Raw genomic sequence first — 72,089 nt, 5'->3', positions numbered from 1 at the left:
ATTAGCAAAAGTGTGCCTCAGAATAAGAACGGTTTCAGCTTAAGAATGGACCTCTGGAACGAAATAAGTTCGTAACCAGAGGTACCACTGTATTATCATCTCAAACCACCTTGATAGGAATAGTTTGGACACACAAAAAAACCCAATAAATCTCTATTGTTGGGGGGGGGGCATGTCAAGGAAATATTTATTCAGTGAAAATAAAATATAACACATTGAAAAATGAAGGAGAACCAAAGAAAAGATCTGCTTCTATGGAAAATGCAAAGTTCAGAAAACTGAGCTAGATGTGCAAATTTGCAACAATCTCCACCTCAAAGTCTTCTGATCTCTTAACATCTCAAAACAGAGGCTCACCATTGAATAAAGCATCAGCAGAGAAAGGAAACTATTTTTTACGGGGGGGGGGGGTCAACATGAATATTTCTTATAAACAAAAGTGATTCCAAACTGCCATTTCTTTTGAGAATTCATCTAGCTGTACTAATGAAAACCTTTTCTCCGTTACATTTTCACTGAATTCAAAGTGTGCTTCTCCTTCAGCTCAATGGACTCCAGCTCGTTTTCCAGATTATTTCTTTTCAGCTGCCAAAGCATGTTTTATGTTTTCATATTGCTTCTTTCAGCAGCCTGGTACTTTGCATTGTTTGTTTGGGAGTCTGAAGTCTAACAGAGATTTGCAGAGCAGGGGGCAAACCTCAGTAACAAACCAAACAGGCTACAAATTCTATCTTGGGTGTCTTAAGTTACAATAAGAAATTTGGGTAGTGGGACTTATAAAGACCCCTTCCTGTGACCTTGTGAAACTTAGTCAGAGTACTGAGCTAGATGGGACAATAATTCAAAAATAATACATATTTATATACATAAACTGGTTGCTTAAAAAAAATCTGCTTCTCCCTTTTGAAAAAAATTCCAGCAAACATCTCATTACCCTATAGCTTTCTAAAAATAATGGACAGCCTACTTGTTAAATGCCTATCATTATAACAGATTAGGCAGTGCTCAATTTATGGGAAATAGGTAGGAAATCCCTTAATTAAAATTCAAATTAATTTGCTGTCCCCTGCATCACAGATGCCTGTCTGGCTTCAGCCAAAAGTTTAGCATTTAGTATCACCAGTTCCATGTGGTGGAATACTCTTTCAGAAGATATTGGATTTCCAGGCATATTTTGGTGATGTTTAATCTGAATCAAAGCAGTGGTCCAGTCCAGTGCATCCAGCCTGGCAACAGGGCAGCCAGCTGTCTTTGCCCATGTCTGATTTGTGATTAAACAGTCCCTTTTTATTCCCTTCTTGGGATCAAACCTGTCATCTTATTTATACATAGCATGTGTTTTGACAGGAAGTCATGAACTATCCATGTTACATTCTGTTTTTGCTATTTACTAATGAATTGTCAATACTGAGACCTCCTTTTTTGCCACCATGGGGAGTAGATTCAGAAGAAATTGACCAAAAGAGAGAGAGCATATATAAACAAAAAAAACATGTCAGAATGACAAGTCTGGAGTTTAGAACAAGGGCAAAGTTGACATTAGTTAGTAAATGCAAGGACTGGTTCTAAATAAGATTTTATTGTTACATTAGGAAAGCAACATGTTGAAATTTAATTGAAATAAATTAATTTAAAAGGGTTTTTCTTCCGAGATAGAAAAAAATTAGGATGCATGCAAGTGTTAACACTCACTTTGCCAGTTCTCCCCTACAGTAGCTAACATCTTTGTAGAAGCTTGCCCAACCAATTTCCTAACCATTCGTAGGGCAAAAGCTCTTCAGGTTAGAGACTTCTTTTAATTTTGCAGCTAGCATTCAAATAGTCATCACTGACCCATTCATGGCACATGTTGAGGAAAGAAAACTGCTCTGTTCAAAAGGACAACTTAGGTTACCATACAAAAAGGGTTCCAACTGAAGCTAAGAGAACACTGGAGTGGTTTCTTGCCAGTCAGTGTTGCCTGACATATGAGAATCCTTGTACATGGGCAACCATTAAGGACTTTCATAACAGATATTGAGACACATTGCATTCTTGTTATGAGGCCCATTCATGTTACACTGGCAAATTATCAAGTGGTGAATTGGAAAAGTAGTTCAAATGCCGGCTAGAGCCTAAAAGACCAGGGTTCAAATCCCCACTCGTCCATGAAGCTCACTTGATGACCTTGAGCTTGTCACAGGTTCTCAACCCATGTATTACAAAATAAGCCCAAGTTAGTCGTTTATCTCTTCTAGGTAGATGTTAGCCCTGTTCAGGCACTATTTATTTATTTTTCAGCATTTGGAGATGTGAGACAAGATGTGCTAGTCCTGTTCCCTCCACCCCAATGTTTCAGGATTATGCAACAAGGTCTGAAGGGGGCTTGTAAGTGGGGTTTTGACCACAGGAAGCTTTCTAAGAACAGTAAGGCAACCACCCCTTCCAGTGGTCACGATTGGAGAGCGCTGCAGCAAATCTACATGTTGAGAGTTTTATAATGACGGAAGAGGACCTGATGAATGGACCTTGGCCAGTCTGTCAGCCATAGCTAATCCCTATGAAAATATGTGGAAATGCAGGCAAAGCCAATACCTACTATTTTAAAGTGTTAGGCATATATTTCAGTACATCCCATCGAAATCAAGGGAAGCATAAGGCTGATTTGAGCTGGGCTGTGTCTCAAATTTTATGAACCACAATTCAACCATCTTTTTTTAAAAGACAGGAAGCATGTAAAATTTGTGATGCCTAAAAGCTAACCCAATTAATTACTGCATTTGCCATGTTTATGAGAAGATACAAATAAATAAAATTCCTAGTAAGCCTTAGTAATGACTGATGAGCACAATATCACTCCAGTGATCTGCGCTAGAATTTTCATTAAAAGCCTTATAAATTGTCTGCATCTGTTCTTCACTCCTTGGGAAATGTATGAGTTGCAATGGGAGAGGATGGCATTTGCTGCCACTTAAAAACTATAATTTTCTTAACTGAAGTATCCCCATTTATTGCAACATGAGTCATACCCTGCGGGCACATTTCTAAACAGATGTTCAAAATATTTTGGAACTTTTTCAACTCAATTAGCTTCCATTTTGGATACCAGAGACCATTAAAAGCAATTTCTGTCTGTAAAATCGTTGTTATCTATATGGAGCCAGTGATATCAAGTCACTAGTCCTGCTCCTTAATGAACCTCTGACGTCTCCAACCTGTTTCAAGTATTTGCATTATGCTGGCTGGCGATAGGTCAAGAAAAAGAGCAATGTTTAATGCATGATGTTATAGCCTATGCACAGGTGAATTACAGAGGACTGTCAAGACGTTATGAGCTGAATTTTTCATGAGATTCAATTTTGCTGCGAAAATTGCAGCTTCAGGATATGTGAAGATCTCTGCAGGAAAAATAACATGCCTTGCACTCTTTCACACTGTTTCGTTGATGTTCATAGATATTGTTCCCTGACACTGATGCTTTTTAGGAAGGGACAGATCTTCACCACAGGAATGGTCTTCACATTGGGGTACTTATCCGAAGGAATGTAGGAAACTGCCTTAGACCCTTGGCCCGTCAAGCTCAATAATGTCTACATTGAGTGGCAATGACTCTGCAGGGTTTCAGGCAGTGGTTGCTCTTCATCCATGCCTGAAGATGCTGGGGTTGACTCTGGGATATTCTGCATACAAAGAAGATGCTCTGCAACTGAACTCTAATTCTTCCCTTGTCATGCAGTGCAGAAAAATAACATCTATATTTCTGAGACAGGGTGTCGTACCACTGCTCGGCATTGCTATCAATGGGATGTATTCTCGGGCATGCAGCCCAACGTGAGGAAGAATTTCACTGATAATCTTGCAAACAAGTTTTTACTCATTCCCAAATTGGTACCCACCCCACCCCCCAAAAAAGCTTGTTGCTGCACCAGTTTCTGGATGTATTAGATTTGAAATCTGAAATTGTTTCTGTCAAGAGGAATTATTTTTCATTGTTTTTATTGCTGATGTTCTTACTGTGAAATTGCTTTGGGATATTTTAGAAGAAATGATGCCTATACAAAGTAAGGTTGTGCAACCTGTGCCCTTCAGATGTTGTTGGCCCTGCTTGCAGGCTTCTTCTCACCGGCATGATGTTGCTGGATTAGATGGACCTCTGGCCTGATACAGCAGGCTTTTTTCTTATCTTCCTATGACTTCCAGTTCCCCACAATCATGCTAGTTGGGTTGATGGAACATCAGGAGGGTCGTAAATTGCCCATCCTGCGATAAAATATATGTTCTACCACCGAGGTATGGCTCTTTTCAGTGCTTCCTTCCAACCAACCTGCTGGCCTGAGCTGAGCTGAGGATGTAACAGAAGGCAGCTTCCAGCAAAAGGTCAACAGTGTTCTGTCCTGCAGTAGTGAAGTCAGAAGCTTATATAACTACTGGAAAATAAACATTCAAACTTTGGAGGCCCTGGTGGAAGAGATGATTCCAAAGTTGATGGGCAAATGGTGTCCAACTCCAAATATCATACGGTTGTTTTATTTATTTTATGCAAATACAACCTTTTTTTAAAAGTAAAGGGGACTGAATTCATTTGAGGCTTAATGCTACTGTTTCCATTATAAAATGAAAAATTTAAGGAGTACATTAAACAGAGTAAATTCATCATGAAAGGCTGTGTATTGAAAATCCCACCAGACAAATTACTGCCAGGATTTGAACTAATCTGGTGCTGTTAAAATGGCAGCTTTCAACAGTTTTATCACTGACCCATCTTCTCTTAGGGTCTGTAGAGATTTTGTTAGCAAGTCTTCCTTTCACTATATAAATATTTAAGCGAAATGGTGAATTAATTATGACCTAGATTATTCTAATGGTTACGGCCACAGCTTCCCCTGTGTGTCTCCTGAATTATTACAACCTGCAAGATTTCAGAACAACGTTCTGGGAGGGTGGTTGGTTTGAAGTACTCCATGCTTGATTTCTGATATGAAATTCTCTCACGAAACTGTCTGCATCCTGGTTTGATCCAGTCAGTTACTTTGAGGACCATGTGGGTTTTCAAGTGGAGTTGCATACAATCAGTTTTATAGAACTGCATAAATTAATAGCACTACAAAGCTACCATGAAGGGCACCTTATGTAGATTCTCCTTCAATTAGTATCAGATTCGAACACCTTATGTTATGTTTGACCTTGTGCATTGCCTTTTGGAAATCATCTCGTTCTGAAAGAGCAGCAAGCACTTAAGAACAGTCTGTTGCAATGACAATAAGCTGTGCTTTATTTCTAGAAGTATTTTTGCCCAGGAGCTTCTTGGCAAGACTCTTTGAAACAAAAGAAACCTGCTGCTTTCTTTAGACAAGTGCTTCAATTAAAAGCACTTAATGAGCCATTCTTTCACCTCTAGAGACATACTTTTTAAAGTTCCATTTTGCATGGGCCTGGTTTATCCAGTCCAGTGTAGAGTTTGCACAGGCAGTAAGGAGGAAGGGTGGGCAGCTGAAGAGCAAGGCTGGAATTGCTTTGAAGTCATTTTTGCACCATGTAAAGTAATTTTAGCCCCCCTATCCACCGCAACATGTCCCGTATTTTGCCCAACCTGTCCTTTATTTCGCCTGACCAAAGGTGGCAACCCCAGGAGTGATGAATTCTCCTTTAGATTTACCTCTGTTGCTGAACTAGAACTCCCATCATTCCTGATCATTGCCCAGGCTTGCTGAGACTGATGGGAAATGTAGTATGGCAACATCTGTTGGGATTCTATTCCACGTTTTGCTACAGATATGTGGATTGTTGCACGTCACATGTCTGTTTGCATTCCAGCACAGATTGCTGGCATGAGAGGAACTTCCGCTCTGTATTGCTTTTGTTTTTAGTCTCTCTCCAAGAAGACGGCAGGGAGAGATGCCATGTTTTCTTTGTACTGATTTATGTAAAACAAATGTGTAGTTTAGTATGTGTCTACAGCCTCAAGCCTCTTCTGTTGCGCAGTTTACACTGCTGAGTAAAGTGTGCTCAAGTCTGCAGGCTTGAGTCACTGATCACGTCGGAGCAGAGGTCGAGGGATATCTGGAGTGGCAAGGCTGAAGGGAGACGCTCCAGCTGGGGCCGAGCCAGCTGGCCATCTGACCCCCCAATTCTGACAATATGGGGGGGGGGCAAAGTTTCCACACACGCTTGAGTGTTATGCGAAATGAGCCTAGGGAACCCACAGATTTACATCTTCTCAGGAATGGCCACAAGGAGGAGTTTGGACATTTTTTATTCCATTTTAGATTAATCACAGCTTGACATGTCATCTGAACCATAGTTAGGGCCTGGAGCCGATGCTAAACTGTACATAAATAAAATAGGTACTCCTCATGGAGGAGCAGAGCAGAGGGGAGTCTGTAAGCCCAACTTCACTACAACTAATCCTCATAATGCTTAATCATGGTTTAAGGTTTAAACCATACTTCAACATTATATGCAAATCATCCCAACAACAGGGGCGAATGAAGGCTCACCCACACCCAGAGCAGAGCAAACCACCGGCTGTGCATGCATGGTGCCACTACGTTCAACTCATGCACAGCATCGCTATGTAGGATATGTAGTGATGCCGCACATGCACCGTACATAGCGGTTTGCTGCCGGCGCCGCTTGAGCACTGTACGGATGGTGGCGGGATCCTCTGCTCATGGCTGTAGCGGCATTGGAGGGATCCCACCTCCGTCTGTACGGCACTCGAGCAGTGCCGGCAGCAACCCACTATATACAGCGCATGTGCGGCGTCGCTAAGTACAGCGCATGTGTGCAACACCGCACATGCGTTGTATGTAGCAGTTTGCCACCCACGCTGCTTCAGCACTGTACGGGCAGTGGTGGGATCCTCTGCTCATGGCTGCAGCCGCGAACGGAGGATCCTCCACATGCGGCTGTGGTGGCGCGATGGCTGCTCGCACTGCTGCGCCCAGGGGCAGCAGGGTGAGCACACTGTGGGGTGCGTTCTTGTCAAACCCCCCCCCCCCAGACATGGCACCCGGGGCGCATCGCCCCCGCCCCCCTTGAGACGCCACTGTCCAACATAAGCATGAATACACAAAGTGTATCACAGAATAATGAAGATTCTGACAGAATGATAAACCACAGCTAACATTCTAGGAGACTTTTCATAGTGTTGTAGTATGGCGAAACATCACAAATTCACATAACGTTTTGATGTAGCAGTTGTATGTATTGTTGTCACTGAAGTGAGCATATTACTTCAACAGCAAAGCAGAAAACTTTACTAAACATGAGGCATATTTTTTCGAAGGATGTTTTCATGGCTAGAATTGTTCTTCATTCCCAAAGTGCCTGATATCATTTCCGCTGACATTATGATATAAAGGATGTTGCAGCAGAGGTAAAAACAAATATTCCCTCCTCCCATTTCATGGCCAAAATTCAATTCAAAATGAAATATTAATTTCCTCTTGGAATGAGAACTACTCATGCTTCCTTTGATATATTATGCAAACATATTTCTTCAAGCGGGAACATTGTGGTATATAGCAGTAATTTTCCTTATGTCTCTTTGGTGCAATATAAGTTCGATTCCATGAGATGCTTTTTTAAACAAATACTGGATTGTACCCTTGCTTAAAACCATCACCACAAGCTCTCCCTTCAAGATCTAGAATAACTGAGAAATTATTCTGAGTTTAAGATTCCCTCCAGCTGAAATGCTAATATATAGCAGTCTTTTAAGTTTAGAGTAATGAATCAGCTACCAATTTAAAACTCACTCAGGGATTACAAATGAATGTTTCTCTTAAGAGTTCCCACATATTATTTCTGCTTCCCACCCACCCCAATCTTCACCTAGGTTTATTTTATTGCCTTTTTGTTTTCCTATAAGTTGCTTGTTATCTTTCCTTTGCAGCTACTGTAGATATTATGCCTGGATTAAGCTGGATCTCTTCATAGAGTTTTCCTTCTAGATCCCACTAAGAGAGCTTGACAGATGCTCCTATGAGGCCGTTAGGGATGGCAGTATGTCTCTGAATGCAAACTTCAGAGAGATGCTTCAAATGCCTTTGCTGTGAATCTAAAACCTTTGGAAGCAATGCAATGCTTAATTTAATTTAATTCAGATTTTCATGAGCTAGACCTGAAGAACTTGAGAGACATTTGGCTTTGGAGTGGGAAATGTTTTTCAATCTGAGGGCCACGTTCCCTTTGGAGCAACATAGCAGGGTCCACATGTCAGCATTGCATAGAGCCAGAATGGAACAATGAATATAAACTTTTTACAGCAGGCTAGTTTCTACACACCCCTCCCTATGCTCCATCCAAACTGACAACAGGCATTATGTGAGTTCAATAACACTCTGCAGCCAGGCAAAAATACTCAAGGAGTGTGCAAAGAAGAGAGAGGGAGAAGGGAGAATCCTGACAGCCCAATAGAGAGACTTGGTAAGCAGCAGACATGCTCCCCATTCCTGGAAAATATAAAGGATTAGAAAGGAACTGTTAACTTCATGGTTGCATAAGAAAATCCTGCTGGATCAGGCCAATGACCCATCTAGTCCAGCATCCTGTTCTCACTGTTGATCAGATGTGAATCTCATAAGCAATATCTAAGCACTCCCCCTTCTGTGGTTTCCAGCAGCTGGCATTGGAGAGCATTGGTGTCAAAAACCGTGGAGGCAGAGCATAGCTAGTAGCCATCCATAGCCATCCGTGAATTTATCTAATCATCTTTTAAAGCCATATAAGATGATCCCTGATTTCTGTGGGAGTGAGTTCCATAGTTTAGCTATGTGCTGCACAAAGGAGTACTTGCACTTGTCTTTAATCTTCCAACAATCAATAACTTGTCCTTCTTTGACTCATCAGTATGGACACATGAAAGGGATCTCATTAAAGACTGGGCTAGCCCTAACCCCACAAATGGCAATGTATTCTATATCCAATGTATTCTATATCCACACACACATCCTGTGTGGAATTACTATCAGCCTGAAAGTGGCCCTATGCACATATGGATGAATACACTTCATAAGGACAGAGACCCTTATTGACCTGGGAGAGAGCCACATAAACTTACATCTGTGTGTCCATTGGTCCCCAATAGACTCATGTGAGCCAGGGATCTCAGATACATGCTAGTGTTTAGGGGTGGGGCTAACCCTGTGCATTCCTGAGAGCCCCATCATGTTACTAGATTCCTGAACAGGACTATGGTTGGAATGTGTGAGCTACGTAAAAGCTCTGAGGTAATGCAAGTCAGTATTAAATTTCTGTCTGCCATATTTCGTTAATGGAAACTTTTTTCACACCAGCAAGTCATCACTTGATAGTGCAGCCATCAACAGATAAGCATGCATGCACATTTTGGGTTTTGAATTGTATACCAATGGCATGAATTGGCTTCGGTGCTGTTCTATTGGTATCTCTGTTCACTCGCTTCATATAACTCAAATCCCAGCTAATCATCCCCCTAATGAAATGATTGTGGGCCAATTCACCCACCTGAAAATTGGCCCAGTCTATGTAGTGAGTTCAATGTACATTTCAATTGGCTGTGTGGCTAACTGATAATCTGCTTGCTTCATTGCATGGTGAGATCGATTTTTCAGTGCATGATGAGGTGAATTACTGTTTTCACACACCTCATCTTAGTCTGAAAAATCAATCTCTAAATGTATTTTTCTACCTTCCCTGCTGCAAAGAATGTCGAGAACTGGGAGAACTCAGTTAGCCCCGTTATATGGCTGGGGCTGAGGCTTAGAAACAGAGAGTGATGGGAATGCAGCAATGAGGTAAGTGTTGTATTTGTATGGGAAAATCCATCCTGCCCTGATCATTTTACCTTGCTTCCTACAGATTATTATTATTATTTTTTGTCATGCAGTGCTGTTCCCAAACACTTTGCTGTCATACCCCATGTCTGTCCCCCATCCACTGGACTCACTAAGGCCAGCAATCTGCATCAGTTAGACACAAATACCCACCTTCTTGCATTCCCTCCACTTTTTCAGGGTACTGCTTTGTTGTCTCTTATCTTTTGTTCCACAATATTTATTTATTGTTACATGTACAACTCACCTTTCTTCCAAGGAACTCGAGATGGTGTGTGTGATTCTTTCTCCCCTCATTTGTATTCTCACAACTACTCTGTGAGGCAGGTTAAGTTTAGGGATGGTGACAGACCCAAGGTTCACCCAGGGACCCTCATGCCTGAGTGGGGATTTGAGGCCTGGTTTCCCAGGACCTAGTCCAACAATCTAACTGGCGCACCTTACTAGCTCCTAATGCCTTCTGGGATATCACTCTGAAAAGAGTATGCAAATGCAAAATGTTCTTTCAAACCAATTATTTCATAACATCAATTGCAAAATGAATGTACCTGGAATACCACCTTAAGGGCAGGGGTAAAAGGTTGACATTGATGGGCATCTTCTGAGGGACGACACTCCAGCAAGGGACCCATTCTTGGTGCTGGATTTGCTCCTATCCTTTGCCACCATCAACATGTGTGTCATTTTATGAAGTTCATGCCAGGTCCCTGCCCTGATGACCTTACAATTCACATTTCATTTGTAGGGGAGAAAAATAAAGCAGACCTAGTTTCGAGTGTGAGCCAATGGAATTACACGTATATAGGTTTTATTTTAGTTGGGAGCAAGGACTAAGGGGTTGAATTAGGTTTGTTGGGAAAGGTGGATTTTTCAGTAGGAAGAAAGAAAGACAGAGAACACCACATTGCTCTTATAAGAAGGTGCAAAGGAATCCAGGTGTACTTATCTAAAAGCAAATGAGAGTTTGGGGAATCTAATAGCAGTATTGCAAAAAAAAAGTGGGAGATTGGGGCAGAGACAGAAATAATGATGACACAACAATGAAACAATGCAATCCTAGACTAGTTTTTGCTGACTTGTTTTTCTAGTGAGCCAGCAGAAAAGGAACCTTTCCCCCCAAATGAACAACTTCTTTTTTTTTTTTCAAAATGTCCTGACATCTTGGGAAGAAATTTGAATCAGTGTGTCAGAACTTTCAGATTAAACTCTGCATTATAATTTGGTGGCAGAGTGTGCCCTTGCAATGGCATATTAAAAATTTGTTGCCCTGCAAATAAGGAAGGGCAGCTAACGCAGTGCTGTTATTTTTCTGAGATAATGCAAGAGACTAGGTCTCAAGCAAAGTCACTTAACTCTTTCTGCACTCGCCAGTACTCACCATCAGATACCATGTGGCTGCTTTAACATAGGAGACCTGGTGGCTCAGGCCAATGGACTATCTAGTCCAGCCTATTGCTCTCTCAGTGACCAGTCAGATGTTTCATGGGAAACTCACAAGCAAAACCTGAGTGTAATAGCACTCTTTACACCTATGCTGCACCCCTCACAGGATTTGTTCTAGTTTTAGAGCTGGAGAACCTTTAGAAACATCCAGGACAACATTTTAAGGGGGGGAATCAATGTGCAGAGGATTGATTGAACACCCACTCTGATCTACTGGTTCTCACTCCAAATGTCCAAGGCCCTCACATTAACCTTAGAGTATGGAATCCATAATTTCTACATCTCTTTTTAAAAATCAATACAAACAGCATGACATGTTATTTTGAAATGTGGTTGAGCTTAAAGACAGGAATATAAGGAAGAACGCTACATAATGTCTAGTTCTGTTCCCATTGTCAGCTCTTTCACCGTAACGTTAAACCCTGGATATGAAGTAGAATCTAACAGTGCTCATTATAACAGCGTCAATGTACATTGTTCTCCAGTATAATGGGATGTGAATCACAGGTTGTTTGGCTAGCCATCTTTCATATAAAAAAAAATCAAGGCAAATTGCAACAATTAAGAAAAATAAAGGCAACTTATCAGAATAGAAGGAATCACAGCAGCAAGACATCTCTGCTGGGCCATTGCCTGCAGCTGGGTGATAAATTGCAGCAGGGTCGTCTCCCTCCTGAATAGATCCTTCCTCCCAAGCAAACCCTTCTTCCTGAGTAGAACCCTGTCAACAGAGATGTCTGGTAAACCAAATAAGTGATTCTCCTGAGTCCTGCAACCTTGGCCTTCCCCTCTTGTCTGCTGCTGCTATTCCTCCAAGGGCTTGGGGACAATGGGAAAGAATTATGGATCTAGGTTGCACTTAGGATTGGTCATGGGGAGCTCAAGTGAGGTATCTCTGAAATGGGCCCCTTACAGCTTCATTTGGGGCAGGCCCCTCCATGTCCTCAGTGAGAGTGGATTGATGCATAGGGTCCCAATCTTGTTCCTCATAAGGGTCTGGGATCCTGAGAAGTCATGATGGACCTCTAGCTTCAGAGATGGCACCAAGAAAATCCTCCCCTACCCCTCACTCTCATCTCAGTCACACACCGGCACTCTTCAGAATGTGGGGTCTTTTTTTAGAGGCCATTGGTACCTTTCTAGGTGTAAGAATATTGTCCCCTCACAAATATGAATCATCTGCAGAACTGCATGGCAGGAGCATTAATATACACGGGTAAGAACATGGAAACTATGGAAGCTCAGGCTCAATTACCTGGATCTGCACTAAGAGACAGCCAAGATAATCTCTGGCCTCTTCAGCAGCCTCAGCTTCTGTAGCTGAAGTCAGTCAGGACACTGTCTTCCTAGACCAGGTACAAAAAGGCTTGTAAGGCAGGGAGCAGGTCTTCCAGAACTCACAGCCAAAATTATATCATCTCATTAAAGAGTTTGGTGTTGTTGTTGTTGTTTTATTTGTACCCCACCCATCTGACTGGGTGACCCCAACCACTCTGCGCAGCTTCCAGCATCTACAGAAACATAATAAAACATCAAAGATTGCAAACTTCTTATCAAAGTCTTAGAAAAATAGACATGTTTCAGGATGGTAAGTTTCCTCCTAATCATACTGGATAGATAATTGCAACATACATTGCAGCGCAACTCCACAATAATGCAAAAACTGTTACATATTTGATAGAGTGGATTGGAAAACAGACCTTTTAACAGCCTTCCTCTTAAGCAGCAAATGTATATACCAACACACTTTCCATGTAGGATTGTCTTAACCTGATTTCCAACATATCTCTCTGATTATGAACAATTTCTACAAAGGGTCCATATGTGGCAATCTAAAAATACATTGTCATTATCTTATGTATTTCTATTAAACACTTATTGGTGTGTGTGTGAGTGATGAATGCCTTTAGTAACACGGCATGCCTGAAAAGAACTAGGTTGAACACAGACCTGGCAATGTTGTTTATTTCATAGCTGTACAGGCGCCGCCCCGGGTCCTGGGGGTGACAAAAAATTGTTGGCCCCGGTACCCTCTGGGCTTGCTACGCCTCTGTGAACTGGTACATGGACCTGCTCCTACTCTAGCATGGATTTTAGCCCCTAGCATGTAACCGTATTTCAAAAGGAAGGAAGGAAGGAAGGAAGGAAGGAAGGAAGGAAGGAAGGAAGCTTTCTGTATGGTTGGTTGGTTGGTTGGTTGAATGGATGGATGGATGGATGGATGGATGGATGGATGGATGGATGCAGGGCCAGCGTGTCCATTAAGGCGAACTAGGCAATTGCCTAGGGTGCCAAAATGGAGGGGGCGCTGGCCAGGTTTGGGCGGGGGGCGGGGTGGGTGAGCAGCAGCTTCTCCGCTACAGTGGAGAAACTGCTGCTTGGCTTGCCTCTCCACCACCCCCACCTCCCGCTAAGCAGGCTTTGGCAGGGGGCGGGCAGCGGGGGGGCGCCAGGAGGTGGTCTTGTCTAGGGCGCAAGAAACCCTAGCACCGGTCCTGGATGGATTGATGGATGGATGGAGAGGAGGGAAGAAGGTGGCTTCATCATGGTCATAAAAGACAGCCAATCAGCACTCTGCCTGGCCAGCATGCCCTTGCAACAGGAGAAGCAAATTGCTCCAAGGCTTAATTCAGTTTGGGAAATTGCTCTTCTATGTGAAACAGTGACTGCAACTCCAGAGAAGGCTAGCTCCTCAAATGTGTGTGCGTGCATGAAGGTTTGCAGATTTGCCTTGTACACATTTGCACATTTTTGAAGTAGCCTCTTAAGTTGATACAAACTCTTAGGGTGGGATTTAGCATTACTCCTTCTCGGCGTAGAACCATTGAAGTTAGTGGATGTGATAAACTTAGGTTCACTAATTTCAGCGGGTCTACTCTGAGGAGGACTCAGCTGACTACAACCCCTTGGGAGATTCCGTGGCTTGTAAATCCAGGCAAAGGACTTACATTGAGCATATGTTTTGCAGCTCACTTTCCTCCAGTCAAGCCAACTGCTTGCTGGAAGGGCCATAGCTATTATCCTTTGCTCCTAGACACCTAGCAGCATGAGGGAACTGGGCAAATGTCACTCTCTGACTGCTCTGATGCTGCTTTGATTCCCCACACCCATTCAGCAAGTCTTGCCAGACTTCCCCCTACCCTGGTTTCCATTTGTACTTACTTGACCACATGCCAAGAGTGGAAATAGGATACAGGTATGAAAAGCCTTAATCTTATTTGCTTGACTGAGACATGAAGAGGCAAATGGTGACTTTTTCTTTCTTTCTTTTAATACAATAATGTTCTGGCATTCCAGTCTATCAGTCTAGGCTTCTCCCTAAATTCAAATAAATCCCTTATATAATTGATTGGTCAACCTTTGTTTATTTTCTTTTAGCTTGAAGCTGCTGCTGAACATACTGAAATGCTTTGGGCAGTATTTTTCATTACTATTGTACCATTGGAAAATAGCCTTGACCCATGAATAATGCTACAAACTAACAATATGCTATGGTGTGGTGTGTCATTTTGGCTGCAATGTACTTTCTTATTCTGGAATATTGCCACTGAAGTCAATTATACTGATCCAGAAACACTCTGGATTAGTTGTTGTGTGGCATGCTGTGAAGCCAAGCAACTGCATTCATCTGTCTAGTTGGTTGTGGTGCTCTGTCAGAGTGATGGGCGATGTAGGGTTTGTTTGTTTTTACAAAATTATTTCTAATTGCAAAGAGAATAAACTTGGAGAAATTGTGGTGTGGTGTTTTTAATTTGTCTTTCATTTGTCTCATACTGGTGTGCAATTATAATTAATCTTTGCTCTTCTGGTACCATTTTAATGCTACTTCCTCTGTTACATAATATTTATTTTACTCAAACAGCCTGCTAATTACGCTAGCACCATCTTCTTCATCAGCATATCATTTTTACTCATTGCACTTTGTAGAAAATATATTATCAAGCTTTGTTTTTGTTTTATGTTTTTAGATTAGCCATCTGGAGGTTTTAATAACCAAGCATACATTCCACAGAAAGACAAGTGCCCATATTCAAGGTTACATTCATAATCACCTTGCATTCAACATTTGCACTTCACTATTAGAATTGATGCTTTTGAATTATGGTGCTGGAGGAGACCCTTGAGAGTCCCATGGACTGCAAGAGGATCAAACATATCCATTCTGAAGGAAATCAGCCCTGAGTGCTCACTGGAAGGACAGATCCTGAAGCTGAGGCTCCAATACTTTGGCCACCTCATGAGAAGAGAAGACTCCCTGGAAAAGACCCTGATGTTGGGAAAGATTGAGGGCACAAGGAGAAGGGGACGACAGAGGATGAGATGGTTGGACAGTGTTCTCGAAGCTACCAACATGAGTCTGACCAAACTGCGGGAGGCAGTGGAAGAAAGGAGTGCCTGGCGTGCTCTGGTCCATGGGGTCACGAAGAGTCGGACACGACTAAACGACTAAACAACAACAACAACAATTGGTGATATCCAACTAAGTCACAATCAGAGTATAGGATCATAGAGTTGAAAGGGACCCCGAGGAATCAACAGACTTCAGTCCCTTAGGCTAATTGATTTCCATGGATGTACACAGAGCAGAATATGAGTAAGAGCTTAGATAATGACTAAGAATTTGAGAACTAGTGTGGTGTAGTGGTTAGAGTGTTGTACCAGGACCTGAGAGACCAGTGTTCGAATCCCCACTCAGCCATGAAATTCACTGGGTGACCAGTCACTGCCTCTCAGCTCAACCTGCCTCACAAGGTTGTTGCCGGGATTAAATAAATAAATGTTGGGTATCACCCAATGAAGACATTTCTGGAGCAAAAGGAAAGATTAAAAATAGTTCTTATATTTATTAACATCACTTGTATGTCATCCACTCACATAGCATTTTCTGGATGGCTTGCTGTAAATAACTGAAGAACTATATAAATGCAAAATATGACATCAAATTAAAAAAAGACATAAATACAACAAAAAGAAAACTCACTTAATTCCAAAAGCTAAAGCACCCATTTAATAAGTGATTGATAAGTTCCTCGGTTATTTATAAGGGTTGGGTGACTAGAAAGGTCTTCACATGCTACTGAGAAGACCAAAAAGATGGTGACAGATGAGCCTTCATGGAAAGACTGCCGCATAGCTAGGTTGCTACTAGTGGGGGCTGGTGCCCTTTTGCAGCTGGTGGGGAAGAAGGCAGGTAGACTGGCAAAGCCAATGAGGGGCACAGCCAATTCATTCTGGTTTTGTTCTGCCTTCCTGATGACTTCTTCAAGGTCAATAATGAGACTAAGAAGGAGGAAGCTGACAACAAGCATCATCCCGTGGACTGGTTCTAAGTAAGAATCAAAGGAGGTGGGAGCTAGATGAGGGAAGTCCCATTTGCCCTAAGGGTCCAGCCTCAATAGAATAGCACTATCTCAAAGGCCCTCTCCTCAGTGGTTAACCACCTCCTTTCATTTGGTCTCATCCTATTTAGGATTCTGAAGATGAAAAACAGCACTTTAAATTGAGCTCAGAAATGGACCAGAGCAGACATTGAGAATGGTGGCACATCAGGAATAAGTCCTTTTTGAAGAATTAGCAAGGATGCACAATTTTTCTCAGAGACCCATCAGAAAATTCCATTTTGCCATTTATTCTCTTTCTCTTTATTGCTTTTTCTCCCCCCCCCCCAACACCCAGCCGCCTTTTCTCTCTTCTCTCTCTCCAGTGCTCAGCTATAAACTGAGACCTCTTGAGAAATCTTTCCCATACAAGGACATCACATCAATCCACAGCATAAAAATAATCAGTTTGTTCAGTCATGCAATCCCACACTACAGAAATGTCTTGGACATGGCACAGAGTCTGCATGAATAATAAATAAAAGAATTTTTTAGCCAGCATAACCTACTTTCCACAGTTCAACAGCTCAGTTCTTAGAAGAGGAATTTTGAGAGTATTTTCTATGACTGAGCAAATGTTTTACCATGATCAAAGATGTTTTAATTCCAAATGAGTGGATATTTGCTGGCTTTTAAAAGTTAATTGTCCATAATATCATGATTTACCGTGGGGTTGCATATTCATGGCATACACTGGTAGATGTTCTGTATTAAAAAATGTATTTGTTTTCTTTTATTAATAATGTAAACAAGCACATATGAATAGAGTTGACCCACATAATCCATCCACTGCAATCTACAACCACCCACCAACCCATACAAAATTTTGTAGGCTGTTTGGACAAGCAGTCAGATCTAGTAAGTGAGAAATAGAGGATGAAAAATGGCATACCGGGTGTGGAGAAAGAGGGAGGGAGGGTGAGATAGGGAGAGAGAGAGAGAGAGAGAGAGAGAGAGAGAGAGAGAGAGAAGTGTAGCAACAGAAGAATCTAGGTAAAAAAAGAGTTACTCCTTAGAAAAATAGAGAAAACAATTTAAGTGTGAAAGAGTCAAGCTTTTTATTATGTGATCTTTTTCTTAGCATAAAGGAAAATTGCTAGTACAGAGATCCACCAATGATCTTAGTGAACTTCTTCTTAGTGAAGACCTAACTTAGAAGGTCAATACAGCCCAGGTGGTTAGGAAGGCCCAACAGAGACTTCATTTCCTAAGGATCTTGCGAAAGAACAAAGTTGAACAACAACTGATGATTTCCTTCTATCTGTCCACGATAGAAAGTGTTCTCTCATACTGCATTACAGTGTGGTATGCTGGCTTGACAGCCATGGACAGAGAGTCCCTATGGAGGGTGGTGAAGACAGCACAGGAGATATAGAAACACACCAACAGGTTAAAGAACAGTTTCTACCCATGGGCCGTGATGCTGCTGAATGAAAGACAGCAACATTGCAGCTGATGTTTGGGGTTGGTGGTAGTACGACAGCACACAGAGTGTGACAAGGACTGAGAGATTGTGTGTGGGGGGGGGGACTCATTTAATCTCACTGTAAACATGTGATACAGTGACAATAAAGTATTTCTATTTCTATTCTATATTTTTTTGTATTGTAAACTGCCTTGTGATCCTCAGATGAAGGACAGCATGGAAATTTAATAAATAAGCAAACAAATGTGGGATTTCCAGAACTGGAGAATGTCCCTTTTGCTCACCAAAACAGTGCTATAAATCCAAAGAGCATGGGAGTGTGTTTTATGAGCAGACTCTGAACATGGAAGACTCAGCTCAGCTCGAGTTGATGGGAATCACAAATGGGGTGAGCCCTGCTGTACTCAGGTCTTGCTTGTGAGCTTGTGCATGAAATGCTAAGCAAAACTGAGGCTTGGAGAGGGAGGAGAAATAAAAATAGGCCATCAGATATGGACCAAGAGGAAAATTAATAGTCAATAGTTTACTAACAACAGTTAAAGTATGTATAGTTTTGCATACTAAAATGAAAAGCTTGGACTGGAAATGATTTTTCCTTAAATGCGGTGGACATATGTGTGTATTTTGTAAGCAAATTCAAAACAGGTTGGGCACACATTTTTCTTGCAACGCTACCCAGCAAAACTAATTTTCCAAGCCATTTGTTGAATATGGATATTGGTACGTATGATCCAGGAATGCTTTTTAATTAATGGTCACTTTGAAGGAGATTTTTGCTAATTAGGAACATGAGTAGTATCAGATTTGCACATGGGACAGAAACCACTATAGTAAAAATCTCATTTTCCCATTGTGTTGTACATGATTGTATAGTTCAAGAAATATTTAGAATGGCTCATGTGCAAACAACTAACAGGTCTATGCATGTCAATTCAGAAGTTGAGTTCCACTGAAGTCAATGAGATTTACTTCCAGGTAAAGGTGTAGGGAATCACAGCCTAAAATAGCCCTCTATTTATTTAAAGATCCTGTATCGTGGTGCAATATTACAGAAGTCTTACTGCATGCTTACCTTTTTCCCCAATATAAGTAAATTTATTTTAATTTATTTGCACTTGGCAGCATTTCACTTTGACAGACAGCTAGCTGAGAAGCTTGAAATATTTTGACACAAGACCTTTAAACCCTTCCTCTCTCTCCCCTTTGCAATTGTTTTTAGAGTAAGTTTGCCTTTTAATTCAATGAGTTGACAGGATGTATAACTTATCTGTCAAAGAAGTATACATTCAGCATCACATAAGAGACTTCTAAATGCTGGAAAAGGTTCTGAGGATTGTTCAATTTTCAAATACTTTGCAGAGACAGAAGGGATTTAAACTTTGTTTTCTGTCTGGCAGATAGGGGAATGGAAAATTTGGGAACAAAGCAGCATCGAAAACAGTGTCAGGCTTCTAGGCTATGTCCCTTTACATCACTTTACAAGACAAAAATATATTATGGAACCCTGACATGTAGTTTCTTCACACACACACACACACACACACACACACACACACACAAACCCTGTTTGAAGTGTTTTGCCTGAAAGCTGTTCAAGCTCCTCCATAGCTTTTTTGCTTAATTGGTTGGAATTATGTGTTTAGCCCATGATAAAATCTAAATGGCTTCAAAGCGCTGACTGCAGAAGTTTAATCCAAGGGTAAGATTATGGGGTGTGTTCTTGTTTAATAGTCATACGATTCCTTCTGCAGCCAGTGCAGTTGCCAGGGAGGGCAGCATGGATACTGGCAAATTTTGATATTGAGTGCATGCACACACTTGCATACACTGATGTAGGGTAGGACATGCCCACTGGGATAGCTAAATTGGTAAAGCATAAGACACAGTGTGGGTGGCGCTGTGATGTAAACCACTGAGCCTTGGCCTTGCCGATTGGAAGGTTGGCGGTTCGAATCCCTGCAACGGGGTGAGCTCCAGTTGTTTGGTCCCAGCTCCTGCCAACCTAGCAGTTCGAAAACACGTCAAAGTGCAAGTAGATAAATAGGTACCACTCCAGTGGGAAGGTAAACAGTGTTTCCATGCACTGCTCTGGTTTTGCCAGAAGCGGCTTAGTCATGTTGGCCACAGGACCTGGAAAAACTGTCTGCAAACAAAAGTCGGCTCCCTCGGCCAGTAAATCGAGATGAGCACCACAACCCCAGAGTCATTTGCAACTGGATTTAACTGTCAGGGGTCCTTTACCTTTACCTTTACTTTAAGACTCTTAATCTCAGGGCCAAAGGGTTGAGCCCAATGTTGGGCAAAAGTTTCCTGCATTGCAAGGTACTGGACCCTTGCTGCCTTCCAACTTTATGATTCTATATGTCAGGAGCCAGCCGGCAGTAAATCACACTGTTCAATTTGGAGTTAACTCTTTATTAGCAAGAACACGATCTGCGCAGACTTGGCAGAGTGTCGCAGCAGCTCATCCCTAGTAAGTCTTGTCCCATGGATCAGCTGCTGAGACTGAAATCCCTGCCTCCCCACAGCTATCAAAGCCCCCTCCTCCCCAGGCCTTTCCCCCAAGCAATAGGAGACTACGCCTGTGTGAAACCAACCTCATCTCCACGCTTTTCATGCCTCTTCTGGTTCTGGGAGACGAGGAGGGAGGTGAACTTGTCGCAGAAGGATGGGGCAACACCTGTGACTCTTCACCAGTCTGACTCTTGGCCTCTCTTGCCCCATTCTCCTGCTTCAGCTTCTGCCTCTGATTCTGGATTCTCTCCACCACAGATTATCCCAGCTCACTAACCATACCCTCTGACGTTTCTGTGGTGAAAATAGGGGCATTAGGCCCATATCTTGCATCTTAGCCCTCCCTGTATCCTGTAGTTATTTGAGAGAAGACACACATTTTAATACATTTCAAATATGCATTTTCCAATTAGATGTTTTCTTGAAAAATCCTACATTTGAATTTAGATGCAGAGACAGAATGGGATTGGGGTTAAAAGCATGTGAGTGTGACACGGGCCAGAAGCAGACAGATCTGCCCATCCTTAATTACAGGATCGCATGGAGAAAAATGAGCAGCGTTTGTATGCTTGAACATGCCTTGTGACCGGAGGAGTGTGTTCTATCAAAGGATGCACCACATCTCCTCTGTCTGTTGTTGTTTATGATGGATGGAAGGTCTCGAGGAATTTACCCCAGCTTCGTTGGTTGCTGAGACATATTTCAAGCTTTAGCCGATAGCAACGAAATGCTACTAAGCACCCAAATGTTTCAGCTCTCTTTCCCCTGGAGCTTGTCCTTCTGACTGCGGCTGCTATCATCTTTGCAAATGTGACACATTAAATGCCCAGATCCTTTAAACGATCAATTTCTACTAGACAGAAGAAATGAAGTGCAAATAACACATAAGGCTGGAGCCCTAGCCAAGTGTGACACATGCTAACCATTTCAGTGAGCCCTTTGATATAGTGTCTCATTGAATCTTACTCTCCATATTCTCTGAAGTGGCAATGATAGAATCCCTCCTATTGGACTGGAAGACAAAGAACCGGGGGTGAGAGCCAGGGGAGAGGACGATAATACTGAATTAAGGCTTCAGAGGGGTAACTAGCAGGTATTTAGGTACTTATTAAGAGCATATTCATTAGGCTATATTTCTTATAGTATAATTGCAGCTATCATGCCTTAGCATATGTTATATGTACCTCACATGGGGGTGGGGAGAATGCATCATTTATGGAGAGGAAAGTGGCATGGGACAAAATAATTATGTGTTAATCCTCCTTTGATGCAATTGTTATCAATTAATGCACAGAACTACATGTACACAACAATCACAGCTCAATTCCTTTTGCTGCCTTACTTCTACCATTGTCTGGAGGCAAGCAAGCATCCCCTCCTAGAGGAGTCATCTTTCATCAAGATAGTAGCCACGTACCATAGACCAGATGAACCTCTTTACTCTGGCCTTTGACGCTTCAGGTGTATATTTTTATAACCCAGCTATCTCTTTTATAAACCAGTTGCTTCACTTTATTTTTAATGTTCTGCTTTAAATTGTTCTAACCAGCCCTGGATGGGTAGCAAATTGGGTGGGAGCTTTATGTATTTTATTCTAATGAACTGTATGTGGTTTTGTGCGAATGTGTTTATAGTATAAGAAATTACTATTTATGGTTATGCTTTCGCTATGCTGTAGATCACTTACATACCTTTTGTGCAACAAGTGACTAACAAGCGTAATTATTGGTGTAGCCAAAGGGACGCCGGCCCCTAGGAGTTGACTTCTATGCACAAACAGAGACACAGAAGACTAACTGGGAAGTGGATTGCAGTTCACAAAAAAGATTGCAATTCAGAGAAGACTTAAACAGCAGAAATCCAAGGAGATACTTCGTGTCAGCAGCATTCATCTTTCCTGCTATGTTTGCTTGTTACAGTATCCCTAGACTGGGTCCTTGTTCTCTGTGTGTAAGTGTATCCCATCCTTTGTATTTATGAATTAGGGTTAGTGTGCTAAGCAGAATGATTCCTTCACTCCATTCTCTATTCACATTTTTCTAGGGCTTTTCAGATCTTCAACTTCAAGCACCTTAACAAACTACAGTTCCTATGATGTGTTTAAGTCTGTAATTTTATCAGGACAGGTTACTTGTTTTTTACTGTTGTAACAATTGTTTTCTCAAAAATTTATCTTCTATACCATGAAAACAAATAAAAAGAGCAGATAGATAGATAGATAGATAGATGGATGGATAGACAGACAGACAGTAAGATATGGCTTTGCTGCAAGATTCTTGGATTATTACATGCAAATTCATGTTTTTTTCTACCCTGAAATAAAGAATATTTGCAACATATGCGTACCCCAAAGGCAGTAATTTCTCCCGAAAAACTTGATTAGCTTTCAGTCCCAGAAGCCCCAACTACATGTATAAAATAAGTAGTGTTGAAGGGTGAGGGAAGAACAAAGGATGCACAATCCGCAGACCACCTCTATGCCAAGCTATTGGGCAGGCATTACTCACTCGTAATAGCTGAGTTTCACAGCCTTGAGTGAAAATCTTTGGCCGTGACATATCTATTTGATAAAGCAGTATTATAACAGGGAGGTGTTGGGTGAGGATGTGGGAGGGGGGGAAGTTCCTGGAATGGCAAAGAGAACGGAGTCAATATTATGGATTGCTGGAAGGGAGAAAAGGGTTGCGCACAGCTGGATATGATGGCATGGGGCAGGTGGAGTTCAGTTACATGCAGCCATCCTAACCAAACACACTACTCAGGTGATTTTGTGGGTACCAATGAAGGTAGAAAACTGATAATCCGTACACATTCAAACTTTAAACTCTTCTCTACAATAAATGCATGGCTTACTACTGCCACCAACTGAGCAATAAGATATAACTCACACAGAATCATGCTGCTGATGTGCAGCACAGTGAAATTAACTAACATTTCCAGTGCATTGTAAGGCAATATTTTTTCCCCTATATAATACAGATTGATTTGATTAATAAATTAACTAAAGCGCTAGCCTCCTCACCTTGTGACATCAGCTTTAAGGGCAGGAAACAAGTTCTATCAACATTTGCAAAGGCATCCCAGTTCACTAATGGCAGTTTTCAACTTGGCACTCACTTGAATAGTCTCTTCCATTTCATTTCATTTCGTTTTTATTTTCCCAGACTTCATGCTGTTGCTATTCTCATTCATTCCACTGCATAGACTTATTCTTTGCATTACGCATTTTACAACACGTGTTCCAGCCTTCTTTTCTGCCACCCCACAAATGTGATCTTATTTCCCATAAATCATATACTCAGGATCTTGTCAGCAAAACACTGTTTTGTTTTGAAAGTGCTATGTAATTTAATGAAGTATGCATGGGGGTGCCTGCCAACATAATGTGGCATGAGTTTCATGACCCAAACAATGCCACTTTTTTACCAGGGTGTCATTCCTCCCTCCCACCCACCCCCCACCCCCCTCTGATTTTTCCGTATTTTCTTTTTTCTTCCTCTCAGCTCTATCAGTTGTCTGGCCATTTCTCCCACCTACCCATGAATCCTACCAAATTTGGAATCTGCTGGACTTCAGAAAAAGAGATGGCTGGTGAACTCAAACTGGACCTAAATTGACGCACTGCAGTGTGGAGTGTTCTCACTGAGCAGTTTTGGGAGGTGTTTGCCCCTTGGCATTTTCTCCAAAATTGTTCTTTCCCAAACCTATGGATACCTCCCTCTTATGTGTGGGTGGTGGCATTTTGGCTACATACAGATCTGCACTCAGAGAATGAATTCAACAAAACCATGTGCCTGACAGGTCAGAGCAAATTACAGCCACAATAATAAGCACAGAAATGGACTGCAGTGGCTTAGACCTGACACCCCCACCCCACCCCATGTTAGATGTTACTGCTCATAAACATTTTGCCATCAGTAAAATGTGCTACAGAGCACATATGATCTGGAGAGCACATTTAGCAGAGAACTGAGAACTGGAAAAAGCAGTATTTTCTGGAGATATAAAAAATTTAAATATCAAAATGTTTCAAATTTAGATTGAATGGAGAGCAAGAGATTTGGGTAAATTTTTAACATGCTCTTTGGCAAAAAGCACATTGGGGTCATGTGAAAAAGATTGAGGTTTTAAAGCCATTCAGTGGATGTTAAAAATGGAGTGAGGGCAAAGCAATTACTTTTGTAAAATATTTAACAAGATGAGGTGGTCCATGGCTGGGGGAAAGCCTAACTCCAGTTTTTAATTATTAAATGATGGGGAAGCACTTTGCTGCTACAAAGTTAATGTTTTAATAATATTTAGCACTTTAAAAACTCTTGACACATAGAAGAGGAGCAGCTGGTTAAAATGTATAATAGATACAACTGTGAAAGGACTCCACAGCAGAGCATATTATTAAACTTGTTTAGTGACTAGAGTATAGCATGCAAAGTTGTTTAAACATTAAGAAACTTCCCGTGGCAACAGCAGCATTTTAGGAACAGGAAAAGTGGCCTTATTTTGAGCCAGGCCATTCGTTCACTGAGCTCAGAAGGTGAAATAGAGCTGTCATTCTAAGGCTCAACAACTTTGGGGTTTACTTTTCGAAATATGGCAACCCTAAGGGTATTATGGCATGATAATAAAATCAGAACAGGATCTACCAGCATGCTGAATGTCACTGGTGAGATTGGGGAGCAACCTTCCCAGATTCCCCAGATATCCTGAATGTTTGTATTCTGCTGCCTCCAGTTCAGGTCACAAATGCAGCAGAGTGCAGCCTTCTTTGCTCTTTCTATTGTGAAGAGCCATAGTGCTGCCTTCTGAACTGGTACAGAAGTTCTACATCAGGCAAATGTATGGGCCTTGTTTCAGGAAGTGTGCAGAGCTCCCTTTGATCACAGGGGATATATGCCCATTACCATCATCTCCAGAACTCAGGTGGTGGAGTGCCAACAAAATTGGAGCCGACACTAAATTACTGGAGGGAGCTTCACTTTGTCTCATTGGTGGGCCAGCTCTGGGTCCTGGTTCCTCTGCTCTCCTCTGTGAAGTTCCTTGCTTCTAGGTGTTGGCTAGACTTAACTCTCCCACTTACATGCATGCATTTGGTGCACACAAAGTCCTGTTCATTTTAGCACCAATTGCATGTATTAGCCAGGCAAGTGGCCGGCATGTATATTGGCATCTAGGGTGCAAGGCTACTCAATCCACTCTAGAGAGCCCTTCCATGCATTTGGTACCCACAGATGCTGAATGGCTGAAGTGAGCTGGTATCAGATTATTACATCAGTTCTGTTAAATCAGTTGAAGCATATAATGTTGTTCATGGTGACAGTTCTGTGATTGTTTTACTAACACCTTTCCTTTCCTCCCCCTTCAAAGTTGGTTGCTTTGTCACCTGTGTAAATGTTTCTGTATTGTTAAACTATGAGAATATATAAGAATGTCAAACGTAGTTCTTAAAATTTGTTTCATTTCAAGCATGCTTAGTAGTTCTTATTGCTGACAGCAGTAACAGTTTGAGATCTATTAACTCACTCTGCTCCATTGCACAAATAATCATAATAATGTGCTTTATCTTTACATTTTCTTAAGTGAACCAGAACTGAACCAGTTGGTTCATGTGCGTCAACCTGATTTTAGAACTTTAATTGGCCTGAAACAGAATGAAACAGAACAGCTTCAGCTGCAATGGAACCTCTAGTGAATGGAAGAGAGTTGCCCTGATTGAATTAGGACGTGGGTCTCCTGAGCTTTGAAGTGATGTCGGGATCATACTTGGATAGGCAAGCTCTGATGCAGGAAGAAGGTGAAGAAGAAACAGAGGGGGGGTGAATTGGGAGGACCTGGTTGGACCTTCCCTTTCCACCCCAACTTCAATCACTTTGGAGCAGGCATGCCAGATTCTGTCCCACTTTGTGGGTGCCCAGTGTGCACATGTGCTGTCACGTACATTGTATGCATGATGTCACATAGTGCACCGTAGTGGGCACATGATGTCACACCACATGATGGGCCCAATAGGGCTTGTTGTGCCCTCCAAAAGTCCCAGGCCTTTCAGAGGGTGCAAAAAGCTCCATCAGGTCTCAGCACAGTGTGATATCATGTGGGCACCACATTGGGGTGCTCAGCTGAGCACCCACAGTGAAAAAATTGTGGGTGCCTTGGCACCCAGGGCCCCTCAGAGATGGCGCCTATGCTTTGGATGAGAAGCAGGAATGCTAGCTATCCCCTGTGACCTTCTTGCAAAGTAGAGTCTCAATGGAGGCTGGGAAGGGCTGGGAAGCAGAGGGGGAAGCCAAAACAGGAGGCAGAAGCAACTGGACAGCAGCCTGAACAGAAGGATGCAGCCTTTTCACTTAGAGCAAGGCACTGCTTTCACAGGCTGATTAGGGTTGGAGCTGGCCACCATTTAATGGGGTGTGTGCGTGTGTGTCTGTGAAATGATGAAAGCTTGTTTGAGCCTTGCTGTGCACAGTGGCAACCCTCTATTGCTACACAGGGCACAATGGCCACTGATCAAGCCCAGCAGACACTCCATGCTTCCCGCTGCCTGAATACTTACCACTGAGAGACCAGCAGAAAGAGGGCCACAAACTGTGCACAGCCTCAGTGCAAAAGCCAGTGGCCTGGAGCTTAGACCAGACAGGATTCGATCTTGCAGTCTTCTGATCTGAAGTCAGACACAGTATGCTTTCCTCCACAGGCCCCTTTTTTGCTGAAAGCAGCTTCATTCTGCTTCTGAATACCAGAAAAGGATTTGCACAGCTACACAAAGCCTGCCTATTTGGAGACAGGCCCAGAATTCAGCAGGCCTCTGCTCCAGCAATCAAGAACACAGAAACATTGGTGGTTCCATTTGCCTGAGTCTGTTTTCAAATATGCAGCTTCTTTGTTCAGCCTGGCTGTCCTGCAGAGACATTGGTACATCCCCTCCACTGCCCAGGAAATGTATTAAGTATGAGAGGCCCTATCAGTATTGGCATTCTGCCGGCTCTTGAAGACATGCCTGTATAGACAAGCAGTTCCCTGATCTCCAGACTTTAACCTCTTGTTTTTAATTGTTTTCATTGCTGTTTTAATTTATGTGCTTGTTTAATGGGCTTGTTTGTTGTACATTTTAATTATGGATGTTTAAATTGGAATACTTAGCTCCACCAACCTGGGCCAGCTAGGGACCACCTGCCCCAAATCCAGCCCCAAATTTCCAGAAAGTACAAAGAAAACACCTTTCCACACTCTTTATTCCTAGATTAAATGTAATGGTATACAATTTTTAATTATCACTGACTTGGGAGGGGATTTCTTTTTTGCATAAAACAAGCAAAACAGGGGAAAAAACAGGTTTAAAGCCATCTTGCTTCAGAGTTTGAAGCTGTTACATACAACATTACTATACATATGTACATTACAAGTATATTATATATAAATATAATATATATAATCTTGTAACCACAATAAATATTAGGAAGGGTTTTTTATTTTTATTTTAGGCACACAGCTTAGAAAAATGCAGAATCTGCACAATCTTTTAAGAGTCTTGGAGCGACTCAGTCTTACATAATTTTCACACTGAAAAAACCAAATATAGTATGTAAAATACAGCCACATCATATGCAGTTCCCCAGAGTGTGAGGAATTTTGTGTTTCCAGCATCATTATACTTGGTTTTCTAATACTATTGCTCTATACAGCTATTACATGTAAGAAAATAATCTGCAGGGTTTAAAATTTGTTTGTTTTGCTTTTTTTTTACTCAGCTAATAGCCTAAGGAATTGCGAGTGCTTAAAAAAAGTACAGGATATCTACAAAACGTATGTACAAATAAGTGCAGTCGATACAGGATTGGCGAACTCTTTGGAGCTAATTTTTTTCTTCCAATACAGGGGGAGTTAACTTGCAGGAACAAAGAAGGAAATTCCAGTTACAGCAGTAGAGAAATATGAATTCACTTAAAAAATTGTTACAAACTGAGGTAACACCTGTACTTTAAAGATAGAAAACTTTCAAATTAAATGCAAAAATAATTCTTTAAAAAATTGGCAATCCTGGCAAGGCTATGCCATCGCTGACTGATATTTTTTTATGTGCATTCCCTTCCAGTACAAATGGAAACCAGAAAAAATCAAGCCAAAGGGAATTGTCAAGCTGCTTGTTTGTACCACATGTCAGGATGTTTTTAAGCACAGAGTCATGGGGCACCTGAGATTGCACTCTGGTAAGTGAGGCCGACCACTTCTCTTAAGAGAAACAAATGTTCCAAGAACAGAGGCATCAACACTGCATTGCAGCTACAAGTCAGACTCTGGCATATCCGACATGTTTGCCATTATGTAACCGATACCATAGCGGCCATTGGGGGCAGTGTCCACAGTTGGAGAACCAATCTGTTTCCGGTATATGTTTTTGCCGAAATTTGGAGATGGCACCTCGCTTGGACTCTTGCCGTGGATCAGGCTGGTGTCATCTCCCTCGAGATTCACAGGCTCCTTTATAATACGCCCCCTTTTGTAGGAAACCGCTGCCAAGCTGCCAGAGCTATCGTCGATAAGGTTGCAGCGGCGAATCAGGTAGACTACCGGGACAGGGAGCATTGCAAAAATGATCAAGGACACACAGACTATCAGCCCCCAGGTTGGGTAGTTTTGAAATTCCTCAGTCGCCTGCATAGAGCAAGAAAAAAAATCAGAAAGATCATTCACACATCTGCCTTCCTTAAGCCTAGTCTTGTACTGCTCTCTCAGAGACCTTTCTTTTTTTATGATGTTTCATTAATTCCTCCCCAAACTGTAAGTTCAGAAATAGAGGTGTTTCCAAAATTCTCCTTATCCAAATTTCTCCCTGGTTTTCGGAAATCCAAAATTCCCCTGTCCCCACCCGTCCCCACCCCGAAGTACAATCAATGCATTAAGAATCTTCTGTTGTTCTTCTTTTTTATGTTGCAAACTGTGTGCAGTTGTGAACTATGTGCCCAGAGTCTGCCACACAGTTCCTTCCATTCATACAGGCCTTTTACATCCTCCACATCACCAATGCACATATATGTGCATTAATAAAACACTGTTAAAAGACAACCTTTGTGCGATTGTAGGATGATTAGATCAGGTCCCTTTTTGTGCCATATAGCCTTGTATGTAACAATTCATCTGACAGCCATTGGCAACAAGGGATTCATGGAGGCAAGTGAGGAAGCTGACAGAGGGGGTGGAGGCTTCCTTCTAGATCATTCTGTCATTCTTTTGCAAGTCCTCTTGGTTTCTATTCCAGTAGCGGAGGAAAATAAGTCTCTTCCTTCACAACAAGCATTAAAACACAGTAAGCTAGTGGAGGAAGAATGGATCACTTCATCTCTCTCACACAAGTCTGTTTTCCAGACGGTAAAGATGTCCTATTCCAGGCATAGGCAAACTCGGCCCTCCAGATGTTTTTGGCCTACAACTCCCATGTTCCCTAGCTAACATGACTAGTGGTCAGGGATGATGGGAGCTGTAGTCCCAAAACAGCTGGAGGGCCAAGTTTGCCTATGCCTGTCCTATTCTATGTTTGCATGCTGGCTACAGAGGAGGAGAAACATCCCCTTCTCGACAGCTACTATGGAAATACAGGCTATTAATCTCTCTGCAGAGTTTATTTTATTTTATTTTTGCAGCCTTGCAATTTTTGTAGGCTTATTTACAAGGTTGCTGCACTGATCTAGCAGCACTGTGCACTTTGTGTGCATTTATGAAATACAATGCAAAAAGAATCTATTTGGTCATATATGCACTTTATACGCCTAAAACTTATAATCATTGGTGATCCACGTTCCTTTTTAAAAATCATAACTCACCTTATCTTCAATCCATGCATTGTAACCAGGGGGACTTAATATCATTTGGACAATGCTAGCTACCAGCAAAGATAACAAAACAATTGGGGAGATATATTTCCATGTATAGTAATAGTACGGATTTGGTGAAAATCCAAGCATATCCTTTAGGTCTTCCATGAATCTGGGGTGGGGGAGGCAGTGGAGAAAAAAGAACACCATTAGCTCAAGTGGGCTGCTCCTAATGTATGGTTTTGTGATGCTCATAATTGCCAACAAAGTTAGCTGTATGAACAACTCAAGATGTGCACTTACTTGTCTATCCCGTAAACATAAGACATGGCAATATTCTCCAAAATGACGACAATAAGCAAAGGCAATGTGGCTGAATAGTCATCAAACATAGTTACAAAGTAATTACCAGACCGCTGTACAAATATTAAGCCAATGCAAAAGGCCAGAAGACAGCAGGCAACTGCAATAAAGCACAGAAGTAAGATGGGGGGAGAGATATCAAACATCCATTCATATTCTTGATATATTCTAGATACAGTGCTTCTTTAATTATTATTTTTTCTTGGGTTAGTGGATACAGCATCTTTTCTTCTTTCATGGAAGTGGCTATCATAAAGTAAGGGAATACAAGGGGATTGTTCTCTCATTTCTTCCCTACCCTTCACCTCCAGATGTGGTGAGATTGAGAAAGGACTTGAGGCTTTCTCTGCTCTGACCCTCACCCCCCTCAAAATGCTAGAAGTGAACACCTGACATGGGAGATTTCATGATTAAGTGAATGTGGTGCCTCCTCTAAATGTAAAAATGATCGTGCTCAACTTGGCCGTAGGTTGGGTTGGATTTGGATCCAGGGGTGGAGCAAGGGGGCAGGGGGCGGTACACCCCGGGTACCGCCCTGGGGAGGGTGACACTCTGGGGGCAGGCCCCACCCCCGCGATCGACGGCGCGGCAACTTTTAAAAGGCTGCAACGCGCGAACAGCAGCACAGTGTCTGTGTTGCTGCTCACGTGCTGCAGCCTTAAAGGTTGCCGCACTGCACGGAAGGGGTGCCGGCCGATCACACCCGCCATCTTGGGTGGACTGTGCATGTCCACCCAAGATGGCGGGCGCGATCAGCTGGCACCCCTTCTGACTGGCGCCGCGCCGCGTTTTAAGGCTGCAGCGGGCGAACAGCAGTGCTGCTGTTCGCCCGCTGCAGCCTTAAAACGCGGCGTGGCGTGGCACGGTGCCGGTCGGAAGGGGCGCCGGAAGGAGGCTGTGCACGTGTTGTGGCGTCACGACGCACGCGCGGGGAGGGGTGCCTTGATGTTTGCCACCCCGGGCATATATATATATATATATATATATATATATATATATATATATATATATGTGTGTGTGTGTGTGTGTGTGTGTGTGTGTGTGTGTGTGTGTGTGTATGGATGAGCATTTTAGGTTCTTATTTTATTCTTGCTCTTTTGCTTGGTTTCATGTTGTATGAAGAGACACAAATAACTACAGGGTGAGTCTTTTAAAAGAGTCCCCGTGGAACATGTGTACTCTGCATCCACAGGGCCTCTTTTAAAGGACTCACCCTGTATAAATAAGTACAACAAACAAGCAAACAAATGTAGAGATAGTGATTTCAGTATCCAGAATTGTGAGGAGGGGTGCTCCTGCATTCAGAAACAAAACAAACTACTGTATCTCCTAGCTGCCAAGTCCAGACCATTGGTCCATCCAGCCCAATATTGTGTACACAGGCTGGCCATGACTGTACAGGGTTCCAGACCAGGGGCACGCGTAGCCCTCCCTGGAGGTGCTGGGGTTTGAACCCAGGACTTTATGCAATGCAAAACAACTACCTTACCATTGAAATATGACACTTCAGCTAAATAGTTCAGGAATGGATGAAAGGGAATCAGAACAGGAGAAAATAGCACTCTGCTTTGAAAAAGAAAGATTTCAGGCTTCTGTACTAAATTATGTTCCTGAATGATGTATCCATGTTTCCTTTGCCCTTTACTATGTTTCTCAATAAGCCACTGTCAGATATATGAGTTCAGAATATGTGGCTCACTTGTCACTCTTTTTAATATAGGAACCCCTAATATAATTAGGTCTTGTTTATTTTTATTTGTGAAGAATTATGGGGGCAAAATTATGGGGGAAGAAAAGAAATCTATAACAACTCACCAGTCAGAATTTCTTTTCTCACTTTGAAAGTATCAACTATTGGTGTCGTAATGCCTTCAATGGTTCCAAACATGCTGCCAAGCCCCAAATTAACCAGCATAAGGAAGAACATCACTGACCAGAAAGGAGAAGCAGGAAAGTGGGTCATGGCTTCTGTAAAGGCAATGAAAGCTAGACCAGTTCCTTGGACAGCCTGTCAAGGAGAAAGCCAAAGGGTTAAACTTGGGTGGCAAAACAGGGGCAAATCAAGTAAAAATATTGTATAAGGTGGGCAAAACCAATGAAGAGAGGAGGAGGAAGAAAGAGGGAGCAGAACAATGAGAGTCAGAAAAGCTATTAGGAAGAGGGAAATATCTATAAATATCAAAAATGTCTTGCAGTCAATAAGGATTATTAAAACAGTCTGTAATCTTTGCATCAAAGATGGAAGTATCACTCTCACCTTGTCAAGTTCATCTTCAATTTGGCAGGGTTTCAAACCAAGGGGAAACTCTTCTTCTTTTACCTTCCGGATTATATCATAAACCAGATTATAATCTTCTGCTGTGATGCTCGATAAATTAATATGATGAGGTATAACAGCCTTGCTCAGATTGCCGACATTCAAAAGATTGACAATCTTCTCAGAATTTCTGCAAAACACAAGGGAATACAGGCGTACGCACCATCAACCCAAAGAATTGTTGTGGGAATTCCTAAGTGAAATATACTATAAAAATGGATAAGGAAATGAATGTTCATACTGGATAATGCATTTCTCATTTATGATATTTGCTTTGAAGCCCAGAACAGCAAACACCACCAAAGTTGCCAGCACAGAAGTGAAAAAATTGATGAAGGACACCAGAACAGCATCGAAATGGCAGTTGTTGTCTCTCTTGTTGTAGCTTGAAAAGGCAATGACTCCACCAAATCCAAGCCCTAAGGCAAAGAACACCTGAGTAGCAGCTTCTCTCCAGACCTTGGGCTCCAGCATTATTTCAAGCTGTTTGAAATTAGACACAATATATGTCAGCTACAAAATACAGCATTTCTCCTAAATGGAGAGGAAACAAATAATCCAGGAAGAAAACCCCCAGCACCCTAAATTTTAAACCCAAATGTTTAATCCACAAACTGAATTTGCATTCCGCACATTGTCTCATTCTTTTGCATTGCAGGTTGGTCAAAATATATGACAAGAAATACATCAGTCAAAAATCAATATATTTGCTAATCACACACAAACACACACACACTTTAAAAACAGCTTTCATAGGTCAAGAAGGGTTTTGTGCAGCTATGTTCATAAGCAGCAAAAAAATATTTAGACACTAATGCTTTATTATGAATTCTTTGTATTGTGAATTCTTTGCCAAAACAACAGGCAAACGATCATTCCAGGAACTGTTTTCCAAGCATTACTGAAATTTTATTGTTTTAATGTACTGGTATTTGACTGGAAATTGCCATGTGATCATAACTGATGAAGGGTGGTTTAGAAATTGCACATGTAAATACAATAAATAAATAATGAAACTGGGACAGCTAATGTTGAAGTGAGTATGTGAGATTTCTTCTATGAAGGTAAATGAAACTGGACAATTTTTTTTAGCAAGATAAAGGATTTTTAGATATATCTTAGTATTACTATAGTGCAGTACTATGCACTCCTGCTTGGAAGAAAGTCTCACTGAGTTCAATAGGTTTTCCTTCTAGATAAGCCTTCTAATGGTAAATAGAGAGTAACAAAACAAACCATTGTTCCATTATTTACATCTCTATTAGGCATTATTACTTCTATTAAAAGCAAATGTTTCAGCTTTCCAAAACTTTCTAAATAATCTCCTAAATCTTTTCCACAGCTAAAGGGAGATTTTTCTGTACTATAAAGTATAATTAAAAACATTTAGACAGGAAAGTTTCTCCATAGAAACACTACACGGTGCTACAGGATGCAAATCATCACCGTACAGTTATAGCAATGTTTGCTCACTAGATGGTGCTAAGTATACATGCTTCATTCTGTTTGAATTTCCACCGGAGGTTAACTGGGATGTCATCCTTCTATATGTCCACTGCTTTGAAGAAATCTAACTAAGGCTTAGTTAGATTTCTAACTAAGAAATCTAACTAAGGCTTGTAATTGGAAAAGCTCTCCCTAGCAATTTTGCCATAAATGCATGTTAAGTAATTGTCACTGATTTCAGGGGAACCTATCTATCAAGCCTTATAACCGCATCAATTAATAGATAGAAATGGAGATTTGAGGGTGCCATCCTACGTACAATTATCTTCTTAAGCACACTTAAAGGTAAAGGTAAAGGGACCCCTGACCATTAAGTGCAGTCGCGGATGACTCTGGGTTTGCGGCACTCATCTCGCTTTACTGGCCAAGGGAGTCGGTGTTTGTCCACTGACAGCTTCCGGGTCATGTGGCCAGCATGACTAAGCTGCTTCTGGCAAAACCAGAGCAGCACACGGAAACACAGATTACCTTCCCACCGAAGCGGTACCTATTTATCTACTTGCACTTTGACATGCTTTTGAACTGCTAGGTTGGCAGGAGCAGGGACCGAACAACAGCAGCTCACCCCATCCTGGGGATTCGAACTGCCGACCTTCTGATCGGCAAGCCCTAGGCTCAGTGGTTTAGACCACAGCGCCACCTGTGTTCCCTTAAGCACACTTACTTGGAAGCAAATCAGAATTACTTCTGGGTGAAGATGTGCAGAATTTTGGTGGATGGGCCATAGTTCAGTGGGAATGCATAAGCTTTGCATAAGGGTAAGGGGTAGTTCCATTCAATCCCTGCCATCCCTGGGTAGGGCTGGGCAAGACCTCTGATACCCCGGACAGCAGATGCCAGTCAGGGTAGATGACATTAACTCTAGATGGACCAATGATTTGACAGGATAAAGTAGCTTGTCAGGATTAATTTATGTGTTTACAGTGCAATCCTGTCTATGTCTACTGCAATTGTGTTTAATGGCATTTGGTCCTAGGTAAATGTGATGAGGGGACATGGGTGGCGCTGTGGTCTGAACCACTGAGCCTAGGGCTTGCCGATCAGAAGGTTGGCAGTTCAAATCTCCGCGACAGGGTGAGCTCCCATTGTTCAGTCCTAGCTCCTACCCACGTAGCAGTTTGAATGCATGTCAAAGTGCAAGTAGATAAATCGGTACCGCTCCGGTGGGAAGGTAAATGGCATTTCCGTGCGCTGCTCTGGTTTCACCAGAAGCGGTTTAGTCATGCTGGCCACATGACCCGGAAAACTGTCTGCAGACAAACGGCTCCCTCGGCCAGTAAAGCAAGATGAGCACCGCAACCCCAGAGTTGTTCGCGACTCGACTTAAGTGTCAGGGGTCCTTTACCTTTACCTTTAAATGTGATGAGAGGTGGGTTTAGGGCAGTATGACCAGTTCTAGGAGATGCCTCAGTGCACCACAACTATGATGCAGTGAACTGAGCAAAACGCAAGCTGAGAAGCAGGGGAGGTGCCAAATTTTGGCTTTGCACAGGGCGTTGCTGAAATTTGAAAGACCAAAGGCTGCGTTGAGATGACTTCAAGGAACCTGACATTACAAAATGTCCAGGAAGCCCCTCCGGGAAGATGTCTCAGCTTAAAGGAGTGGATATTTGAGGAAGAGCCTGAGGACCAGATTTCCCTGCCCTTGCTAGCCACTGAGCCAGAGGATTAGTTTCATTCTTGTCTCTTCGCCTTCTAGCCACGCCAAGGCCTAAAAGCTCACCCTTGGGACATGAGAAGGAGGTGGCCCAGTGTGTCTATCTTCTTTTACCTTTCCTGAAGGTAAAAGCCCAACTACATGTGACATAACTGCTGTGAGTGGCAGAGATATTGTGCATAAAAAAAATAGCAAGCATGGAGTTGCTGCACACAGAGAGAAGTTTAAACCTTCCCTCTCTATCTAGAGTCCTCATGAAATCCTCCTGTCTCCTATGCAATTAAAATTAGGGAGGGGCTTCCATTATCACTATAGACTTAAATATCCCCTCCCAGCAATCTTGATACACCATGCTTGTTGTTGTTGTTGTTGTTGTTGTTGTTGTTGTTGTTGTTGTTACTACTAATCACATTTTTAATGTCACATGCCACTGGACCCTAAGTTTCTGGCCCTTGGGGCAGAGGAATGGAAGGTGTGGTGATAGAGGTTGCTTTGCAAGTGCTCACCAAGATTTTATTATTATTATTATTTTCTTTCTTTTGCGAACTTTTGTTTGCTTGACCCTTTTGGGGGCAAGCAGCAAAACATAAGAAACATTCTTCCTTTCCTTCTTGAAGAAAATGGAGAGATAAAATGAAGAGAGGGCGAAAGAGCTACATTGAACTCCTTGGTGGAAAGGTGGGATCTAAATGTAATAATAAGAAACTAGAAGGAAAAGCAGCATTTTGTCAAGGAAGCAGTTTACCCAATGGATTTTGCGATCGGCTCTGTCTGCCAAAAGACCATTACTTCTCTGTAAACCTGTCCACACAAAACTACTTGCCTAAGGTGTGCACAGAAAATGTGAAAGGAAAAAAGTTCTTATATACTGTCAGGGGTTCCCATCTACAGAGGGATTAGCAAGATCTCAGTTCAATCCAACTGCGGCTTGAGACTTCCCGTGTGACTTTTCCTAAATCTCTTAATCATTCTCTGGCTTAGTTTTTCATCATCAAGACATGAGTAATGCTCCCAGTCTTCTACCATGTATTTGTCTTCAGGGAAGGGAGTGTCTTTTTAACAGACACTTGTGGCTACTTTGTACGAATGATCTTCGACTAAGGACTTGTGAGTTTTCCACAACAGAAACTAGAAGATAGTGAGTAAAACCAACCATTTGAACGTAACAAGTAGATTTTATAACATCCCCACAGAACAAGGTTTCCAGTGCAACCTCATTCATGTCTGCTCAAAGTAAGATCCACTGTGTTCAATGGGCCTTATTCTCAGATTACAGGTGGGGGACCTGTGACCCTCGAGAGTTTGTTGGGCACATGTCAGCCCCAGCCAGCATGATGGTCAGGAATGAGGAAGACTATAGGCCAGCAACATCTGGAGGGCTACAGGTTCCCTGCTCTAGAGTCTTGCCATCATTTTATGTCCTCTTCTGTACTGTGGAAGTTGGATGGTCTCCCTAGAGAGGTTGTGGGCTCTCCTTCCTTGGAGGTTTTTAAGCAGAAGTTGGATGGCCATCTGCCATGGATGCTTTAGCTGAGATTCCTGCAGTACAGAAGGTTGGAGTATATGACCCTTGGGGTCCCTTCCAACTCTACAAGTCTATGATTAACCCACTTTGTTACAGGACAGAGAACACATAAGACTTTGCAGACGCAGGGGTGTGTGCACGTAGGTGAATAAGCACAAAATTGAGTTGTGAGGCACATGTGGCTTCCAGACAGTGCAACTGAAAATCCTGATTTCTTCAATAAATACAGTAAATAAGAAAATGTGTCTAGAATGTATGTAATGTGGGAACATAACTTGACCCTTCCCCTTTGGCAAAGTCAGTGAGATTGTTGTTTGAGTGGATTTTGACATGCTAAACCAGTTTCATGAATGATGGAGGAAGCCTCCATATTCTAAACTAAATATGAAAACCACTCGCGCTATGGTCAGGGGAGTTCAATCAGTCATTGGCCACGAGGTGAACTTGGCCTAGTCACTACCTTTCAGCCGACCTCACAGGATTGTTGTGAGGATAAAATGGTATGAGGAGCAGATCCGTGAATGCTACCTTGAACTTCTTGGGTATTAAAATATAATAAATAAAATATCACATCCCTATTGGCCAAGATGAAGTGGGGTAGCCGTTGTGGAGAGTGAAATCATGAGATGGATGCTGAGAAAAGGAAGAATTGTTGGATGGGAATTTTCCAAGAGGGTACTGCATGGAGGCAGAGGCTTTGTGTTTTATGGGTCATGCTGTGGGTCACTTTTGATATGCCCCTCTTAGAATCTTTGTCCAGCCCTAGAACAGGAAGCACTTTGCACCAGAGGTGAATGACTATGCCTGGCATAAGCAACTGTCTGTAGAACCATATTCAAGACTGATGAATGTTGGATTAGTTACCCCATGCTACCCTACTATGTAGAATCATAGAATCATAGAGTTGGAAGAGACCACAAGGGCCATCCAGTCCAACCCCCTGCCAAGCAGGAATGTAATCCCAATCAGATTGACTAGATATGTTTATGGGAGAAGAGGAGGTTGTAATCTGAAGTAGGTTTCACACACACACACACACACACCAGCTTTCCTGTTGTGTGATCCTGCACCACTGGAATGGGTGTGAATAAAGTCGCTGTGCAGACAGTGCTAACTGAGTAGAAAAGTTCCTATTCCCTGTGGGCTGAGATTTTGGCAGTGTAAACATTACCATCTTAAAGCACAGCTAGGCCGTTCTTTTTCTCAATTCAGATCTAAACTCTTAAGTGGGAAATGCATAAAAATGCAGTACTTCATTTTTTTTAAAAAAAGGACATATCCTGTAACAGGATAGATATAGATTGTGGCTAACATCAAGTGTACACTGCTTCCCAAACCAGTGAGGTGAGTATATTTGATGCAGAGTAAATGGTAGTGTGTACACAGCCTTGGTTTGAATGGTGTAAAAAGGATGAGATTTTTATTTTATTTTTTGTTAATGGAGCTTATGCTGCATAGCAGATACACACTAACTCAGCTGACTTCTTCCACCTAACTGCAATATAATCTGATCTTGAAACAAGAGTTCATGCAAACTATTCAGGCATGAGACAAATGTCAAAAGCAATCAAACATAATAGGCAGAAACCAACTACGTACCTTAGGTGTAAACATGTGACGGATACCATCCAGTGATCCATTTAAGAGCAGCCCTCTGATTAGAAAGCATATAAGTACCACATAAGGGAAAAGGGAGCTAAAGTACATTATCTGAAAAATATGAAAGGAATGTTAAAATAAAACCCATTAATGGCCCTTGTCTTCCATAGTCTAACCACATCCGCAGTGCGTTCAGAAACCTAAGGTCATCTAACATTCCCAAAGCCTTCCATGGCATTCTGTGCTTCCTTCAGAGATATGAAGAATTGCAGAATTATAGCTTGTGGATCCATTGCTCTTGTTTTTCAGAAGAAACAAATCATATGAAGTAAGAAATATATTGAAACACTTTGAAGTATACCGTGCCACTTGCGGTGCTGTTAAGAAAGGGAGTTCAACGTGAAAGGATATGAATGCATTTTAGTGATTTGGCCATGTATTTGACCAATGAATTATTTGCAACAACTCCTCCTTGTTTTCTGACCCAGAATCCAACTTCATTCAAATACTCAACAGGAAAAGGAGGATCCTTGCATTGAATTCAGCACATCAACATACACGTAAAACATAATTTGCGCATTGGGAGTCAACACCAGGAATGTGCCCCTTGACCCCTTTTCCTTCCCATTCCTACCTTTCTAGAGTTGTTTCATGCTACATGGATAACAACCAGCGCTAAAATAAACCATCGCTCCCTGAGGGGTTGGAATTGTGGTTCAAAGTGGGACTGCACATTGTGGTTATGAGGGAACAATGTTTGCATTTGACTATGGTTGACTTCAGTGCACATGTAAATTGTAGTGACAGTTAATACAAGGAAGGGAAAGGAAATTGTTGCTGAGGTGGGAAAGAAGTACACATCCAAAGGGTGGCACACAGGAGCCTCTGGGTTAAATCTAAGGCCACATCCACACCATACCTTTAAAACACTAGTACGTATAACATTTTAACAGTAGTGGGTTCCCCCAAAGAATCCTGGGAACGGTAGCTTGTTAAGGATGCTGATAATTGTAAGGAGGCTCCTATTCCTCTCAGAGCTACAATTCCCAGTTCCCTGGAGAAAGGGTTTAATGAACGACTTTGGAAATTATAGTTTTGTGAGGGGAATAGGGAGTTTCCTAGCAACTCTTAACAAACTGCACTTTCCAGGGCTGTGGGGGGCAGGAGCTGTGGCTGTTTAATGTGATATCATGGTGCTTTAAATGTACAGTGGTACCTTGGTTTAAGAACAGATTAGTTTATTAACAACTTGGATTAAGAACGCTGCAAACCCGGAAGTAGGTGTTTTGGTTCGTGAACTTTGCCTTGGAAGCAGAACATGTTTCGCTTCCTGTTGAGTATGTTCCATTTGTAAATTGAGTCCCCCGCTGCTATGGGAAAGCACACCTTGGTTTAAGAACACTTTTGTTTAAGAACAGACTTCCGGAACGGATTAAGTTTGTATGTTGCAGATGTGGCCCCAATTTCCCTTTGTTTAATGGAGGGAATTTTGTTCCAACAGTAGGATGCCTTCTATCAGGGGAAGGAAAGTTTGGGTCCAAGACTCTGTGGCTAAGGATTTTGTGCTGAGCTGAAGTCCTTTAACTCTGCTTTGTGTTACAAACAGGGAATTTAGGAGTTAAGCCTCTTATGACTCTGAGGATGGAAGGTGTGGGAAGAAACATGATATTATAATCACCACCTGGTAAAAAGATATTAAAAAGTCTGCCTTTTGAGTCTTATCATCATAAAACAACAACAACAATTCAGTACTGGAACTGGCTATATTTTAGTTAAGAAAATAAAATAGTAACAATAATAATAGGAAACCATTTCTGTACCAGAAGTTATATTACTGCTGAAATAAGAGTTTAGCAACTGTTCCACCACAATCTCTTATATAAACTAATAATCCGGGAAGATGAAATTGAGAAGCTGAATTTGTATGGATGTGCAATAGTATACATCCCCACATGGGGATTTAGTCCCATGAAAGTTAGATTACATTGTACAGTCACGAGTCTTGGATCTAATGGCATAATCTGCGAGGGACTCATAATGCATAAGTTCCACTAAAAATGAAGTTTGTGAAAGAGAATTTCCCAATGAATTGTGCTTATCTGAAGCACCGTGTGAAAAATAATAATAATCCGCTTTTATTTGCCACTGGTTTTATTATACCACATTCTGGCATGACTCAGCCCTCTAGCCCTAAGGGAAGGTGGCCGTGACAAGAGTTCCCATGTGAGTATTTTCACCCAACTCATTCTGTGAAGACATCACTCTCATTTGACTGGTGAGTCAGGACCACTTGCAGAAAGAAGAATCAGGGCAGGGTATGTATGACTTCCCTGGCAAACTCCTATCTTCCATCTGGGACATGTCACAGCAAAAGTACATCAAAGAAAGTAGAGTATCTACACATTCCCCTGCATCTCCCATTGCAATAAAAACAAACAAACAAAAAAGGGCCAATCCTAAGCTTTAAGCAAACTGTCACATGGTCCAAAACAGTCATAGATGGGTCAAACATCAGGCATGTGTATTAGCAATTTAGTAACTGGCAAAAGGCAGAGGAAAAGTAGGTGCAGAGACTGTGGAGGCTCACTCTGTATGAAATTATCTTCAGATCAATTTTATCATTCTTACCTTGATCCCCAAAATATTACGGTTGCATGGAATGTAGAATGAAAAATGTGCAATAGAGCTGGACATTTTTGTGTGCAAATGCTGCTGGAGCTTCTACTCATCTTGATCCCCTGCTTCCCTCTGTGCCCTATGTGGTTAGCTCTGGCTCACATGCTGAACTCACATCTCCACTGCTTCTGCTTTTCTTCCATGTTCTTCCAGAGCAACCATGCCTCTGAAAACCAGGCCTCTATCCTTGCCGCATCCAATGCCTCTGCTGCTCTAGGCTCTCATTTTTCACAAACCTCCCATACACAATTGGTGTGAGCAAATGCATTTTAATGTCCATTTCTCCACTTGCAGACCGCATAGAATCATAGAGTTGGAAGAGACCACAAGGGCCATCCACTCCAACCCCCTGCAAAGCAGGAAACACCATCAAAGCATTCCTGACAGATGGCTGTCAAGCCTCTGCTTAAAGACCTCCAAAGAAGAATGAAGAATCACAGTCTAGCATGTGGTCCCCTGTCTTCCTTTTGCGTGTCTCCTTTGGTCACTGACATCCTGAACACTTAATCTTTGACACTTGGCTTGGCAACTTGCTTCATGGATGCAGTCCAGATCCAGAAACAGAAAGCCAACCTGAGAAAGCCAACTACAAATCCCATTTCTATGTTGCGTTTTCTTCCCTTTTTTAATTACACACCAAGATGCAATTATAAGAATTATCTATGGCAAATGAAAACAAAACAAAACAAAACAAAGGTTCTCATACCGCAACACTCCCTCTCTCTCTCTTTTTATCCAAGTATGGTTTCTGTATTTAATAGACTACGATCGTAACGTTGATGTACCAACATTTCTCCACTGGAGAGATTACAGAAAAGCATCGTGAGTCATAACTGCCAGCCTTTCCATGCAAACTTTATGGGAGGGTAGGCAAAGGGGTGTGGTGGAGAAGAATTCAGGTGGCAAATGTGAAGAAGACTTAAATCAGTTTTAAAGAAAACAAAAGGGGAACTACTCACTTTGCCTGAAGACTGGATCCCTTTAATCATTGCTAGGCACACCATAACCCAAGCAGCCAGCAAGCAGATCGTCATTTTCCAGTTTAGACCTCCACTCTCTGAGATAGAGCTGGAAATATTGAGTGCTTCTCTGTACCAGTAATATGTTGTTGCAGAGCTTTTTTCACACTCTGGCTCCACAACTGATCAGAAAAGGAAAAGGCAATCTAAAATATTAATTGGATCCTAAATAGAAAGCAACATGTAGACAGTTCTACAAAGCATCCTAATTCCTATACAGTAGTTTGTTATTATGGTACTGCCACTTGTGGCTTATCCAGACACACACATTGAAAAATGCAGGAAGCAGTCAAGTGCTTTGGTTTTTTCCATTCTTTTGAATCAGTACAGCACCACATCTGCAAGTAGGCTATCTTGGCCGGGTGGGAGTTGTGTGTGTTTTTAATTTCTAGCCTTCATGGAATATATCCATATTGTAAACTGACAAGGTGCATAGAAAAGATCACTGGTGTCCAGGACCAATATCAGCACCTAGTGTTTTGAGGGGAGCTGCCAGGGCCCACCCCCAATGCCTGCTCTGCCACCTCCCCTTTATCTATTTTTTCTTGGTCCAAACCTGAGCAGTGCTGATTAAAAGGATTTAGACACTTTAAAGTTTCCATGGTGAACCAGACAAGGCATCATTTTGAAGCACTGGGGGAAATGAAAAAGGTGTCTTCAGTCAATTGCTCAGTGTTGTGCCACTGCCAGCAGACAAACCAGTGAGGACCCATTGACAGAGGAAAGGAGCCCACCAGAGGATAGTTTGACTGGGCCCTGCCTCATATCTGGAATTAGTGCTTTTAAGAGATCTGTAAGAAAATGGGATTAGCACATAAAACTTGTAATGTAGGAATGAGGAAAGCTGCAGCTGCCATAATCCCCTCTTCTACATAACTTTTTTAATAACTCTAGAAGTTCTTAATGTTATTAAATAATATAATTTTTAGAAGGTTCATTTAAAAAATTGCATTACTTTGCTATTCTGTTGTTTTCCACCCTTAGTTGAGGGGAAGGGCAAGAATGAAATGCAATCAAATCAATCAATCAAATCAATCAATCAATCCAAGAGCCCTGTTCTCCAAGGCAATAAGTCTTCCTACTATGGGACTGTGATCATGACAAACAGGTATTAATTCTCTAATAAGTGCTTTTTTAAAACCTTGCTACTAAAATAAGACCTTGAGAAGGGTTTCTACATGCATTTACTTGTTGAACAGCAAGACATGTACAGTCCATCAGACTTCCTTTCAATTACACCGCCACTACAACTATTAGCAACAGCAATGTAGCGTCATCCATATATATAGTGCTTTACAAATGATGCATGAACTAGAACAAGAACTATATCAGTTACAGGTGGGTAGCCGTGTTGGTCTGCCATAGTCGAAACAAAATAGAAAATCTTTCCAGTAGCACCTTAGAGACCTACTGAGTTTGTTCTTGGTATGAGCTTTCGTGTGCATGTATCTGAAGAGGTATCTAAGGTGCTACTGGAAAGAACTATATCAGACTTTGTCAAAGTCCAACCCTATAAACGTTTATTTGGGAATAAGTTCAATTGGATTCAATGAGTCTGTGTCCCAAGCAACTGTGCATAAGTACTGCAGACTTAAAAATTCCACGATGCAACTTTTGTAAAGAATATGAGAATCCTGTACATCGGAAACTTGATACAGTACAGTGTTTATATAAATTCAAATGGCTCTTAAAATGTATTTATTCTTTTAGTACTATATTCTTGAACTCTGTTCCTGCAGGGAATTCCCATTCAGCGAGACCTCAGTTGAGATCCTCTGGAATAAGGAACTTAGCCAAAGGCTGTGATCCTGCTATGATCACATAAATGTGAGCTTTGCCACTGAATTAAGCAGAGGGTAGAGTGCAGCCAATATTTAAAACCTCTTCCTGAAACTATGTATTTTATGTCAAGTTATTTAGAGAAGGAAAGTCTCTTACTTTATAGTAACCATAATCTCTGTTTGCACTGGGAACATTTGAGTACTGAGACGTAACACAAAGCTAGCAAGTATCAAGTATCTCATAAGGAAAATTTGTGCAACAAACTGTCAAGGCAACTTTCAAGGTTGCTGTTATACTTGCTTCAGGCAAAGGAAAAAATATTATTAGAAATGCAATTAAGATTTGTTTCTCTTATTATTTGGAGATCAAGGCATGTGGTCACCAGGAGATAATTAAAGCCTAGAGATAGATTGCATTCTATTATGCTTCATGATATGCCAGAATGGAATTATTTCATTATGGCCATGACTTATTGCCTAATCCCCATAGATATAAAAGTAGACATAATATAGCCTGATTATTCACAGGTATTTCAATTGTCCTCTTGGGGTTTTTTCTTATTCTTAATGTTTAGGAAAACTGAATAAATATAATAAGGAAATAATTAGTGTGACATTCAATTACCCTTATTTATGTGTTTAGTGTAAATGTTGATAGAGCAACAGGAAATGTGTAGCATATTACACAAAAACATTTCAGAACTTGCACCTTTCTGTTTCGGGCAAAAACAATGCAAATGCTACTATTAAAATTAGCTAAGTAAATTTAGAATGTATCTTTTAACCCTGCCTCTGGAGAAACTTTAAATAAAATGTTAATCAATTCATCTGTTTCTGCTTTCAGGATTTTGAACTTTTAAGGACTTTGACTCCAATTTGGAAAATCCTGTTATGTTCCTGCATGGGCTTAAATTCATAGTGGATTTATGTAGAGACTTTTCTGAATAGATGTGACTATCTCTATTCCTGTGTACTGCACTAAAACCTTAAAAACAAACAAACCATTAGAGTGAGCAATAAATGTTGATGCAGCAGATGACCAAGAGCCGGGAAGAGATGCCTGAATGTTATCGCTCATAACATTTGGTGTAACATAGGTAAAAGAAACCAGTCCTCAGGAAGACTGAGATCAAAATCCCTGCCTATATGCTGGGGTAATGTTGCTGAGACTGAGAGGTATCTCAGGCTCATCATTCTGTAAACCAATGGTGCAGGCCTATGTAACTTGGACATGTGGCAATTGGGTCATCGCCTGATCAGTGGTGGGCTACCAAGTGACTCCTAGGTTAAAATCATGTTTTGCAAAACATGTATTTCTGAGTCAGATCCATATATATATTTACTTACTTACTTACTTACTTACTTACTTAACTCATTGGGTGGAATTCAATGTCACGATAAGGTGATCATTCTGTCAGGGCAAGCGTTTTGGCTTGTCAGATGGAATGATCCTCCTCTTTCCCCCTCATATTATGTTCTGGGGTTCTCCTGCCCCCCCCCCCCCCGAGCCAATTTGGGGGGTGCAGTGATATGTTTTGGAAGAGACAGGAGGAAGCCCCATTGCAAAAGCAGAAGCCTTTGCACAGGGTTTCCACTAATGGGATTCACTAGTTGAATCCTCCCTTTTAGCCAGAATTCAAAATCCATAGCATCTTACCATATTTAAAACAATTTTAAGAATGTATAAAATATGAAAAACATAATCAGTACAGTCGTGCCTTGGTTCTTGAACGCCTTGTGACTCAAACATTTTGGCTCCCGAGCTCCACAAACCCGGAAGTGAGTGTTCTGGTTTCCAAATGTTTTTTTGGAAGCCGAACGTCCGACGTGGCTTTCACTGCTTCCGATTGGCTGCAAGAAGCTCCTGCAGCCAATCAGAAGCTCCTGCAGCCAACTGGAAGCCACGCCTTGGTTTTCGAACATTTTCGGAAATCAAACAGACTTCTGGAACAGATTCCGTTCAAGAACCAAAGTACGACTGTATAATAATAAGAAAAATTTAAATCTTTCCATATCATTTGATTCCTGCCAACATAATTGGTTGATGTGACCTGCCAGAGGCAAGATCTGGGACTGTCACCTTCAAGATCCACAGTACTTTTCTCAGATCAAAACTGCCATGTTCTTACAACATTCATAAATGTGTGGTAACATTCCCACAATTTAGTTCTAAGTGGCATCTGAAGGTGGTTCCCAAGCATGGGCAGTCAAAATGCTGGTGTCAGGCCAAGTCAAAAGGGAACATTGTGGATGTTCAGAAAGTGTCGCCTTTAAGACAAACTCTACCATATCATAATTCTTTGTTTTTGCTTTTCTGGCATGCCACATACTCATTAAATTTATATATTTTAAAAAAAACATTTTTAAAAGGTATACAGTTATACTCTATTACAATGACATACAAAATCTACCATAAGTATCTTTGCCAAACTAAACAAATGGAAATGTTTCATTTCCGGTACTGTGATTTTTAAAACTCCCAATAAGGGGGAAATGAATCAAGGAAATGCACAAGGAAATCAATGAAAGTGTCTATATGTCAAAATAAAGAGTTAGACACCAACTAAAAAAAAGTCTGGCAATATTATGGATTTTTTTTCCCTTTCTAAATTAGAACATTGTTTATGCTAGCTATCAAGTGTTATTGCTAAGAATCATACTGGAAAAGCAGTATTTGAGGGAAAGATCAATAACTTAATTTAACAATATGAAACATTCCAGTTCAGCATGGTTATACAAAACGGTGCTCAAATATTCTTAATCTAAATGCTAGAAAGTCAGCAAACGATTCACTGGGGTTTGGACCGAAATATTTGCTCTCAGTGATTTCCTCTTTAGTTTGCTTGTTTGTTTGTTTTTGTATTCTGTAGCATTTTTAAAACTTCTAAAATGTTTTCTAATAGAGGAAGGAAGGAAGGAAGGAAGGAAGGAAGGAAGGAAGGAAGGTTAATACACTGGATGCTTACAGGTATGTGAAGAATTTTTCACCAAAGGACATTGGTCCCATGGCAACGGGTGCTGAAAAGACTGAGAAAAGTAAAACAAACTCCATCCAATGATGACATTGTAGTATAGGGCCACAAAAAAGCATACCTGTGGGGGAAAGTAAAATATTTTCAGAAACAATTTTCCTAGTATTGGCATAGAAAATATTTTTTTTAAAAAAAGGCTCTCTGATGATTAAGTTCTATTATCTGATGCAGAAACAAACACCAGCTTTGCAAAGAATATGTTGAAGTCTTGATGCATCATTTAGACTAGGTATCCCTAAACTCAGCCCTCCAGATGTTTTGGGACTACAGTTCTCATCATCCCTGACCACTGGTCCTGTTAGCTAGGGATCATGGGAGTTGTAGTCCCAAAACATCTGGAGCGCCGAGATTGGGGGTGCCTGATTTAGACACACTCTCCTGCAGTGGTGCTGCCTGAAGCAAGTTGCTTCACCACATTTTGTGGCAGGGCCAGGCCTAAGTCATGACCTTACAGTGTACCACAAGGGTGGGAATCCTCAGGCCCAGGAGCTAAATGTAGCCTCCAAACCACTCTGTCTGGCAGTCAGAACTGTCCTCGTGACAAAACAAACTCTCCCCAACAATGAACCTCACTGGCCCTGCTTCAGATCCTAAGTGTCCCCCCCCCCTTCCTAGCTGGATATCCTTGCTTGCCTAGATAGAGGACAGGAAGGGGTACATGGAAATGTATACATACTATCCTATGATACAAAAGTAAAATTACAGTTGTTACTCTGCCTTTGTCTCCACTCTGCCACTGGCTTTTTGCCTCAGCACAAACCAAGGAGCTAAGCGAGATTTTCAATCTATATAATGATTGCATGACCAGGTAAGATAGACAGCACCTGCAATTTCCAAACATTTTATGTGCATTTCCTCTGTTTTAAAGTTATGATCCCTTCCTGATGAGAGGTGCCATCAGCAATGGCATTCCACCAGCTCCTGAAAACACACCTGTTTAGGCAAGCCTTCCCCTGAACTTGAGCTTTCCGATCTAATTGTTTTCTGTGTTTTTTTACTGTTTTAATTGTTATTCTTTTTAACTGGCTTGTTTTACTGTGCATTTTAGTTATGTATGGAATTTATAATAGATGTTATACTTGTAAACCACTTTAGAAGCCATTTGGGCATGTAAGCGGCTTTCCCCCAACCTGTCACTTCCATTTGTTTTGGACAACCGTTACCATCAACCACACAAAACTTTGACAATGTCCAAGAATTATGAGAGTTATAGCCCAAAACACCTGAAGGGCACAAGTTCGGGGAGGCTTCTGTAGTCTAAACAAGTAGCATGCCAGCTAATTAGTTTCATAGTAATGTGGGCACTGAGACAGATCCCTCCCTTAGTTTTAATATATAAATCTTAGGTACTCTGCAAATCACAAAGCTAATCCTTCAGCATATTAGCTCCTTTTTAAAATAAAAAGGTATTTGGAAAACTCACGGTATGCACTAAGGCTTAGGAAACAGGTCACATTACTTACTATGCAAGCAGTACTTACTACACAGCTTGCAAATCCAATTCCACCAAGCTTGGGGCTGATATAATTCCATACTCCAATGCTTCCACGCCGAATTCTCTGACCCACTGAAAGCTCCAAGAAGAAAAGTGGTATCCCTATGACCAGCAGCAAAATTAAATATGGCACAAGATAGGCACCTGTCAAACCAAGAAGATGTTGAGAAACATTGAGAATACAGAAATGTATTTTAGAAAGGAGTGCAGAACAATTTGCACAAATATCTGTTATGGTGGGGCTTGCAAAGGCTGGAACAAAGGCTATACAAACTAATAGGTAAAGGTAAAGGTATCATTGACAGTTAGGTCCAGTCGCGGATGACTCTGGGGTTACGGTGCTCATCTCGCTCTATAGGCCGACGGAGCTGGCGTTTGTCCCCAGACAGCTTCCGGGTCATGTGGCCAGCATGACTAAGCCGCTTCTGGTGAACCAGAGCAGCGCACGGAAATGCCGTTTATCTTCCCGCCAGAGCGGTACCTATTTATCTACTTGCACTTTGACATGCTTTCGAACTGCTAGGTTGGCAGGAGCTGGGACCGAACAACGGGAGCTCACCCTGTCGTGGGGATTTGAACCGCCAACCTTCTGATTGGCAAGCCCTAGGCTCCGTGGTTTAGACCACAGCGCCACCCGCATTCCAAACTAATAGGTGGATGCAATAAGCTATCTCCAATATCAAGGCCCGAAAATCAAAATCACTTTAGGAGTCGGTGTAGCTCAGAGATATTGAGGAAATATGTAGAACAGGAGTCCCCAAACTAAGGCCTGGGGGCCTGATGCAGCCCAATCGCCTTCTAAATCCGGCCCGTGGATTGTCCAGGAATCAGCATGTTTTTACATGAGTAGAATGTGTCCTTTTATTTAAAATGCATCTCTTGGTTATTTGTGGGGCCTGCCTGTTATTTTTACACGAGTAGAATGTGTGCTTTTATTTAAAATAAATCTCTGGGTTATTTGTGGGGCATAGGAATTCGTTCATTATTTTTTTCAAAATATAGTCCGGCCCCACACAAGGACTGAGGGACAGTGGACCGGCCCCCTGCTGAAAAAGTTTGCTGACTCCTGATGTAGAACATAGTAGCATGGTGGACTTGGCATAAAAAAGAAGAACTGTATATTCTGGCGTATAAGACTACTTTTTAATCCAGGAAAATCTTCTGAAAAGTCGGGGGTCGTCTTATACGCCGGGTGGAGAATCTGCGGTCGAGTATATCTCAAACTCTATATTTTACCTGGAAAAGTTGGGGGTCGTCTTATATGCCCAGTCGTCTTATACGCCGGAAAATACGGTACATATAAATAATGAGTGAGGTATGTGGACAAATTACTGGTGAAAAGGGATTGTAAACAAGGCCCTGCAGTATAATCTTCATCTTGAGTTCCTCAAAGCAGACCATCGTGTATCCTTTCAGGATCAGGTACATCCTTGTCCAGGTGACCAATCAGCACTCCAGAGACATGCCTGGTTATAATATTGGCTGTAGGGAATCTGATCAGGAATAACTACTGCTCTGGGTCTGAAGGACAAGAAGATACCACCTTACTCATAATTTACCATATAAAAGTACCTTCCACTATTTGTATGGGTAAGCAACTCTTTTCATTTCAATCTATATCATACTCTTTCAATATGTTATTTCCTCTCAAAGACTCCAGATTCATTTCTCATCAGCAACCACAGTTTGGAGATATTTGGAAATTAAGCCACAAATTCACACATTTTAAAGCACTCTGTTGTGTGTGTATGTGACCTTCATCTAAATGTTGCCAAAGAAAGCCTGATGGTGCTACATTTTCCATGTGTATTGAGGATCTGAAAGGGAAGTGATTACTTCATCAGCTCCCCCAACATTCTATACTGTATCTTCTTTGAATGCCCTGCTCCACAACCCTGGCCACCTAAAACAAACATCTGTAACCCTGGTGCCCTCCAGAGGTTGTTGGTCTACAACTTCCATCATCCCTGACCAATGGCCATGGTGGCTGCATCTGATGGAAGTTGGGATTCCAACATCTGCAGGGCACTAAGTTGGGGAAGGCTGATCCCAAATATGTTGAGTGCACATACAGGGCACACAGCTATTTCTGTCATGGTGTTGATTTTATGGGATGCCCTGCTAAATGGAAATGCACCAGGCACCATCACTGCTTCCTTTGGTAGGTAGCCGACAGTTATCTATTTCAGCTGTTATTTTTAGACACTGCTTTTCATATGGAACTCTTGGTTGCTGTTGTTTCAATGGATCTTGATTTTTATGTACGGTAGTTTTATCAGCTGTTCACCACTAACCATGCAAAGCAATCACTGCCGGAAATAATATTGTGGGGAGAGAAGCTTAGCTGTGGATGTTTGGACAAGTTACTATCTTGTGCATGAACATGCACTCACCCTTTGACAACACCGCACTGCCGGGGGCAGTGCGCTCCCCCCGTACTCCTCTTCCTCCACCAGTGCTTCATGCTGCATTACATAAAAAGCTGTGATGCCTCCCCAGTGGAAGGCTGATAGTAGTAGTCTGGAACCCTTCCCTGCCACCATGGGGTAAAAGACGCTAATTTGAAGCTTTTGATTTTGATTTTCAGACTCCCATATCAGTCTTCTACTGAGGAACCATTGCAGTTTGTTAACTGAAGCAGCAGCGTGGCCTTTCCTGGATCATTTTGGGAGGAAGTAACCATGTGACGAATTTGCTCGCAACTCCTGTGCTGCTGAACTGCAGCATGTTGCAGAGTAACAGAAGTGTTTGCTGGGGTAAGCAGGGCCAAAATCAAGAGAGTTTGTCCTTTCTTCTGCTGCTGAAAATGGACTGCTTCAAACATGAGGTGAGGATGATCAAAATGTTATAGGATCAACTCTCTAATAATAACATGATTGGTTGTACCCAATCCTAGTCCTACTCACTAAAATTAATGGACCTAAGTTAGTCATGTTGATTAATTTCAATGGGTCTACTCTGAAGCTGGAATTGACACAATACTTCCCATGGATTAGATATTTAGTTACTATATTCCAGTATTTCTAATGTAAAAATAAATGTGCTTTCTTTCTATATGCCTGCTTGCATTGCTCCGATATCCACGCACCATTTTTCACATATTCACATTGCAAACCAAGCAACATGATCTGCAAATGCCCCCATTTGAAGAAATGGCAGGGCAAGCCAGTAATTATGAGAAATCCAATAACTCTTAAGAGCAACAGGAAGTTTAGAAGGCCTGTTTTGCAGCTACAGGAAGAATAATTTCTAGTAATTTGCAGGACAAACGGAAGTTCATATATTGGAAAAGAAAAGAAATGCCAAATAAATTGTAAGGCTTTGGAAATGCACTTAGGGGGGAAATTAATTATTGAAATAATTTTAGCGACATATCCTAATGTTTGGTGTGTGTGTGTGTGTTTTACTCTCTCTCCCCACCCCACAACTCTGGGAGCTAATTCAGGGCTGGGGGCAACCCCAATTTGTTCTTTGGTGACCACAAACTGTTGTGGACAGCGTGCAGATTTAGCATTAGTTGTAGCACATCCATGGTGGCAGCACTAAAATTAAGGCTGCAATCCTACAATGCAGCTTGTTTCTGAATAAATGTAATTCTGATCAGTGTTGAATTTGTTCATTAAGTAACTTTATTTCCGTCCTTTACTTGTGCTATGGATTTGTAGCAGTTGCTGTTAGCTCTTTTACTCCAGATCCCACATGGCAACAGGGACACCTTTTAATCTATTCATGATCCAGAATGACAGATTTGTGTGCTGCAGTATAAAATCACTTAATTCAAGAAACTTGTAAGGCTCAACCTGTGATCAATCCTTTGCCTTCAGCTGATGAACTGATTAATTTACTTAATTGAAGCAAAAAAAATGTTAATAGTGCCAACCTGCGGAGAAAAAACTTATCAAATGAATTATTATTACAAGAACAGAAAAGATTTTCCATTAAAAGAGATGTATCCAGTGTCTAGAAAAAGATCCTGATACTTACATGATACTTACCTGCTGTGATCCTGATACTTATCAGCCCCTCATTGCTGCTATTTGCATTTTTTTTTTTAAAAAAAGTGTGCCCTAAATACAAACATTTAGAGCGCAAATTTAAAAAAACTTCAAATATGAGGTTAGCATACAATCCAAGTTCTCTAGAAAACCCACTGAGGAACCATAGGAAGTGAAATTAGTGGTTCCCCACCAGCAAAAAAAAGTATGTATGCCAGTGGGGTGGAACACTTCTGGAAATGGATAAGTCTCTTGGCCCACAGAAATAGTCCAACCCTCTATCTGGGGCTGGCATAGTTAATTCCCTCCAATTATAGCCAATGGAAAGGAATAAGCTCCCCCATTCCTGCCCTGCCCACAGCAAACCTGCAGGGCAACAGCGGTGGTGGTAACTTTACCCCCATCATATATGTCCAGAAGGATTGCTCTGCTGATGTTACATCTGGTTTGTGTCTGGCACACAGCATAGATTACTATAACAGTAGAAATGGGATTTACAGACTACAGGGACCAACAGCCACAATCTTTACATGACCAAAATCAATGAGTAAATATGGAGCCTTACCTCCGCCATTTTTTTGGCACAGATAAGGAAATCGCCACACATTCCCCAAACCTACGGAAAATCCAACTTGTGCCAGAATATACTGAAGTTTGCTGTTCCAAGCGGGTCTCTCATCTTCTACGTCAGATCCCTCTTCCACATCTACATCTTTGTCATCCGAGTCATTAACCGACAGCTCGCTTTTCTTGAAAGCATCTTCCACAGAGTCTTCATTTGATAGGAGATCCTTAACTGACTCGATGACATCATCATCTATTTCTCGTTTAACCACTTTGCTGTTCTTAGGCATTTGCAATAAGGAAGTGGTAATGTCAGATCACCTTCAGACAGGCTATCCAGCCTCAGTTACTATCTCTTTTCTGCCAAGTCAAAAATAATATGAACGTTTGCTTGAACTGGTTGAGTGAAGGAAGTGTCAACAATGTCCCTTGTGCAATGTAATCAAGATGTTTGTAATTGCTTGTTGTTAACATAAATACCTGTAAAAAAAAAAGAGTAATCAGATGACAGTAGAAAAGGGTACCTACCGGTATCTCATTCTGTTAAAAAAAATGATAGTTCTCTTTTTATTGCTTTTCTTTACCCAATTGATGGCTAAAATATCCATTGCTAAGATTTATTGGCTGCATTATTCCATAAAAAATCTCCCAAGACTGCAAAAGAAAACATGTAAAAGAATGAAATTTAATTGTTCCCCAGTTCCTTCCCACTTTCTTCCCCACAACTCCATATTTCCTACAACAGTAACGTCTCACTCAGAATATGACTGATTTATTAGTCTATTCTATTGTTACTTATCACAAAAAGTTAATGAAAATATATTTAAAAAAATAAAACATTCTGTGATAAATTTGAGAAACAAATGACCCAACTAGATTGTGTGATCACATAATTGTCCTACAGATGTGTGCAGGAAGAGCTCTTGCATGTGAGGGCATGTGGTGGGGCCTTGCACATTCGGATAAATGCATCATAATGGAGCATTATTAACCATGGGAATGTCATTTAAAGTTGAGAAATGTATTGCTTTCAACTTCTAGAAAGCCATATGGTAATTCCTATATGAATGTTAATTGAAATGTGTCACAAGTAAAACCATATTTGGTATACCTTTAATGTATCTCTCCTGGTATTTGTACCATGTGTGAATATTATTAACTTGTACATGAATAATTTTTAATCACAGGACAATGTAAGATTTACATTTCTTTGACAAAATGGGAAAAGTGTGAATATTTGATGTCAATTGTGCGAATGCCCCATTTTTTAGATAGGAGGTCGTATATATGTAATGTGCTTTAGCAAAATTATTTATTATATGTCATGTCAAGTGAGAAGCTGCATCTTTCCTGACAGTATATTCCTGCAGCCATAAAAGCATTCAAAACCCATGGTAGAATTGACTGGTTATAGCTTTATCACCCTTTATGAGTAGATGTACGCTTTAAAATCTTACTGTTTTTATCTTTCACTGTTCAAAAATGGTACCAAATTGGCAATATTTATATGTTGCCTGAGGAGAATCAGAGGTCTGTGTTTGGCAAGAAGAGGTATGCTTACATAACTGCTTCAACACGTGCTACAAAGGAATCAATACAGTCCAAATGAATAATGGCGTAGTTTAACCCACTTTGAGTAGATTTGAAGTAGTGTACAGAGTGGATTGTAGAGAATGTGGGTCAGCTTGCAAAGGCACTGAGGAAGAAAGCTACTTGAATCCACTCAGCTGAATCCAACTTAACATGCTGACAACATTATGACAGCTCAGACAGTAGAGCATGAGACTTAATCTCAGGGTCATGGGTTCAAGCCCCATCTTGGGCAAAAGATTCATGCAATGCAGGGAGTTGGACTAGATAATCTGCATGGTCCCTGCCAACGCTGTAGTTCTATGATTCAGTTTGATCATGTTAATTGGTCCTGAGATTCTTGATACGTCACTTTGCCTCATTTAAATTCTTAATGCAGGTCTGCCTTGCATTAAAAATAAGATCATGGATATGGGTAGTCAAGTTCCCCAGGTTAACTTTGCAGTTTTACTAAGCAGGTGTCACGCGCTTCAAGATACAGTCCTGAAACTATGGAAGTTATTTCATATGGTGTTGAACTATAAGATTCACCCAATCTTGGCTTTGAAATTTTAGCTCTCTGGATTTCTGAAGAGCTGAATGTTTTCAGGCTTCTTCAACATTTCTACTATAATGACAGGGAAAAAGCAAATCAGGCTGTTCCAAGGTCATTCCATTTATCTTCTGGCTTCCAGACCTTAATAATAACTGAAAAGTCCAGCAAGTTTCAGAAGCGGTTAGCAACAACATTTCACCAGCACCTGCCCCTGTAAAATGAAAATCCTGATTCCATTATTTGACTATTTCAAGTTTTAAAAAACCTCTATAGTAGATAAAGGAGTTTTTAGTCTGAATTACATCAGCCAAGGGAGAATGAATAAAACCTGCCTGATTAATATAAATGGGAAATGTACCAAATGTACCAAACCAATCAGGCATTTACATAACACGGGAGACCATCAAAAACAAGGATGAAAACAATATCTCATTTCAGAAACACTGATAAATGCTAGATCCTGGTACATTTAGATCAATGTGGCCTCTAGATAACTTATATGAACCTACTAAAAGCTTGCAATAAAGCCTAATAATGGAAAAATCATAGAAAATAGAGCTATTTACCAGCCAGTTTCTATAGAGCAGCTTTGCCAAAGCTGGATATGCATACCTTTTCTTTTCAAAATGTCTGTTCTGAGATGGGAGGTAAAGGCATGTCATGTGCATGATGAAATATTAGAAGAGCGCAGATATTTTGCAATTTAATATATGGCAAGGAAACAGAAGTAGCCTATTTAAATTAATATTAATAGATACAGTGGATCAACTTTTTTCTCTCTCTCGCAGGAGAGTCAAAGGCATGCTAATCCCAGTTGACCACACTTGGAACAGAGCTGATTTGCCCTCTGCTGCCAAAACAGAATTAGCATGCCTCGCTATAGGAACGGTATAATAGATTCCTCGGTCAATTTGCCCATATTTTCAAAAGAAAAAGAAAGTGAAAACCAAACACTAACTTCTCCAATGACTCAGCGTTGTAAAAACCACACGTACCGCATGGAGCCCCACAGGATACAAATTAAATAACAACACAAGTGTAAAATAATCATGAAAATAAATAAATAAATATAAGCACAGAAAAGTACCGTTTTAAAATAAATTATTTAATGTCAATTGGTACGCTAATAATTTAGGGGAGGAGCTGTAGATCACTGGTAAAGCACCTGCTTTGATTGCAACAGGTCCCAGGTTCTGTTCACATCATCATCTCCATGTAGGACCTGGGGGGGGGGGGACTTTGAAGAGCTGCTGCCAGTCAGTGTAAATAATACTGACCTTGATAGGCCAATGGTTTGACTCAGAATAAGGCAGCATTCTATGTTTCTATGGAAACCTGCTATTTGATACTGGTGATATGTTTTGTAAAGTGTGTTATCCCCATGTCAGGGTTGTAGGGGTGGGTTTATTTGTTTTTCCTTATCGCTGCAGTATCACCTGTTGCAGCTCTTTATGTTTTTCTCTGTAAAAGGAAATTACAATCACTTAGCTATGGAAGAAAGTAAAGGATAGCATGGAAGCTAAACCTCCTTTCTACCCCAATGACACCAGGCAATGAGAATCAGGCCCCCTCCCACTTGAATATCCCTGTCCCGAGATCTAGTTCTCAAATTTTAATGGAGCAGACATCCCTGGGTAGCTTTTCCTGCTTCAATAAAATAAGCTACTTATTACAACATGAAGGTTTGTTTATTTATTTAAGACATGTATATCCTGTTTAATCATTTGCATTTCTATGCAGTGTACATAAAAACAATCCACAGAAAATGGGACAATAAAATAATAAATATTCATTATAAGACTGAAAACTACTTGTATATACCTGCTGGAGCAAAAAAGTCTTTGTCATGCACCTGAAATTTAGCAGGAAGGTATATGACAGACTTGGGGGCGTGGGTGGCGCTGTTGTCTATACCACAGAGCCTAGGGCTTGCTGATCAGAAGGTCGGTGGTTCGAATCCCTGCAACAGGGTAAGCTCCCGTTGCTCGGTCCCTGCTCCTGCCAACCTAGCAGTTTGAAAGCACGTCAAAGTGCAAGTAGATAAATAGGTACTGCTCCGGCGGGATGGTAAATGGCGCTTCCGTATGCTGCTCTGGTTTGCCAGAAGCAGCTTAGTCATGCTGGCCACATGACCCGGAAGCTGTACCCTGACTCCCTCAGCCAATAAAGCGAGATGAGCTCCGCAACCCCAGAGTCGTCCGTGACTGGACCTAATGGTCAGGGGTCCCTTTACCTATATAGAAGACTTGAGCCCATGAGACTGAATGTATGACTTTGAGAAGTTGCAAGTTATGCATTTGTCTGCTTCAACAGTCTAGCCAACAGCATTTTGCACTCTGTGGTGGAGACCCCACAATCTGGCACCTTCTCTGTGAGTGTGCCACATCACAGAGGCAGCTGGGTTGAGTTCTGCAGCACAGACATTCCCTACCTGCTAACAATCAGAAAAAGAGTGGAACACTCACAGCTTTTTATTTAAGAGCATCAGTTTTGAGTAAATTTTGACAGCATCACAAAAGAATGGGCTTGCCAAACTTTTTGTTTTGTTTTGTTTTGTTTTGTTTCAGAAAGGCTCTGAGCCATTCCAAAAATGCATTGCAGGTACAACAACAACAACAACAACAACAACAGTTATAGCTGTTCCCATCACTGCCTCTCTCTGCTAGGCAGAGCTATGCTACTGTCTATTCTGCATTCTGGAAAGACAAAAGAGTGAAAAAGAGTGATAGAGTGAAAAGATGGATGCCCCAGATAGGAATAGTTGTCTTTCATTTCTTTTTTTATCTGTCTGACAGTGTCTGTTGAGTGTTTGTTTTTGGTCAAAGTGCTCTTTGGGGAAAGTGCCCCTTCACCTTACATATGAACCCATAGTTCTTTAGGCATGCGAGCAGAATAATGTAGGCCCATGCCACTTATCCTGATAAATGAGATCTTTGTTTTCTTTGGGGGGATCTTATATTGTTCTGGTGGCGTACAGGAACTGGCTGCAGTGTTAGTCAGAATCTTATCTTCTGTTGTGATGGTCATCTTAGGCTCTCCTTTAACTCCATACAGAGTGAAAAATTTAGCCATCATTGGTGGTTGAAATAATGCCCTGCAGAAATACAGGTATCTAGCAAGTCCTCCCCCCCCCCCGGCAATACCAATGTTAGGCTATTCCTCCAGCATAGAGGCTATGCAAGAGATAGCCTCCTACCAACGACTGGCCCAAGGTCACCCAATGAGCTTCGGGGTTGAGTGAGGGTTTGAATCTTAGTCTCCCGGGTCCTTTCCCAACATTTTAGCCACTACACTTCACTGGTTGTCAGTATTTCCACCAATGTAGAATTGTGTTCTACCAGTGCTAGTGGATTTAGGAGAAATTGCTACCTAGGCAATGAGTATTTCTTCTGGATAAGTTCACATTGTTAGGGAATAATACAGTCAGCTCCAAACTTTCAGTTTTTCTTCTGAATTGCGTTTGTACCGTATGCAGATACCTTAAAAAAAACTCTAATGCAGTTCTGGAGTGCGACTGCTCTAGAATATTCTTTTTCTGAAGCACAGAATGTTGTAGACCTTTTCTTCATTGTATTAAAATTTCCACTTACACTACTATCTAAAATCTGCTATGGAAACCTGATATAGTCGTATCATACTGTCTCCAAGGCTACGCTCCAAAACATATTGTCCCCCAACCTGCTAGAAACAGATGAAGACTCAAGCTGCATGTGATGTGAACTTTCACTAATGAAAGATGGCAAATGATCCAGATAAAAGTGTCTTTTTTATATAACCTCACTCTGACATGCTTCTACTTTGAAGCAAAATTAACCCCTTTATATTAGTGCATCAAAACTGTTATCATAAATACAATTAAACTGAAACCATCAACCCTTTCAACATGAGTTTTCTGGAAAACTTTGGAAATGTCCTAAATTAATTTAAATGTGGTTTAGCATGTTTGAATATGTTATTTTGTTTTAATTTAATTGACCTTCTTGTTTAAATTACCTGCCTCATGTGAATGTGAATGGAATTATTTGAAAACCCCATTTGTTTTACTCATTTGTAAATGCAATTTTTATGAAGCAATGCATTTTTAAGAAATGGGAATTTTCTGAAAACATTTCTATCCAGAACCTGGACACATCATGACATTCATCTTCATGAAACATGTCTGAAGCATCTCATTTATTGTTTCATGTGACTCTTTTAAAAGTTAGTAACTGAACCAGATATTACCAAGTATTGATGAATGTGAAATGGTTTTGAATCAAGTTTCCTACTTTACTGCCATGATAATTCAGAAGGGTTTCTTCTACCCCCCCCCCCATCACCTTACAAGTTTGTCAAGACCTTACAAAGATCATATGAAAATTTTAATAAAGTACCGGTGGGAGGAAAGATCAACATATATTAAATTGACCCCTTTAAAAAAAATAGCCTGCTATCATCAATGGAAGGCTAATGTGGTTCAGTTGACAGTCATCCTAATGGTCTCACATGTAGCCAAATTCCTAGTAACTTTCATACACATTAATACTCAAGGATTTTTTTTAAAAAAAATGTACAGAATCAACTGTTCTACTTTTTTTTAAGGAACAGTTTATGTTCTCATACTTTAAAAGAGATTAAAATGGAAAATGCAGTAGGCAAAGTCAAAACACTCTACATTAATAACCAGAAATAGTTTAGTCACATGAAAGACCTCCAGGGAACTACATAACTGCCAGTGCATTTGCCTTTATAAGAAAAGAAAAGAAAAGAAAAGAAAAGAAAAGAAAAGAAAAGAAAAGAAAAGAAAAGACCTGCTCCTACTAATAGTAATTTTATCCCAATACTTTTATGGCAGAAACAAATCAAAGTATCAAAACTTTTAATCAGAAAATGAAAACCATAGTGTGTGCGTGCACTAATTATTTGTTTAAACTACAGCTGTTCATTTCTGCTCCACACAGAATTTTGATGTTTCCATATATAGCAGAATTGAATCACTGGAGGCTTATGTGAGGGATCCTACTCAGCCTGACCCTGACCCAAGTCTCAGACCTCTCAAAAGCAACCAGGGGTTTGGTATGGTTTGAGGAATACCAGCCACTGCATTTGCAGCTTGAGCAACAATGGTCTCCATCAAACCTGTCAAACCTTTAGGTATCATGGTTCTGTCCTCAGAGTCAGAGGAGAAAGCCACTTCCAGCCCTTAAGCAGGAAGTGGAGTTGTGGGCGTCACGACCCGATCACGTGTACAGGGGATCGTAATGTGCGATTGGTGGATTCCCGCCTGTGCACTGACCAACCCAGTCGGCCGGGGGGGGGGCATGTCCTGCTTCTCCTCAGAGTCAGAGGAGAAAGAGCCAGCCAAGTCTAAGTCTGCAGTGCCACTGGTTGAAGAGCTAGCTCAAGCTCCTGACATTGTACCTCAGCCTACTGAACCAGAGCCCACTGAATCGAAGTCACCAAACATCCTTCTCTTAGCCTAAGAAACCAAATGCCTGCACTTGACACTGGTGCAGGTAGTGGTGCAGGTAGCAGGCCACAGAGCACGAAAGCAGCACACTTCTCAGGGCCAAACATTTGACCCTTTAAGAGTCTCCAGTATTTCTGCAAGGACAGCAAACCTTTGGTCAATAAACTGGGAAACAGAGCCTCAAGACCTCACTCTATCTCCAGCCATTGCCAGAGCAAGTTGCTCACTCAGAGCTCTCTGTGGTGCTGAAACCACCAGGGTTGTTCCATCATAGATCATGGGCCCTTGTCAGAACCAGGTTAGGACACTCAAGACGAGAGCATAAACCCATGAAACTGTCAATACAGGAAGCAAGTCAAGCTGGTTTCTTAAGATGCTGCTGGATCTCCACTTACAAGTGTTTTCCTTGGGAATGAGACAGCAGGCATACAAATTCCATGCCCATCATTCCAGTTTGGAAGAGCAGAGTTCCACATGTCATCAGCACGCATTCACTTGAGACCATGAGGATGAAATTGCTGGATCTGGTGCTTCCCAAGTTTCTCTCAGGTGTGTGGGCACGATTCTTTAGGTCCGGACAAACAGGGTTTTTTCTTTTGGTCTAACGCAAGGGGAAACGAGACAACCTTGGCTAAGAATAACCCCCATTGCTCGTGCTACTGATTCCTCTCCTAAGAGCACCTGTCATAGCTGCCTCACAACTGTGAAGGAACTTGGTGGAAAATATGGCTCAGCTTTCACATCAGCCTGCCCTCGTGCCTGCAGGATCCTGCTCCCAGCCCACCACTTGCTGAAATGGGGATTGAAAGAGGCCTTCAGACCCAACTGTGGCATGGGATGGGACAGGGAGTCCTTATGTTCCCAGCTGTGACCAAATCACCCCCACCCCCCGCTTTAATGAGACTTAGAAAAGGCTTCTATTCATCCCAACAGAAAGCTTTCTAGTGAGCCTATTTGTTGCATTGTGGGGCAAACTTCCTGAAGATTACAGCTGGGGAGAGAAGGTTAACTAAACACATTTTTTAAGCTTAATTATGGTGTGTGGGGAGAGTGAGTGTGGTGGTATCTGCACATGCATGTGTGTGGTGTGGTGGTGTGCACATGCTGCGCATGAAATATTTGCTGGTTTGCAAATGTACCACAGAGCCCCCAAAAGGTTGCCAGCCCCCCCCCCAGTGACTAATCCCATACGCAGCTTCTAATCTATGTCAGTTTCAGTTCTAGGAGAAACTAAGAAAGAAACCTTTTCTTGAATGGTGAGGGAGAAAAGTAGTCTCATACTGTTTCGTTTTCTTCTTACATGCTTTGTGAACACTTCTATGAGTACGAAGGTAGCTATCACATAGTTAATAATTCCAGTAAGTGTAGTCATTTTAGTTTCAAAACTGCCTCTGGCATGGAGCTGGGTGAATGTAACAGTTCTAACAGATGCCCACAACATTTGCATGCAAAAAGGCACACATATGTCGATTTCAGCATCATGGGTTGTGGTTCTGTAATTTAGTTGTGAATGCAGCTTGAGGTTCTATGGAGACTTCTGAAGTAGTTTTTTTTCCCCTGAAAGACAATGAAGAACATGGATACCACAGCCAACAACAGCTCCACAAAACTGCTGCCAGCACCATTAGGAGCTATTGCCTCAGCCCAGTCTAAACTGACTCCTCCCCCTTTCAAAAGCATGACATCAGCACAGCAGCCAAGAAGGAAGTGTCTCCATACCCACAACCCATGCAGAGTAAAGCAAATGCAGCCAATTCTGTGAAGGCATTTTAAAAAGCACATATAAAATAATAAGGAAATTCCACCCCATCATCCACGCCCATCATCCTGAATTCCCCAAAAGCAAAGTGCCCTTAAGAACATGGGTCCCCTGCCCATCATTTGGGTCCCATCCAGTGCCTTTTCTCAGGGAACGCTAACCCTGTCTCCTCCAAGGGCCATGATAACAGGGGAGATGGATAGAAATGAAGCTGCTGTTCTAGTTTCCATCACATCTTTCCTAGTTCTGAGCAGGGCCCCTTTGCTCATTTGCCCTGTCTTGATTCCTGAACGCTAGATGTGATGGGAACTAGATGCGATGCTAACTGCCTACTTGAATAGCTATCTTAGAACAGGAAGTGGACAGAAAAGAGTCTTGGATGGCAGCAGCTAAATGGCTCCCCAATTCCCTCAGGCAATCAGGCTTTTTTACCCTGGTGCTAAAGGATGCCTTGCTGAACATTTCTTCTGTGATACAGTCATACTTTGGAAGTTGAATGGTATCCGTTCCGGAAGTCCGTTCGACTTCCAAAATGTTTGAAAACCAAAGCAGAAGCTCCTGCAGCCAACCAGAAGCCACGGAAGTGCCATCAGACATTTGGCTTCCAAAAATAGTTTGCGAACTGTAACAGTCACTTCCGGGTTTGCGGCACTTGGGAGCCAAAACGTTCAACTCACAAGGTATTTGAAAACCAAGGTATGACTGTATTATTTATAGATGTTATCTTGGAGGTCAGGTGGAAAAGAGGGAGTCTGCATGTTTTCATCTACTATAGAGATGCTAATATATTGCACCATTTACCAATACCCCTTTCCTCCTAGTCTACAGATTATGGAGTGGTCCAATATGTACATAACTCCCCTTCCTTTCACAAGTTGGTCTTGCCCCTTATCCTGGAATACACTGGCAACTCAAAGCCCAATACAGAAGAACTTGGGAGAACCAATCAGAGTGCAAGCAAGCCACTCTATGCCCGCTTTTGCTGCATGTGAGAGGTGGGAAGGCACAGGGTAGAGTCAGAGGCCAGCTTTAAATCTGAGTCAAGATATTAAGTCTGCAGCAAAGCAGCTCATTCTAAAATCGAGGCATGGAGACACTGCTGCAAAATATATTAAATTAAGAAGCATGTTGTTCCTCTCCCCCAAGCATACTGTGGCTATACCTGCTGTTTCAGGGGAATAACATTCAGGAATTATAAAATTAGGGTGGGAAGTACACCTCCAACAAAGCAATGAAGACCTAATCAAAATGTGGACAAAACACAGTTCCCATGACAATTAGAATCCAAGCATCTGAGGACGAAACAAAAGAAAGAGGCAATCGATGAAAAAGGAAACAAGTGATACCTAAACTTAAAAAACAACAACCCATAACTGACATTATTTGTGTGTAAGAATAAAACTATTACCACAGCATTGCTTTATTGTGAAATGTGTATTTTTACAGGATAAAAAAAACTATTTGCTGGATTAAAAGTGCCCATTTGTAGTTCTTTTAAAAAAAAACATTGATATTCATGCCTACACTCCAGAGAAGAGGAAGGGAGTCCCAGGCTCAGAGGTCAAATGCCTCTCTATCTGGCACTCCAAACTCTTCCCAAGCCACACCCCTTAAAGGCACTGGTCAACACTCAACAGCTGGGATGCATCCTTGAACTAGGATAATGCTTCTTGCTTGGATGGGTGGAGATATGGGTGGTGGTTTTGGTGTGTGTAGAAATGTATGGCTTCTGCATGGCTGGAATGTAGCTTACAACACATAGAAGAGTTATATCTGTTGCTCCACCCACTTTTTGCTTCTGGTCCTGCCCACATTTAACCTATGTCCCCACCCATTTTCTGCATCTGGAGCCTCCCACTGTCATAGTTTGCCCCACCCGTGCCCTGAAGGTTGCCCAATAGGTAACACAGCCCTCAGACTAAAAATGCTTCCCTGTCCCTGTTCCAGAAGCCTGCTGAGAAAGGTGCCTGGAAGCTCATGATAGTAATTTGAGATACTCCATCATATCAATTTGATGATGGAGTTCGAAAAGAATCAGCTTAGGTGACTTGGCTTCTGCCAGAGAAGCAGTGGTTCAGTGATCCAATAGGATGGAGAACATGCCTATCACAAGATTCAAGTCTCCCCTAGATCCTGTTAGCTTCTGTTCTTCTCTTCCTTTTTGCAGGGGGAGAGGGAATTATTGAGCCACTGTATTTTAATAAAACTAACATTTTCCAAAGCATTGTAGAAGGGTCCAACTCGAATCACTACTTATACCAGGCCATATTCATCTTTCTTGATATGTTTCAAACTTTTAAAAGCTTGGGGGAAAGGAAATCTGAAAGGAAAAGCTTAGATTATGTATAAAAGAAGAAGACAGATAACTTTGGGGTGGAGAGGAGACATTACGTTGCATCTGTTGCTCACTAGTTCATGCATACAGTAGCTCACAGTTTTGCAGTTTTGTTTCCTAGGTTAAGATCAGTTGAATTAGCTTCCTGAATTTGCAACTGTTCAGGCTCAAAGGAATGTGGGTGTGTACTTTAAAAAAAACAACACAACGCTTCCCAGTATTCCAGATAATAATAGTGCCTAACAACTATTATGTGAATTACCTGTAATTACAAGGGAAGAGCAAAGTGACAGATTTTGGCAGGATCACGCTTAACAATTAGTAACCATATATTCTTGCTCATCCAAAGAATATTGATGCTATAATTCTAATGAACAGATCTGCAAAAGCAAGTATATAAGCTGATGAAAGCAAACTGCTGATGCAATTTCATGCTATGTTTGCAGAATAATCTGCTTTTTCATAGGAAGTAAAATCTTTCTCTTTCAATTTCCTTCCATTACAGAGTAAGGGAAATCCCCAACAAATCTTAGTGCGTTGTCACAGCATAGCATGAGATCTGATGAAATATCTTAGACTTCTGTCATCAATTTTCTACTTTAAACACATCACAGGAGAGGCAAGATTTAACTGCTGTGTCTTCAGATGGACTTAGCAAGTACCTTCTTATTTTCAAGTCAATTTTCTTCAACATATACATCATATAACCCCATCTAAATATACCCACTCTAATTAGTATTTATCAGTGCTGAATCTATCTAAAATGGCTCATTTGTCCCTCACTGACTGCCATTGAATGCAATAACTTAAAAACAAGGCATTGATGTTGCCCAGGAAAATAAAAACTCTTTAATAAACTGAACCATTTTACAACTTCTCAACTTATCAGTGAAAGGTGTGTCTGTTTATAACAGCTTCAATTGTAGCCTCCCTTCTGTGAATGGTACACAGTTCACCACTACAGGATGAGGCTCTCTCATTGCCCACATCCTCCCTGAAGCAACCTGTGTTCCCTGAAAATCTGCTCCTGCAGACTGGGGAGCCCTTCAGAATGGTGTATGATAGAGTGCAGCTGCTGCAAGTGGAAGGAGAACTGAGCAGAAACTTCCCCTTTCCTTGTGCAAATGGAGAAACAACTAACAACACAGTCCTGCACATCTCTACTCAACAGTAAGCCCAGCTGACCTTAATGAGACTTATAGGTAAATGTATTTACTAGGAAGTAAGGTTCATTGAGCACAATGGAACTTCTAACATTCACAGGACTGCACAGTAAGGATTCAAGTCAAGCATTTCTCATCTTATTGGTGGCAAATATGTATGCACACATAGAGAGAAAGAGAAAGCGAGAAATAATATATATTGTGTGATCATATATTAAATTGATTTATATAATTGCATTCCAAGATAAGATAATGCATATGTGTGTGTTTTTGTATTGTAAAGTTCCTTCAATAATAAATATATAAAAAATTAACTGTCTTAACTAGCACAGCTCGTAGCAAATACATACTGGGTCGTTCTGAAGGCTTACAAGTCATGCCAAACAATAGCAACACAAGCCTGTTTTGGAATACCCCTATGTAGGCAACAGGCATCACTGTAAAGAAAGGGGGTCTATAGCAACATGGTAATTGCAGAAAGAAAGAAATATTCCCTTTATTTGGGAACTATAAAAGGGGTGAGGCTCACAATAACGCAAAAAAGGAAAAAGCAAGCTCTGTAGACAGCGAGCAGGGCTCCTCATTAACATACCCACCCAAACATGGTGACGTCACCCCGTGTCAGGCTTGCGCCCGCCCACAATTACTCCAAACAGGCTGGGATTAGGGACGCACTAGGAAAGCAGAGCGTGTCCTTGTAGCGAATTGTCACCGGTTACATGTCATGGAGAGCAGAGCCTCAGCAACTGGAACTCTTCCCCTTTAGACACCTCGGAAAGGGTTGGTCTTTATGCCTCTTCCTTTTGCCGATTCCACAAAAAAAAAAAAGCAAACCCCATCCCTTTGTGCCTAGTTATCGTCTCTCTTCCACTTTCCACTTGCTATTAAATGAAAGCTCTGGGAAGCGACGCAGGAGTCCTTGGAGAGGCGTGCCTCATCCTCTCGGATCAACAAGGATCGCCTGCCCAATTCACACCCGTTTCCTCGTATAACTCCGGAGACACCCAAACAGCTCTGCGTATGAGCCCCCGTTCCTCCGAGCGAGCGAAGCGCGAGGGGTGGGGGTGCCCCTCTCCTTAACCATCCACAGATCCACAGGCGGTGTGGATTGGGGGTGGGGGGCGCAAGTTCAGCACGCATTAAGTTCAGCCCGTGTGGGGGGGGGGGGGCTTGAAATGGCACGTGCTTTCCCACCCGATGGCAGTGAAAGGAAGTAAAATGCCCGCCACGCGTCATTGCGTAAAATGCCGGATTCCTTCTCCGGCCGATCCAAACACACACCTTCACCTCCTCCCACGAAAGGAAAATAAACGAGCACGAGGATTTCAGGCCACGCTCGGCAAGACTGCCAAGAGGGTGAGAGGATATGGAGATGCTGCTGCTTTCTTATAGCAGGATCGCCAGATCGGAACGAATTCGATTTGCATTGGGCAGATGGATATTCGGGGGGGGGGGGTCACAACACAGACAGCAGCGCTACCTCAAAATCCTGCTAACCTACATGGCTCTTCTTTTCCTCTCTGCCCCTCTGGCCAGCCTCCAGCCCGCCGCCTCACCACGCCTCGCCCAAGAAGGATGCTCTGTTCATGCTGGGTACCCGGAGCCCAGGATGCGCTGCTCATCTTTCTGTCTGCTGGTGGTGATGGTCCCAGGGTCCATCTATGTAGCCTGCGCGTCTACTTCCCCATAGTGTCTTCGCCGAGGCCATCATTGCGCCTTTCTATGCCACTAGGGATCGAGACAAGGGGCGTGGGGGGGATCTCTTGCCTAGACACCCTTGTACGAGACGGTGCTGGAAGAGGCGAGGGCGACAGGCAGTGCCCACCATGGATCCAGACTTTTGCGTGGTTATGGATTCATCCCGCGATCCCTGTTGCCTTACTTAGCCCTGCCTTGCATATGATGGCGCGTGGCACCGGCCACTACCCATTGAGGAAGCTGCCATCGACCGAGTCTCTCTAGCTCAATATACACCATGCCCATTCTTCAGAAACCAAAGAGATATTTTTTGCGGGGGGGGGGTGAAGATTATTATTCCCCACTCGCTCGATCCAAAGTCCACGGATGGCCAAGATCCCTCCTCCTTCCAATCAAAGAAACCTGTCTGTGGCGCTATGCGCGCGCGGCTCAGCCTTTTCCTCGGCGACCACAAGGCTCGCCTCCTCCAGCCCAGCCATTTCTTCCCCCACCCCCACCCCCACCCCCTTTGCCCCTCTCACCCAGGGCCGGGGGCTCCCTCCTGTCGCCTTGCCCCTGACTGCACCCCGCCTCGCCTTACCTCCTTCTGTGACCGGGGTGCCCCGCCTGCTTCGGCGACTCGACAAGCGGCAGCCCCTGCAATGTGGCGGAGGTCGGCGAGAGGAATCAGACACTGGCTGAGCCGGCAGGCGGTTGGACGCGCGTGCGCGCGCGCTTGTGTGTGTATGTATATAGCTATTTAAATATATATTTCTGCGCGAGGGAGAACGGACATGTGCGCGACTCTTCCTATGCAGGGGCGTTTAAAGACTCGGAAGGGGGGGAGGGGCGGGCGCGGAAAGGCAGGGCGAGAAGAGCCGCTCCTCCCTTGGCGCAGCGCAGTCTGCAGCAGCAGCACCACTCCAGAGCGCGGTTGGTTGGCATCTCCTCCCCCTCCCTCTCTTCCCTCAGCCTGCGCGGAGCGCGTGCCTTCTCTCCCGCCGGAGGCAGGCTCTCCGCCGCCGCCGCCGCCGCCGCCGCTCGTAGGTGCCCCCACACCTCCCGGTAGCGCGCAACCCAGCCCGGAGGCTTTTGTTCGAGAACAAAGCGAAGCGCCTTCCCGCCCCGCCGCCGCCCGCCGGTTCCCTCCGCCGCACCCCGCCCTCGTAGGTAGTTCTTCCAGCGGGACGTTGCGGCACATTCCGCCTGTCCAAGGCGGGCCATGTGCTCGCGGAGGAGATGCGGCGGCCGCGGCTCCCTTGCAGTGCGCGTGCGCGCCCAGGCCGGCTCGTGGGCTTTGGGAGAGAGAGAGAGAGAGAGAGAGAGAGAGAGAGAGAGAGAGAGAGAGAGAGAGAGAGAGAGAGAGAGAGAGAGAGAGAGAGAGCTGTGTGTGAAGGAAGCCCTGCGCGCAAAGAGGATAGGAGCCGAGGAAGAAAGACGGAAGGCTGGCATTCAAGGTTTCCTCGGAAGGCCCTTTTACGCATATCGGCCCACTGCTGGCGCTTCTTAGTTTCCCGATTCTTCCAAGTGGGGTGTGTGTACCGGAATGTGTTTCATCCCTTAATGTTCAGGAACAATAGATCTGATAATGGCAGGTCATCATTGGTCAGTTCTCGAATCCTTGTTTCTTGATGGGGAGAAATGAACACAACAAACCAAAGTATTGATTCAACAAAAGAGTCCTGTGGACTTAGTAGCAAGAAAGTGTAAGAAATTTGTAGGGAGTCATTGAAAAGTGCTGCATGTGCCTGAATGAATTTGCTTTTGGCAGCTATCACCTTTGAGAACTTTCCTTGAGCTAGGTCAGGAGCAGCTCTTCCACTGGGGAGACTGAGGTAGCAGATGACGAGCAGCAGTGGTGCGCTGTTGGAGAACACACTCTGTGTGCTGCTCAGCCTGCTCTGTAGCTTCCGATCTGAACTGCTGCTCAGGGGTGGTGGAAGGTGTTGGCATGTAAGATTCAACTACTAGTTCCATTGGCTTTAGGGCATGGTGAGGTTGCCATCTTGTCCTTCATTCCAAGCAGTATATAATCCACACTTCCATGCAAATAATACATTGGTCTGGAGAGGCTGATTTGTGGAGGATCCATCCCTACCCAGAGGCTGGTGGCCTCCCATCCCCTTCTGGCAGAACCAGTCTTATCACTTAGCAAGGCAAAAACAGAGAAACCAGGCAACACTAGATTGTAAATCCCTGTTGTGCTCTGAAGCCATTTAACATGCAAAAGAATAGATCCTATTTAGAATATGTATAAAGAGATAATTAGTATGGGATTCAACTGAGAGCACCAGCAGGAAGGCAGTTCAATTAGTGTGAACATCTGTTGATTTTCTGGCACCTTATCTACCAACTGCAACCCTCTATGTGAATATGGTGAATTGCCATCATAAAACCTTATCTGTTTCATAAGTGTACACTTGGTTTTAAAGGCAGGCTTAATGAAAGGAAGAGGGTTTGTTGTAGCAAAACAAAGTGATGGTCAAAAATATTGTTTAGATTTCCCAAGGCTTCCTAATTGAAAATTATTTGATATAATTTACTGGCCCTTTTTCACCAGCACAAGTACGTAAATCAATTAGTCATAGGCAAAGGTGTGAAAATAATTCAGAAAATCTTACAGATGGAAAACACTGTGGATTTTCCCACTGGTTGCTATATAGACTTATCAACCATTGAGTTTCTTAATCAACTACCCTGCTATTACACCTCTCAGTGTGTGTGAATCAGTACAGTATTTTAAAATCAGTGCAGATTTGTTTACTAGTGTTGGGGCCGGGATTGGGATTTGGATGACAATCATATCCAAATCCCAATTTGGGATGGATATATTCAGTTCAGGTTGAAGTGCTATTGATCAGGCAAGAGATGAAACCAGCTTCCTGGTATTTATATACCTGACTTGGCCAATTTAGAGGCTTCATCAGATTTTCACTAAATTAGAGGGGGCATACTGGCAAAGCAAGGGGCTTACATTGTTTTCCTCAAATAATGGTTGTGGGGATAACCATAGTTCTCATACTATTAGAATTCAAGGCCATCCTGAATGTTGAAAGTTGAAAGAAAATACTTCTTCACACACCACACAGTTTAATTGTGGAATGCTCTCCCAGAACCACCAAGTTGGATGGTTCTAAAATGGACTTAGACAAAATCATGGATAATAAGGTTGTCAATGGCTACTATCCATGATGGCTATGTTCTGCCATCCCCGTTGAAGGCAGTATGTCTTTATATACCAGTTGCTGGGAATCACAAGTAGGGAGAGTGCTATTGCACTCAAGTCCTACTTGCAGGCTTCCCATGTGCATCTGGTTGGCCACTGTGAAAACAAGATTCTGAACTAGACATGCCTTTGATCTGATCCAACAAGGCCTTATAGTCTTACAGTATTTAGACTGTCCAGTGAGTTTCATGGATGAGTACATTTTTCATTCTGATTCGCTCCTCCAGCTTGATCTACTACACAATTGTTGTTCATACACACACACACACACACATTAGAAAACTGTAATGAACATGTAGCACACTCTGACACAGAAACATCTTCACATATGTGCAACAATATATGGCTAAGAAAAAATTGAAGAAAGCCAGGAGAGCAAGGAATGGTTCATAATTAAGTCATCCCATGAACCAGCGTATCATGGACACACCTGATCTATAGCTAGCCATCCTGGATGCACCTTCA

The 72,089-nt window shown here is 42.1% G+C and overlaps 1 protein-coding gene across 1 annotated transcript; it reads right to left on the bottom strand.

The window, feature by feature from the left end:
• Nucleotides 1–27,766: 27,766 nt before the first annotated feature.
• Nucleotides 27,767–54,210, bottom strand: SLC6A15 (solute carrier family 6 member 15). Its single transcript, XM_033162029.1, has 11 exons — nt 53,892–54,210; nt 49,318–49,475; nt 47,771–47,897; nt 42,964–43,145; nt 39,329–39,439; nt 33,283–33,524; nt 32,982–33,171; nt 32,540–32,732; nt 30,665–30,824; nt 30,371–30,533; nt 27,767–29,204 (listed from the first exon to the last, which is right to left on the bottom strand). Exons 1-11 carry the CDS (start codon nt 54,178–54,180, stop codon nt 28,833–28,835), a joined length of 2,187 nt encoding a protein of 728 aa, XP_033017920.1. The 5' UTR covers nt 54,181–54,210; the 3' UTR covers nt 27,767–28,832.
• Nucleotides 54,211–72,089: the final 17,879 nt, after the last annotated feature.

The sequence above is a fragment of the Lacerta agilis genome, chromosome 10 (genome assembly GCF_009819535.1).
Source record: "Lacerta agilis isolate rLacAgi1 chromosome 10, rLacAgi1.pri, whole genome shotgun sequence".
Lineage (NCBI taxonomy): Eukaryota > Metazoa > Chordata > Lepidosauria > Squamata > Lacertidae > Lacerta > Lacerta agilis.
The sequence above is the reverse complement of the archived record's forward strand: the minus strand, read 5'-3'. Positions and strand labels throughout refer to the sequence as shown.

Excerpts from the sequence above, each read along its gene's own strand:
- SLC6A15 (XM_033162029.1), bottom strand. The coding sequence starts at position 54,180 with ATGCCTAAGAACAGCAAAGTGGTTAAACGAGAAATAGATGATGATGTC. Across the intron at positions 43,146-47,770 it reads GAAAAATTCTTCACATACCT|TTGTGGAGCCAGAGTGTGAA; the intron begins GTAAGCATCCAG and ends TTTTCTGATCAG. Across the intron at positions 33,525-39,328 it reads GTCACATGTTTACACCTAAG|CTTGAAATAATGCTGGAGCC; the intron begins GTACGTAGTTGG and ends AATTTCAAACAG.